The 72,089-nt window shown below is 40.5% G+C and overlaps 2 protein-coding genes across 2 annotated transcripts; one reads left to right on the plus strand and one right to left on the minus strand.

The window, feature by feature from the left end:
• Positions 1–15,295: 15,295 nt before the first annotated feature.
• On the plus strand, positions 15,296–37,830 carry SMAD9 (SMAD family member 9; the record flags this gene model as incomplete). The annotated part of the gene is made up of 5 exons (XM_079721869.1): positions 15,296–15,707; positions 21,214–21,471; positions 25,103–25,324; positions 34,508–34,764; positions 37,687–37,830. 5 exons carry the CDS (start codon positions 15,296–15,298, stop codon positions 37,828–37,830), a joined length of 1,293 nt encoding a protein of 430 aa, XP_079577995.1.
• A 15,550-nt stretch (positions 37,831–53,380) lies between these two features.
• RFXAP (regulatory factor X associated protein) lies at positions 53,381–59,543 on the minus strand (the record flags this gene model as incomplete). Its single annotated transcript, XM_079721957.1, has 3 exons — positions 58,938–59,543; positions 55,128–55,235; positions 53,381–53,491 (listed from the first exon to the last, which is right to left on the minus strand). The coding sequence occupies exons 1-3, from the start codon at positions 59,418–59,420 to the stop codon at positions 53,381–53,383; spliced, it is 702 nt and encodes a 233-aa protein (XP_079578083.1). The 5' UTR covers positions 59,421–59,543.
• Between the last annotated feature and the right edge of the window lie 12,546 nt (positions 59,544–72,089).

The raw sequence follows: 72,089 nt of genomic DNA on the forward strand, positions 1-72,089 counted from the left end.
TAAATTCATAAAAATGTTAACAATGATGAGCACTTCTGTGTGAATGAACAGTCATTTTGGAACTCCCTTTTTAAGAAATTTTCCATATTTTTCTAGTTTTTTTTTTTTCTTTTGTGAACACAAAATGCTTTTAAAATCAAGGGGAGAAAATTCCCTCACTATTTTAATTAAAGAAAAAAGGAAGGGAGAGAGAAAGGAGGAAAGACTGGGCAGGGCAAGGCAGGAAAGATGGGGAATTCTTGTGCTACTCTTCTGCCTCAAGTATTAATAGCTTGAATTTTGTGTTTTCATTGCTTTGATCTTTAAAATATAATTTGATAACATGTATGTATCTCTGTGATATTTAATTTTTGTTTATCTGTTTTTAAACTTTATAAAAATGATTTCATACTCTGTATAGTCTTCTAGGCTCTACTTTGTTTTTCATTTAACATTTTATCTCTAAGATCAACCCTCAGTATAGTTAGTATATTTTTATTACTGTATGATATTTCACTGTGAGATTATTCCATCATTTATCTGTTCATTCTCTAGGTGATGGATGGGTTATTTCCAAATTTGTGCTATTTTGAATAATGCTGCTATATAAGTATTACCGTATATGCAGTAGTGTCATTTAAGGCAGTGCCTTTCACATGGTTTTAACTATAACCCAACAGGGCATATACACAAATCACTCTCTCTCTCTCTATGTATCTGTGTATCTATGTATCACTTCAAAAACTTCAAGATATAATACTTTTCCCTACGCTGAGCAATGACTCTGATAAAACGCAGTCTATTTTTTAAAATACTGATAGAGATCCAATAAATTGGATTTTATTAACCATTTCTACCTGAGGTTTGAAAACTAGTCTAGGACATACATCAGGTTGTGGAGTTGCTAGGTCTAAAGATATGCAAATTTCAACTTCACAAGATAATAGCAAATTATTTGCAAAGTGCTGATCCACCTATTCCTATCAATTTTTGTTAATCACATTCTTATCAACACTTGGTATTTCAGACAAAGTTAGGTTTTCAACAAGAAGTCTATTAACTTAATAAATCAAGTGAGGACATATTAATGATTTTTACTTACATTCTACTCTTACAACTAAAAATTTCTAGCCAAATAAAGTGCCAGGATTTCCAGAAGACTGGAGAACACTGAGTTGTTCTGTATTCTGTTTGAGATCTTGCTTGGCAAATGTCTTCACATATTCTTTGTTTGAAACTACATCTCACTTATTACTCTGTTTGCTTTGCTGCTCAAGTATGCAAATAATGATCTACCTCAGTTGTGGCTTCATGCTTGATTTTAAAGTTAAGCATCGCTGAGATATTATCTGCTAAGTAACAGTTTAACCAACTGAGAAAACAGGTACGTTGTCCCTGATGTAGTATGACACGGGTCATTCAAAAAAGACTGGAATTTTTATGGGCAGTGGTGATGTCAGTTTTAAAGCTCAAAGGATCAGTTAAGTATAAGCAGGCTGTTTGGTGAAAAGTTTTGTTTGATTTTGTCAAAATGTGTCCTTTTGTAGAACCAGCCTGACATCTAAGGCTTCATAGTAAGAACTTAGTTTAGCTAGTTTGTGGGTCTTGTCATCATTTGTAAGGTTGAGAATGTCTTTCCTGCTGTTTTTACACTTGCCGGGGGAAGGGAGTGCCTCTGTATGCTGGGGCACTTCCTCTTGGCTTTTGCTGTGTTTCATGACTCCTTAGCACATAAAAATCTACTTGTTAGTCTAGATTCAGTGACTAAATCTACAATGGAAGAATTTTTGCTCTGCACAATGATTGACTTCATTATTCACAGCTATCCTCTTGGTTAATGGGCCATCAGCCATAATCTTATAAGGCTCCTTCCTTATGTCTGTCTGGCCCGTGTGACTCCAATAGGAGGTGAACTTCCCTCCAGCTTAATCTTTCAAGTCAGTGGTACAATTAAGCCTAGTCACCCAATAATGCCATGTTGTATATATTTCAATGATATTATCATCATAATTGACAAAAATTTTCCCAACACTGCCTTGCACCCTTTCATCCTTCTGGGTGTGAGTTTTTCTAGCTTGAAAATGTACAGAGCTCATTACAATGGGTGAGCTCACTTTGACTCCAGCACAGATTCCGTTTTTCGTTTTGTTTTGTTTTGTTTTTAGTTTCTGGAATTCTTTCTCAAGGGCGAGAATCCTAACCGTAGGTCTAAAGAAGCACTTGCTTGCACGGTGGGACAGTAGCAGTTGTTAACAGATGCCCAATGGAGCAGCAGGAGCAGATAAATTTACAGCACAGAAATGTGAGAACTTTAAATGGTGTCGTTTCCTCAGTTATATCGCATCTACGTTTTCTGAGATTCTACCTGGAGGAAAACCTAACAAGTTGGAGCAGCTCAAGTTATGTCTCACGGTCCATCCACAGGTCTAGGGAACAGGGAAACTGTCCTGCGGGGTGCCAGTTACAGATTGTGGGTCTCACTGGGCCTGGCACAGTGAAGAAAATAGATTGCTTCTGGGCTGGCCCAGAGTTTTAGACTCTCTATGATGAAATCACTTGTTGCCACCTATGTTTAAAATAAAAATAAAATAAAACAAAGCAACACTTCCCCATAAACCATTTGGCAAAGCCAAAAATATCCCCCCAAATATCCCTCATTGCATGTTTAAGACTCTAAATATTTTGAAGCAGTTTAATGGCCTTGTGTCCTGACTTAGATTCTTTTAATTCCTTAGGTAATGAAGACTTTGAATGTGGGAAGCTGTTGTATAGTTTTAGGACACAACACAGCACCTAACGCATGGTAGAGACTCAAAAGGTTTGTTGACTGAATCAAAGAATGAATGAAAGTGTACAAACTACCAGTCATAAAATACATCACAGGGATGTAAAGTACAGCACAGGGAATATAGTCAATGATATTATAACAACTTAGTATGGTGTATAATCTATAAAAATGTTGAATCACTATGTTGCACACCTGGAACTAATAAGTCACTTTTACCTCATAGAAAGAAAGAAAGAAAGGAGGGAGGGAGGGAGAGGAAGAAGGAAGGAAAGAAGGAAAAGAAAGAAAGAAAGCAAGAAAGAGAGAAAGAAAGAAAGGAAAGAAAATGTGGAGAATTACTTCAGGATGGCTTCGCAGGGTAATTTAGAGGCTGTGTAGAAATAACGTGTACTCCTAGCAGTGCGCCTAAGCACAAGGGAAGGTAGCAAGATGCTTTGGTCATGCCAGGCAAATGGCCGTTCACTCTGCTGTAGATCTGCATTTCTCAGAGGAGCAAAGTGGAAAGAGGAGAAGTGAAAGATCACTTGTGTTTACCATAATTACAGGATGGAGTTACAGAAATAAATTTAAAAATCTGTTTTTGAGTAAGCCCCCTGCACATTACTTGTGTGTTGATATATGAGAAGTTCTGAATGAAAAATAGGGAGATTTGAAAAAACATCTTTCTGTCCTCTGCGTGGTGTGGCTGTCATGCACTGTTCTGCTGTGTCGCCACAGCACATTCCCCATATTTGGGCTGAACCGCATTTATTGAGAAATGGTGTGGGGGGAGACAGAGAGAAGGAGGATGTACTTGTTGGAGGCGAACTCATTTCTATTGTTCCTAAACACTCATCTGGGTTAAAAAATGACATCCAGGGTGTCCTGGGGTGACTTTATAACAACGAGAAGGTGGAAATATACCTCCTTACCTACAAAAACAATTTCAAAACATCTATTTAGAAAAAGGGAAATATCCCTTTTCTGAATTTGAGCTAAGCTATTCTACATGGATATCATCTGATATTTAGAATAATACAGTTTTCTGAAGGACACACTGGGAGCATTTTTAAAAAGTGGTTTATTGACTACATCAGTAAAATAATACCATATTGCTTACAAAAAAGCTGGCAGGTTTGTAAAATTCTTAAAGTTTTAAGGATGTTTGGTGTTTTGATGGGCAAAGAGTTTAGAAGATAAAGCGTCCCCAAAGCTAATTTGATTTGCTCTGCAGTTTGCTAACAATGGGGTTCTTTACTGCCTAACGAAATGTTTAGATGATAAGATGGCCAGAATACATTTTTAAAGTTAGAGTTGTATTTTAGAAGTAGCCATATAATGGGAACTCTCTTAATTCTACTAAGGAGTCTAGATTGTTTCTATTAGATATACCTTTAGAAGCAAAATATGTAAAGTTTAACAGTTAACTAAAGGATCTGCAACATAGACAACTTGGTAAATATTTATTGAATGAAAGGGTATTTATTCCTGGGCTTCCCTGGTGGCGCAGTGGTTGAGAGTCCGCCTGCCGATGCAGGGGACACGGGTTCGTGCCCTGGTCTGGGAAGATCCCACATGCCGCGGAGCGGCTGGGCCCGTGAGCCATGGCCTCTGAGCCTGCGCGTCCGGAGCCTGTGCTCCGCAACGGGAGAGGCCACAACAGTGAGAGGCCCGCGTACCGCAAAAAAAAAAAAAAAAAAAAAAAAAAGGGGTATTTATTCCTGAAAAAGCTGAATCAGATTTTTTTAAATTGCAGCATACTTTTATATTTATAATGAGTCATTTTATAAGACAAATAATCTCTCCCAAATTTACATTTGTGGCAAAGCCAGATTTTCATAGATCAGAATTGCTTCCAGTAAGGGCACCTTTAAGATGCCTTGTGTTGTATCTTTTTGAGGTTGCTAAGGTACAGAAAGTTTGTTTTTTTTAAGGGCAACAGTTATTCAGTTTATAAACAATTCAGTAAAAATAGATTTCTGAGGATCTTCAATTTGTAATTGATAAATCATCCATGCTGAAATAGTTGGCCTTGATTCTATTTTCCTTGAGAATGTGGAATGTTTTATAAACACACTAAGAGTTACAAATATAGGAGGGAGGAAAGAAAGAATTGCACTGTCTAATGTGATGATATACATTTGTGCATACATGAAATTTCAATCAAAACATTCTAATACAAACAGTAAAGCATGTTAGAGTTTGGTCTAAATTAAGAAAAGGCTCTAAGTAACACATAATCTACTTTGTTGCAATCCTATTTGGGTCCTATTGTGAGTTAAAGACCTATACTTTTTTCTGTTATCTTGTCTCTCTGCTGAGTTCTGGTGATATAATTCAAGTTTTAAGACAAGTAAGAGCTCCTGATGAATGGGTTGTCTCTTTGTAAGATGTTCACTACCTATTGTCTAACTGGGAATGCAAGACTTATCTTGGGAATAAAAAAACATGGAGCCACATTTTAGAGTAAATAGCACACTACTTTTTGAATGGATACTGGAAATCCAGTCCTCTTGTCATTTTAACAAGAGCTGAACCAAGATCTGTAGGCATCTCAGAGAGAGTAATCATATGGTTCTGCTTCAAAATCTGTTGAGGAAAGGTGGGGGGAAAATCAATCTTTGTTAATAAAAGGTTTATACAGAAAGAAATTGAAGTATGAAGCAGAATCAATGCTTGGAAAAATAATGGGCAAAACATTTCCTAATTTTTGCAGTTCTCCTTCTCTTCTAGGTTTTTTATTGGGATTTTTCTGACTCTGGAGGTGTTTTTCAGTTGATACAGAATTCAAAAAGTACGGAAGTAACATGTCTTTCACCCTTCTCCCCAGCCACCATTTTCTTTCCAGAAGCATCTAATGTCATCAGTTTCTTGTGCATCCTTTCAGAGTAATGAAAATATTTATCTTCAGTCCCTGCTTCGAACCTATTATATTAAAGGTTAAAAAGGCAATCAAGTAAATCACTCCTTTCTGTAAGGAACATGAATCCTCTGTATTACCACTTCAGAATTTCCTCTGACTTGCTAATTTCCAGGTGCTGGGTGGCATGATCATCACAAAAAATATTTAGAAGTGTTATTTTTTCACACTTGAGGGCACTGCCTACTTTAGTAGGAATGTGACCAACTTATATTTTGAGAGTGTGTTGTGGTATTTTTGTGATTCGTATAGATAAGTACCCAAGTACCGTCTTGGCTGCCTTGCTTCCTTATTCAGCTCTGATCACCTCCTTGTATCATCCAGGGAAAAGAGCCCACTGGTAGAGGACCCAGGTTTCAGTCTGAGCAGTGAGCAATGCTTCTTTTCCGAGAGTAGGTTGGCTTTTTCTGAAGCTCCTTGGAGTGGGACCCTACAACGGCTTTGTTGTCTGTCAGCCGTGCTGGCTAAGTGGCCCCTGTAGAAGCTTGCCTTTTGTTTTGTATCTGTATTTCAAAACACACTCCTGTTTTCCCACCCTCTCCCTGCTTCCCACCTTTTCCTTGCTCCTGAAGTCTCTCATCCCTCCTCCTCCCAGTCTTAACTCAAGCTTCAACCAAGACATTAGACTTTTTCAGAGGTAATACTCCCATTCTTCCAGTGACCAGATGGACAAACCTACCTGAATCTTCCCTCATTCTCCCCTCTTCCCTTCCGTGGCCCCACTTCCTCTATCTTTTGCAACATGAATCTCTCCTTTTTTTACTGATTAATTTCTCTCAGTGCGTAAGATGGTCTCTAGAATCCCCATCTTAAAAACACAAAACAACACTGCACTGATCCCACCTCCCTCAACAGCTACCGCCCTGTTAGTTCTCCCACGGTCTCTCACCTGTACTGTAGTGTGTTCTAGTTGGTCTCCCTGCTTTCTTACCATCCTGTTTTTCTCCACATAAGCAGCCAGTGTGATCATTTAAAAATGCATCAGATCATTTAACTTCTTTGTTTTTTAAACCCATTCAAAGGCCCCCCTTTGCACTTAAAATAAAATCCATTTTCCACACATTGCCTTCAGAGTCCATCAAAAGCTGCCTCCAGCCCACCCCTCCCACCTCACCTCCTTGCCCACTCCTCCTTGGCCACACAGGCTTTCCTTCAGCTACCCAAACTCACCAAATTCTCCCCACCCTTACCCCACCCTCTTAGAACTTTTGCCTGGAATTCTCATTCCACAGCTTCTGGAGAAGCTGGCACTTTCGCCTCTCTGTTTGTTACCAAACCAGACTTTGGTCCACTCACCCAATGTGCAGCAAAGCCAATCTACTGATACTAGGTTATGTTGAAGGAAAGTACAGTGTTTCTTGCAGGGCCAAGCAAAGAGAATGGGTAGCTCATGCTCCAAAGACCCGAATTTCAGGGTCCCTTGAGATTCTGTATGAATTTTAAAATGAATTTTTCTCTTCTGCCAAAAAATTGGGATTTTGGGGGGTAGTATTGACATCTTAACAATATTAAGTCTTTCAATCCATGAACATGGGATGTGTTTTCATTTACTTATGTCTTTCATTTCTTTCAGCAATGTTTTATAGTTTTCATTATACAAGTCTTTCACCACTTCGGTTAATTCCTGAGTATTTTATTTGTTTTGATGCTATTGTAAATGGGATTGTTTTGTAATTTCTTTTTCAGATTGTTCACTGTTAGTGTATAGAAATGCAACTGACTTTTGCATGTTGACTTTGTATCCTTCTGCTTTGCTGAATTTGGTTATTAGTTCTAACAGATTTTGTGTGTGTGGACTCATTAGGATTTTCTACATATAAGATCATATCATCTGCAAACAGAGATAAATTGACTTCTTCCTTTCCAATTTGAATGCCTTTTATTTCTCTTTCTTGCCTAATTGTTCTGAGTAGAACTTCCAGTATTATGTTGAATAGAAGTGACAAAAGTGGGCATCCTTGCCTTGCTCCTTATTTTAGAGGAAAAGCTTTCAGTCTTTCACCATTGAGTATGATGTTTGTTGTGGGTTTTTTAATATATGGTTTTTATTATGTTGAGATAGTGTCCTTCTGTTTGTAGTTTGTTGGCATTTTCTCATGAATGGATGTTGAATGTTTTCAAATGCCTTTTCTGCATCAGTTGAGATGACATGTGTTTTTTTCCCTTCCTTCTGTTAATATGGTATATTACGTTGATTTTTATATGTCTAACCATCCTTGCATTCCAGGAATAAATCCCACTTGGTCATGGTATGTAATCCTTTTAATATGCTGCTGAATTCAGTTTGTTCGTATTTTGCTCAGGATATTTGCATTGATGTTCATAAGGGACATTGGTATAGTTTTCTTTTCTTGTCGTGCCTTTGTTGACGTTGGTTTCAGGATAATTCTGGCCTCATGGAATGAATTAGGAAATGTTCCCTCTTCTTCAATTATTTGGAAAAGTTTGAGAAGGATTGGTATTAGTTCTTTAAATGTTTGGTAGAATTAGCAAGGTCCCAGTGAATTAGCAGGTCCTGGACTCTTTGTCAGGAGATTTTTTGATTACTTGTTCAATCTCCTTCTAGTGATAGATCTATTCAGATTTTCTGTTTCTTCTCCAGTTCATCTAGGTTATCTAATTTGTTGGGAGTACAGTTGTTCATAGTACTCTTTTGTTTTTGTTTTTGTTTTGGGTTTTTTTGGTGGTACGCGGGCCTCTCACCACTGTGGCCTCTCCCGTTGCAGAGCACAGGCTCCGGATGCGCAGGCCCAGCGGCCATGGCTCACGGGCCCAGCCGCTCCGCGGCATGTGGGATCTTCCTGGACCAGGGCACGAACCCGTGTCCCCTGCATCGGCAGGCGGACTCCCAACCACTGCGCCACCAGGGAAGCCCCATAGTACTCTTTTATAACATATTTATTTCTGTAGAATCAGTAGTTTGGTTTCATTGATTTTTTTCTATTGGTTTTCTGTTCTCTGTTTCATTTATCTCTGCTCTAATCTTTATTATTGTCTTCCCTCTGCTAGCTTGGGGTTTAGCTTGTTCTTCATTCTCTAGTTCCTTAAGTTGTCCTAGTCTTTAATGTCTGGCTTCCAAAAGGAGAAAAAGAGAAACTTAAAAGGGGGTGAGGTGGAGAAAAAGTATCAGCCCTTTAAAGCCCCTGGAAGTCACTTCAGCCAGAGGGGAAGGGGCTTGCACCAGTGGGAGGTGCAAGATCAACGGCTGCCCTCCAGTTTGCCTGCATCTCTGTGACTGGATCCACAGTCGGTGATCAGAGCACAGGTAGCTGATGTTTGCAGGACCCGGTCCTTTTTGCCTAGCTTGGCTCCCTGCGGAAGCCGTGCAGGCTGCTGCCAAGGGATATGGACTAGGTAACTGCTTCTTGTGCTAAGAACTGAAATTGGCCCAGATTAGCCACAATTTACCATCTAAGCCTTCCCCTGAGGTTGCCAGCCTTCAAATGACTCCAGAGTTCCACAATAGTTGCATTCGATTCTGCTAGTGTAATAATTGTCTAGGTGGGAAGGCAGATTCCTGGCGCTTCATACTCTACCATCTCCTTAGAATTCTCTTCCTAGTCTTTTTAAAGACCCTTCCCCAGAGCCCAGTTTAGGTAGAACAGTCAGCTATTCTCTTCAGTCTCTTCAGCTTCTTTCCCTTCTCTCTCATACTTCCTCCTTTTCCTCTTCTAATTCAGTGGGTCTTTTTTTTCTTTTTTTTTTTTTTTAATCTTTTGGTGGTCACAAGTTCTTTTAAGAATTTGAAGAAAAATACTTATAAATTATCTCCCTAGAAAAATCTGTATATGCACAATCACCCAAAATGAGCAGACAGTTCAGAGGTCCATAGGTGCTCTGAAATCCCACCATGGGGGCCCCTGTTATAAGGACGCGTGTCTGTCATCTTCCTCTGACACTGTGGGCAGGAAGTATCCTACTCCTGCAACAAGATGCTCACTAGGAGATTGGTGACTGCGAACTGCCCTCTCACAGATTTGTAGGAAGTCTCTGATTACAGCTAGAAAAGCCTCTTTCCTGGCATATGACATCATGATGCCATTTCCATGTTTATCCACCAACTGGCATGTTTATCCAATGACATTAAACTGGTATGTGTATGAGGTCGTTACTTACACCTTACAGTACAAACTTGTGATTGCCACTCATTTGGAGCATGTAGGATGACAGGCTAGTTTAAGTGAGGACAAATTTGAATTAATCAAATATACGTCTGTGTATTTGTGTGTGTGTATGTGTGTTTAATTTATTTATTTAATTTATTTTTGGCTGCGTTGGGTGTTCATTGCTGCACATGGGCTTTCTCTAGTTGTGGCGAGCAGGGGCTACTCTTCATTGGGGTGCCGACTTCTCACTGTGGTGGCTTCTCTTGTTGCGGAGCATGGACTCTAGGTGCACAGGCTTCAGCAGTTGTGGCACGCAGCTCGGTAGTTGTGGCTCACGGGCTCTAGAGAGCAGGCTCAGTAGTTGTGGCAGACGGGCTTAGTTGCTCCACGGCATGTGGGATCTTCCTGGACCAGGGCTCAAACCCATTTTGCCCTTCATTAGCAGGTGGATTCTTAACCACTGCGCCACCAGTGAAGACCCTGTGTGTGTGTTTTAAGCCTGGTTTCTCTTCAAGTGTGTACAGTAATAAGACATGATATACATGTGCCAACAGTGATAATAATAGCCAGCTATTTTCTAGATAGCATTCTTTTGGGTCTCTTTTTACACTTGAAAAGCCATATCAATTACTAGTGTACAAGAAGTGCTATAGAAGTAGTCAAGGAAACAGTCTCTTCTTTTAAGGAGGTTAAATGTTCTTTTGGCGGGGATTCCCTGGCAGTCCAGTGGTTGGGTTCAATCCCTGGTCAGGGAACTACGATCCTGCAGATAACGCAATGCAGCCAAAAAAAAGTTCTTTTGGCAAGTGTGTTCAAATTCTAAATTTCCGTAATAAACTGTTTTATGGAGGGGATACCGAGATATACTTAATGCTGGCCGTGGATTAGAGGGTCAAAATTGATAAGGTTGAAAAATTTTAAAACAAAACAAATAATGAAATAACAGTTTTTTGTCATGAATGTTTCTGGAGTGGCCCTTGCAACCCATGGACACCCCGGGCTGACTGGGGTACACTGCCTGGTAGGTGATGTAGATTTTTCTTGGCCACATTGACCAAGAAGCACTGCCCTTGAGGGGTTGTTCAGTGGTTCCATATGCTCCTGAGCAGACAACCAATGTATGCATCTTAAACAGTATTTTTTGAATTATGTTTTCTTCAGGATTGAATTCACCAGTTGAATCTTCCAGTGAGGCCAAGTAAGTGGAAATAAGATTGAGTAACTGCTAACAGGAGTTGGCTTTAAAGGGACAACTTAAAAAATAAAAGGCTCATATCTCCCAAACTTTTATCCAGCCTGGCAAATTGGATTTTAGTATGGAATGATGGACAGTTAGATCATGGAGTGTGCATGTGGCCAGTGCTGCTTTCTTTAAAGTGGTCCTGTTTATTTAAAAAACTTGAAAATGAGAAGTTGTTTTGCTCACTCAGTTAGGGTTTATTGTAAAACTCAGATGCCAGAAAAAGAGAGTACAGTATTGTTTTTGTGCTGTGAGAGTGTGAAGTGGACCACGAGTGAACCGGAGAAGGCATGGTCGTGGTGCATTCTTCCTTCTGCCCAAAGAAGGAGAGCTCTAATGGTCAACAGATGGTGTTTGTGGATGTCTGGCGTTAACACTTGCGGATGTCTGGCCGCATCAAGGCCTTGATGAAGGTGCTGAAAATGGTGGCAGGCACAGTCACGCCAAGTGTACATTTTCACTCATTCCCCAGGGGTGATAAAAATAATGCTAGAAAGAAACAAAAAGGTGGAGAGAAAAGTGGGCCCTGTGCTGTGTTGGTAGATGGCATTTGTCATAAAAAGGGCCAGTTTGATAGCCTCGGAAAGAAGGTGTTCTGTCTGGCTCCATGCGGGGTAGCTTCAAGGGTGAAGGTGCTAACTTTCAGTCTCCCCAGGGCTAGCAACGTAGCACCAACAGCTGAGGGAATACAGCTATTTTCTTTTTCCATTCTTGTGTTCCCCTGAAATAGAGGTCGAACAGTTATTTTAAAGGTGCAAAATGCTATCAGAAAATACCATTTGAAATGAACATTACAGGAATATCTTGACATAATGGCCGCAAAACTCTTTATCGCTTGGCAGGAAAGAGGTATAGAGGGAAGTAGCACATTAGCATTGAGGACTGCTTGTTTCGCCAGTAAAAGCAAGCGCAGTGTACAAAGAAGTGTATCCTGAATGTGTTATTTGCATTCATTTAGCACAAATAAATCATTTGGTTTCACTTCGAAGTGGAAAAAAAAAATCCCATGTGTGGGATGACACGTGGTTGTTGTGTAATCCCATGTGACACGACAGACACGGAGTCATGGACCCATCGCCCAGACAGACCCTCCCAGTGAGACCGAGCCCCTTCTTTATCTGCAGAGGAGGAAATGAGGGGCCCTGGAGAGAGCACAGGACTCGCCCAAGATCACACAGTTGATCCATGACAGCGATACGCAATTTTCTTACAAAAGTGAGAATTTAACCACAAAAAACTTTAGAAAATTACCCTTATCTGCCAAGTGAGTTTATCTTTTAACTGTGACTTACATCCTTCTAAGTGCAGCTCAATGATCATCTTTGGAACCCTTCCAGAACCCCCCAGGTTGGACCAAGGGCTCTTCCTGCTATACCACCTCCTGCCTCTCTCTTCCGTAGCTCTTGTTATATTTTGTAGAAATCACCTGGTCGTGTTTTTGTGTATGAATCCTCCATGTACATTCATCTTTATAGTTTATTTTGTTTCGTTCTTCTTTGTGCTTTATAGGAATGGAGTAATGACCAGCATGAGTAATACCACCCCCCTTCCTATTTTGTGAGTTTTACAACAACAAACAAACTTTGCTTGGTGACCCTCGACACATGCACATGTACACACACAAACACTCATACACACACACACACAGAACACCTACCTCTGAATGAAACATTTAAATGGAATAATGCCTTTTCTTTCTTTGTTAGCTGCCCTGCAATATGGTCTACTTTGTTGTTTTTACAAAAGCTATGTGTTCTAGTAAGTTGATTTCCCAGGCCATTAATAGATAGGAACCCACAGTTAAAACGACAACAGCAGCAGCAAACCCTGGTTTAGAGAACTGTGATTTGTTTCGTGGAGCAAAAGTTTTTTAAAGGGTATATTTAGTTTAACTCTGCTGAACATCTTTATAAATAGCTGTTTTCTACTGCTGACCTGAGCTTAAAGATTTATGCCACAATTTACTAATAACAAATCCTGTGTAAAACTAAGCAGAATTCAAAGCTCTTTGGGGGTTCAGATTATTCTGTGTCGTGTTGCTTCTCCTCTTTAGAGCTCCTGACCCTCTTCAACCATTGCTTTAATGCAGCCTGTCTCGATTAAGTAAACAGAGCTCGAACACAGTGTCTTAACTATATTTTATAAATTCATGATTGTTAAGCCACAAAATCAACCTTTCCAAATAAAACTGAGTGTAAGTCAAACTGCCAAGAGAAAAAGAACAGCTATCGAGCCCTTAACGTCTCCTTTTCACCCTAGTTTACCTTTCTCCATACAGTGCTAACTAAAGTCTATACAAGGAATAAAGTAAATATGTGTTGCTTCGTATTTATTGAATGTCACCAATTTTTGTGTAACCACCATCCTCTTCACAGAGCTGCCTGATGGTTATCACAAGAGCAGGCGTTGTGATAGCACCTTTGTTCAAGATGTGCATGTAATTGTACTCAGAAAGGTGCAGCTTTCCCCCCAGGGAAGCAAAGGAGAAAATTATGTTTAATTCATATTAAATGAGCTATTGTTGGACATTATGAGCTATATTGATTCCAAGATGCTAAAATGAGTCAGCTTTCTCCAAAATATAACCAGCAGCTACTTTAAACGTTAACAAGGGAGCTGGTTTCTAAAATCTGGAAGAAGAAGAGAGTTTTGTTTAAGCCAGCTATTTCACAGAAGAGGAAATACATTTCTACCTCAGGAAATTTAAATGGCACTGTTGAATAACTGGGAAAGAATGTCTCCTTTGGATGAGAGGGCAAAGAAGAATTCAGCTGATTTTCAGGGAGAATAACAAATGTGACAGCAGTACTTTTTTGTGTACGCGTTTATGTATGTGACTATGTATAACTTCTAGAACTTTCTGGTTTTATGACCCCTTTCTATTTTTTTTAAAAAAGATTTATTTATTTAGGCTGTGCTGGGTCTTTGTTGTGGCACGAGGGATCTTCGTTGCGGCATGCATGTGATCTCTAGTTCCCCTACCAGGGATCAAACCTGGGCCCCCTGCATTGGGAGTGCAGAGTCTTACCCACTGGACCATAGGGGAAGTCCCATAACCCTTTCTACTTTTAAGAATTATTGAGAATTCCAAAGAACCTTTGCTGATGTGGCTCATATCTTTTTTCTTTTTTAACCATTTTAGTAATTAAAACTGAGAAGCTTATAAAATTTACTGACTCATTAAAGACGACAATAAACTCATTATATAGTAACATAAACTTTTTTGGAAAAAACTAGATATTTCCCCCAAATAGTGAAAAGAGTGCTGTTGTTTTATATTTCTGCACATCTGTTTAATGCCTGGTTTACTATACGACACTTGGATTCTCACATCTGCTCCTGAATACAGTCTGTTGTGATCTGTTGTTTGGGTCGAAGTACATGGGGAAAATCTAGCGCACACAGATGTGTAGTTGGAAAAGAGAGGGCCTCACAGCCCACTGAAAGGGACTCTGGGACTCCCAGGGGTCCTTGGGTCACATTTTGAGAACCACTATCCTATAAAGTAGTTTGGAAGAATATATGAGTGGTGAGATGATTAGTGGTCCTAATTTTTTTCTTTTTCATTTTTATATCTTTTGTACAGTGAAGATGGATCACTTGTGCAAACTATAAATTAGAAAGGAAGAGGCATGAGCATGTTGAGAAAAGACCCTAGAAACCCAAGCAGAGACACTTATACTTGGGAAACCGTGGAGCCACTGTAATTTCTCAAGTAGGAAAATGGCACGTTAAAAATTGTATTTGGTAGTACATGGATTAGAACTGGAAGAGAGGAGCTCCTTCAGAGGTGTTGCAGTGATCAAGGGGGGTGGGGAGGTGGGGCGGGGCTCAGATATGCAGAAATGGAGAGAAAGCTTCAAAATCTGAAAGAAATTTCGAAGGCAGAGTTACCAAGACTTGGATATAGGGAATAAAGGAGAGGGAAGAGTCAAAGGTGACTGAGAGTTTTCAAGTCTAGAACATTTGAAGAATATTTTCCCTCTTACATCCAGCCTTTAATCTTTTCTGAAAATTATCCTGATTAAGTTCACTGAAGTCTTATTTTGTGTTTTTCAGAGTTGGCCAGCCCATCCCAGGGCTTAGGAGAAAGTCAACCCACTTTCCAGCCCGCATTGGTCACAGTCACTTCCTGAAGAAGGGGAAGACCTATGACGTCCCTGGAGAGTTGGTACCTATGACACCCCGGGAGGCGTCCTTGCTCACTTCACTCAGGCCCTGCAGGCAGTGAAGGGCCTTGGGTCCGGCTCCTGTTTGCACTGGACGCCTGTGGTCCCTCTCTTATGCACTCCAGCACCCCCATCAGCTCCCTCTTCTCCTTCACCAGCCCAGCAGTGAAGAGACTGCTCGGCTGGAAGCAAGGAGATGAAGAGGAAAAGTGGGCGGAGAAGGCAGTGGACTCATTAGTGAAGAAGTTAAAGAAGAAGAAAGGAGCCATGGATGAGCTGGAGAGGGCGCTCAGCTGCCCAGGGCAACCCAGCAAGTGTGTGACGATTCCCCGCTCCCTGGACGGGCGGCTGCAGGTGTCCCACCGCAAGGGTTTGCCCCACGTCATTTACTGCCGAGTGTGGCGTTGGCCCGATCTCCAGTCTCACCATGAGTTGAAGCCACTGGAGTGCTGTGAGTTCCCATTTGGCTCCAAGCAGAAAGAGGTGTGCATTAACCCCTACCACTACCGCCGTGTGGAGACGCCAGGTGGGTTTCCTTCATGGTTCATTGTAAAAGGTAAGAGGGTGTGTCCCAGTTGGTGGAGAACATGGGGCACTGGCAGGAGAAGGATCCCCCTTCCCGCAAGAGAGGGAGAGAAGAGAGGGAGGTTCGATTTGTAGGAACTGATCCAAATTTTGTAGTCAGAACAATCTAGACAGAAGATATTTTCATTTCAGTATACATGTAAGCTTTGTGTGATTTTGAAAAATGCAGTTTTATTTTGATGCATTTTGGAGTCATCATCCAGTTCTTGAAAGCTCTTAATATGGCCTCGACATGATCAACTGTAAGAAAATAAACATCCTCCTCCCCGTCCGCCTTTCCTGCACTCAACTGTGCTGAGCTAAACGGGCTGCACTTTCCCCAAGCTCAAGTAAGTGGAGATATCTCCTACCTGGGTCTGAAAACAGCCAGTGAAAGAGTTGCTTTAAATCCTTCCAAGACTGAACATAGTGGCAGTTAGGGGAGATTGGTGGCTGTTCTTAAATATGGCTTTAAATATAGGAAGGTGTTGTTCCTAAAACTCTTCACACACGTGTGTGTGTACCTATATTTCTCTCTCTCTCTCTCTCACACACACAGACACACACACACACACACAGACACACACACACAGACACACACACACACACACACACACACACACCCTTTTGGAGAAGTCTGGTGTTCATCTTCATTCCTTCACACTCGCTGTAACAATTTGACTACATTTCTCTTTGGATGGAGTGTTCCTGTGGCTTGATGGAGGCCGTTTCTGTGATTGGCCATCTGCCCCATTCCAGGAGACCAAGGGGCTGGCACATGCACTCTGGGAACTGGCCCATGTCCATTACGAGGCAGTTCTAGGTAGGAAGGCAGGTAGTGGGGGGAGTCCAGCCTGCCTCCTGGCCCCCTCCCAGGTTCAGTTAACCTTGCAGCCGTCCCGGCTAAGTCATGCCCAGCCTATAGCAGTCTTAGTGAGGTGACCTTTCAGGCTCCCAAATCCCACTATCATGCTGTTAAACTGTTGTCAAGGAAGTCACCTGCCTGAGCGTGGATGCTTCTCACGGTCACATCGCTCCGGATACAGGGTGAGACTGTGATGAGAAAGGCCCACATTCCTGGTGAATCTGATGTGCTTTCCCCTAGATCACGTAGGTCTTTGCTTTCTCCTCTTCTTTCCTGCTTCTCTCTGAGCTTTCTTTGCCTACTTAAAAAAAAATGTCGTCGGGGCTTCCCTGGTGGTGCACTGGTTGGGAGTCCACTTGCCGATGCAGGGGATGCGGGTTCGTGCCCCGGTCCGGGAGGATCCCGCATGCCGCGGAGCGGCTGGGCCCGTGGGCCGTGGCCGCTGAGCCTGCGCGTCCGGAGCCTGCGCTACGCGACGGGAGAGGCCGCAGCGGTGAGAGGCCCGCGTACCGCAAAAAAAAAAAAAAAAAAAAATGTCGTCAATGAGTTTATGACAGAAATGACTTGATTTCTCTTTTGTTTCTAAGATTTGAATTATATTAAGCATTCAGAATACATCCCATGAAAAATATTTATCAAGAAATCATTTTTCTCTTCCTGAGTAATGTAGTTATAAAATGTGTCTTGTAAGAAGTATCTTGTAAAATGTATCTGGCTTTCCTTTTGAACACTTGAAACCCTAATTTTAAAGGATTATTTCATGTTTTCATTTTTCATATTATGTGAGGTTCTTTCAGGAATGATAGTGTGAATGCTTTTACATATGGCAGGTAGATTTCATATCATCATATTTTAGGTTTGAGTTTCCAAAATGAAAGATGGGCAAAGATTGTATTGATTTTAAGGTAATGTTTAAGCTATACCTTTTTTTCTTTTTATTCCTAACTTTGATCTTTTAATAGAAAAAGGCAGATTTTACATCTAGCTTTCTGGCCGTGCTTAAAGTCAGTATTTTGAGAACAATGAAGATGCTAATGTGCACCAAGTTTGCTGGGTCCCTGATTATCATAAAGCTGAAGTTTTGCCTTTGAAATCTCTCATCTTTTGACCACCCGTTTTAGGAACCTTGAAGGCTGAATTCTGACTTTCTTTACACTCACACAACCACTTAAATAATCAATTTTAGTGCTTTTCAAACTATCTGTAGTGAAGGACCAGTTTTTAAAAAAATTTCCAATCCCTCAAATATCAGTATTTTTACAATACAAATGAATTACTAGTTAGATGAAACTTCTAAAAGACTTACAAAATACAAGCTCAATATTTTTTACTATTCATTTCAACAGATATAAAATTACTCTATCAAGTGGCTATTAAAGTTTCTAAACACAAACTCTCAGTTTCAGTACTTGTATTCCCACAGACTGGTACCCAGCAGCTGGTAAACTCTCACCAGTCCTCAGACCTCACTTTGTGTGGCTTGCGTCTGGTAGAAGCCGTGCAAAAATGTCTTCATGGCTCATAATGATTTTTCTTCATGCAGCCGGAGGTCATTTCAGGAGTATAATTTCTCCCCCGTGTAAAATGCCCGCACTCTATCAGAACCACATGACTTTTGAAAAAGATACAAAAGCTTTTCTCAGCTTTGCTCTGCAGTTCCTTATAAGCAGTAACTCCTTCCATTATCTGCCCCCAGGGTAATGCTTAGATAGTGTGGTATTTAAAAGGTGGTATCACATTGAGACCAGTGTCTGTAAGCTCACTAAGGTCATATTTACAAGCAGCAGTTGTGATGCAGAAATAGAATTGAGTAATTAGAAAGAGCTATTACTATAGATTGAATGTCTCTGTCCCCCCCAAATTCATATGTTGAGAACCTCATGCCCCAGGTGATAGTATTAAGAGGCGGGGCCTTTAGATGACTAGGTCATGAGGCTAGACTCCCATGAGTGGGATTAGTGTCCTTATAGAAGAGGCCCCAGAGAGACCCCATTCCCTTCCTACCGTGTGAGGACACAGTGAGAAGAAGTCAGCCTGAAACCCAGAAGAGGGCTCTCCCCAGAACCTGACCAGGCTGTGCCCCTATCTTGGACTGCCCAGCCTCTGGAACTGTGAGAAATAAATTTCTGTGTTTATAAGCTTCCCAGTCTATTGTATACCTGCTATAGCAGCCCTAAGGGGCTAAGACAGAGCTGTGTTTTGAGTGAAAGTATTTACAAATATGATCAGTGCAAACCTAAGGTAAACTGAGCTTGTCAGGCTGAATTACAACCAGGATGATACCATCAGTTTTCCTTACAAATCTTCACTGCCTTTGGTTTTACCCAGATAATAGAATACATTATCAAGATATTTGCCTCAATAAAGAAAAATGCATCCTTTCTTTTGGTGCCTCAGATCTGCAGGCCACGGTGGAGTGAAAGTCTCTGCATTCATATATGAGGGAGTCTGTTTATCAATGTTAAGAATACAGTGTAGATATCTTACATTAGAACTGAAGTCACAGAGAGTATCTGAATTCTTCATCCAAAAAAGAAAAATGAGTGTTTATTTGATCTTTGTTAACACTGTGATCAAGAAGCATCCCTGGAAAAGAAGTCATATGTCATTTACTATGTCAGCCCCTCACTTTCAGAGTATTCATGAGGCAAGGCATTTTTGTATGCCTGTATATTCATGGAGTACATAAAAGAAAATTGAATGGCTTATCATCCAGGTCATTTTTGCACGGTGATGTTGAATATTTGTTCTATCATGTCATAAGGCATATACAAATACTGGCTTTTGAAGGAGGAAGAAATCATTGTTTCTCTGCCACCCTCATCTCTGTAGTGGTTTCACTTAAAACTTTTCATCTACCTGTTGGAGTTTATATTCTACCTGTAGAACTGAAAATTATTGCTTGTTAAGAAGAGATAAATGTATGATAGTGGGTGGACTTCGTGATGGATGTTATTGTTATTGTAATTGTTGTCTGTTTACTCCAAAACATTTACTTTCTATGAAAGTTTTTATTGATACTTGCATGTGATAACAAATCCATAGTGTGATTTGAAACAAGTGCTACCTCAGCCATTTCCAGAAGCAACCTCTTTTAATCATTCTTGCTTGGTTCTTTTGCTAGTTCTCTCCATTATTACTAAAAAAATATGAAGATAACTCTAGATAATATACTTATACATCTGTTTCCAAATTTATCACTTTTAGCTAATTTCATTGACTCTAACATAAAAGGTGAAGATTTAGCTAATTTATATTACCTTTTTCCTTTCTTCCTCTTCTCAACCTATATTTTGGTTTTTATTATATTATTGTATAAGTTAATATAATATTAATTATATTATTCTTTTGGCTATTCTATTAGTTTCCATTGTGGGATTTGGGGGTAAGAATTATTCCCCCTTAGAAGAGCATTGGTCCATTGCCTTCTACTGTCCAGCGTCGGTGATGGGAAGTAATAAATCAGTTTCTCATGTCCTTGTAGGTGACTTTGAGGTGATCTTCTGGGAGCTTTTAGAATATTCAGTTTGCCCTTAGATGTTTGAAATTCAAGGTGGTATGACTAGGTCTGGATCTTTTTTCATTAATTAGGCTGTATACTCTGTGGCTCTTTTCAATCTAATGACATAGATCCTTCTTTAGCTCCGAGACATTTTCGCCTATTATTTCTTTGATCACTTTGTCCCTCTGTTTTCCCTGCTTCTCTTTCTGGAACTTATGTTGGTGCCAGGTCACCCCTCAACAATACTTCATGGAATAGCTTCTTTCTGCCAAGCCTTGGGACACTTTAGAAGTCAGTAGGAGCTAGGAATGCCTGGACAATGCTTGCCCCTGAGAGTTGCATCTGTTCCTGTTTTTGTGTAGAATCAGGAGCGAATTGTTCTTTTTAAAGTATGGAACCCAGAAGGAAACATACTAAAATGAACAGACTTTATTTATAAGTTCTCTATTACTGCTTATCTTCTACTTATTCACTTTTGTTACTACTCACTGTTTATCTTTTACTTTATAACTTTTAGTTACCTTTAAGCCTTTCTGCTAAAGGCAAGTAGAATGTTTTTACTTAAGCAGCCATACGGAGCCTAAAAATTTAGGCTGGTCATCTAAGTAATTCACTGTGGTTTCCGAAGTAAAAATATTCTGGGCATGACTTGGGGTTTCATTGTGAGCAATAGAAACCGATTTTGCATTAAAAAAACAAACAAAAAAACACCCCACTTTATTGGCAGAATCAAAGGAAGCAGTGAATAGTCAGGTCTCCAGAAAACCAGGTAATAGGGCAGCTCTGGTCATTTCTGCGATGGGCATGAGTAGGCAATTTTTAGAGCGCTGACATCAGAACGATTCTCTGCTAAACTTTTCGTTAATTGGCTGCGAGGAGAGAAACCATTGCTTCAGCTTGATTCGCAAGCTCTCTTTTGAGGAGGAGATGGGACCTTGTGGACAATGTCACGATGAGCACACAGAATGGTGGGCAGGTGGTTCCCAAAGGAAAACCAGGAGTTTATCACCCAAAAATGGACAGACGAAGAGCAGCCCGCGTCCACCCTCCTTTGGGCGGATGAGCCGAGGTTCTAACGCACCGGTTCCTTCCTCCCCGCAGTTCTGCCTCCCGTGCTCGTGCCCAGACACAGCGAGTACAACCCGCAGCTGAGCCTCCTGGCCAAGTTCCGCAGCGCGTCCCTGCACAGCGAGCCGCTCATGCCGCACAATGCCACCTACCCCGACTCCTTCCAGCAGCCTCCGTGCCCGGCCTTCCTTCCGTCGCCCGGGCCCCCGTTCCCGCAGTCCCCGTGCACAGCCGGCTACCCTCACTCCCCGGGAAGCCCTTCCGAGCCGGAGAGCCCCTTCCAGCCCTCAGGTCAGTGAAAGCCGCGGTCTCCCGGGATACGAGTACCCTACACGGTTGTGTAGGCGGGGCCATCGTAAAAACCAGCGCTGCCACTTGCAGTTCACACAGCAGTTTCCTGCGGGCCGTTGGACCCTGCCCACCCTCTAACCTGATCAGGACTCTACCCATTTTGGAGCAGTTATCAATTTCTTTCTTTTTTTAAAAAATTTTTCTTGGGGTATAATTGATTTACAGTGTTGTGTTATTTTCTGCTGTACAGCAAAGTGAATCAGTTATACATATACATATATCCACTCTTTTTTTAGATTCTTTTCCCATATAGGCCATTACAGAGCATGGAGTAGCATTCCCTGTGCTATACAGGAGGTCCCTATTAGTTACCTATTTTATATATAGTAGTGTGTATATGTCAATCCCAATCTTCCAATTTATCCCTGTACAATCTAGTGGCATTAAGTACATTCACACTGTTGTGCAACCATCACCACGATCTATTTCCAAAATTTTTTCATCACCCCAAACAGAAACTCTGTGCCTGTTAAGCAGTAGGTCCCCATTACCTCTTTCTCTAGTCCCTCGTAAGCTTTTATCTACTTTCTGCCTCTATGGATTTGCCTATTCTAGGTACCTTATATAAATGGAAACGTACAATATTTGTGGGGTTTTTTGTGTCTGACTTATTTCACTTAGCACGGCGTTCTTCGCAGTCCATCCACATTGTAGCAGTATCAGTTACTCCATTTTTGTAACTGAACAATAGTCCACTGTATGGATATACCACATTTTTAAAAATCCATTCATTGGTTGATGGATATTTGGGTTGTTTCTACCTTTGGCTCCTGTGAGTAATGTTGCTATGAACACTGATGTTCAAGTATTTGTTTGAGTCCCTGCTTTTACTTCCTTTGGGTACATACCTAGGAATGGAACTGATGGGTCATATGAACTCTACGTTCAGCCCCTTAATTTTGTAGATAGATTGACTCAAGGACCTACAAAAGGGTCCCCTTTATAACTTTTGCACCAGGGTCATAGTTCATTTTCTCTTAGGGAAATGCCTTATCACTGGCACTGCGGTGTGGTCTGTGGACCACGTGCATTAAAATCATCAGCAATGCCTGTTAAAACCTGCATGGCTGCATCCAGCCACTGATCTATTGACTCACAATTTCGGGGGGGCCCAGGAATCTGCATTTTAACAGGTTCCACTGGAGATTTTTATCCCACTTAAGTGTGAGAACTACTTGGATGGACGATTCAGTCCAACAAAAGCAGTGGAGTTAATGCCATTGAACTCCACTGCTAACGTAACAAGACCATTCTGAACCGACATTAGGAATGTGAACAGAAGGAATCATTTGTTCTGAGGTCCTCGATAAAGAGTTTTCTCTCTGCCTCAGGAGTTTTTATTGTTTTGATTTAATTTCTGATAACATGTTATCTACTGAATGCATACCATTTGCCTAATTATGATCATCTGATCATAAAACTGGTATTTGGGGAGAAGAGCCCTTCTCAGCATGCCTTGGGCACAAACTTATAATCAGGTTTCAGCCATTCTGTGTTTTGGGGGCCATATTTTGAACTGTGTTGAGTCAGAGTTTCCCTTTTCGCCATTGTACAATCCATGGCACCAGAGGAACTGAAAATTAAATTCACTTCAAAGAAGGTTTAGCGTTTTCTGTTTTGAAAGCCAGGTAACAGACTATAGAGAAAAGCTAGGAGAATAGCTCCTAGATTTGAAGATCTCATCCTGAAGTCATTTGAACCCAATAATAACTCATAAGTCAGAGGGACAGCGAATCAACCCTCTAGTGAGGGGCTCAGGCCAACCAGTTTCTCCTGGAGGACTGTCCCAGTGTCACCGTAGAATGGCCCCCTTACATTACTGGTCTCTCTGTAGCAGTGACACTGTCCACCAAAGCCAGGAGTTTAGCGGCAGAAAGGGTTGACCTAAGCTGTCCTTGTGTAGTCTATCAGTTTGATGTTCCTTTGTTTTACTGCTTTCTTTTAGTTGACACACCACCCCCGCCTTATCATGCCGCCAAAGCCCCAGGGACCCAGAATGCCTGACCTGTAGATGCCACAGCTGAGAGTCACTTAGTATTGTCAGTGCCTAATGGAGGTCACTTGGCAGATGAACAGCCAAATGTAGCTGTTTTCCAAGAGTACTTCCTATTACCACCTCCCATCTGGGAAACAAAGAAAAAAGCAAAAGAAAACAAAACGTGCCGGCCTGCTGTTTCATAAGTGTTTTCAGGGGCAGATAGCGTGGTTTCGCATTTTGACTTTGGCATTCCTCAGTCCCATAGAGTGAATGTTTTGTGTGTTATCCTGGTTAATAGAACAAGTAAATTTTAAATTTTAACCGAACATTTAGGAGTCTGTAGTTCTGGATGTTTTAGTGTGGAATTAGGTATTTAAGAAGTTGGTAATTTTGTCCCATTTGTGTTTCTTTCCTATAATAGGTTTATAGTAATGTCTTTCATTTGGCTTAGAGGAGTGCTCTTCAAAATATGTATATAGTTTTTACATAATTTTATTTGTGTCCTGTAACAGGCTAGATAAATATTGCTCAACTTTAATGTTCATACAGACCACGTGGCGATCTTGTATAAATGCAGATTTTGATTCCCTAGATCTGGGGTGCTTTCCAAGAATCTGCATTCCTAACAAGCTCCCAGGTGATGCAGTGGCTGCAGTTCCAGGAACCACACTGAGCAGGGAGGGTCAAAGGGCTTTACTATCTAAAGTATCTCAGAGGGGATTCTTTCATAAGTGAAGGTCCATTTGGAAATCAAATAATAACCCCCTAATTTATCTGTTTTGTGAGTTCATATTTTAGTGCATATAGGAACACACTCTAGACACAAGAATTACTAGAATATTCAAAGAAAAGAAAGATACTATAATCAATAGAAAGGCAGAGAAAGAGTGTGAGTGGCGAAGAAAAAAAACCCACCAAATTTGGGTTAGTGGCAACTTAACTTTGAAAAATTTGGGGTGAAAACATAACATTCATGGATTTCCTAATGAAACAGACCTCTCCCTTTAAAATACTTTTATGCCATAATTATCCCATATGTACACAAAGGAGAATGTGAGTCTATGTGGACATTGTTTTTTCTTTCTTAAATAAAATCCTATGCAGTGTTTTTGGTTTGATTTTTACATATTCGAACAAATTTTTTTCAGCTTGAGGTCGTTAGAAAAGGATGCTCTTTGCCACGGGGATCAGTTTGGCACTGCAGCAGTAAGATGCTGTCATCTGTAAAGACGAGGGGACCTGGCAGCTTCCTTTTAGCTGTGTTTCCTTTCGGGGGGATGAAGTTTACATGGATCCACTCCTATCGCTATTGCCTGGCCCCTCAATTCTAGTAAACATGTTTACAAAGCCTCCAACCATGGGAGAATCACAAGGACGGTGGCCCCTGTGCACAGGTACGTGGACCAGATAGATGAGCTACCTGCCAACAGCTTCCGTGAAAGAGGCAGGTTTGTAAAGATCACACAGCAGCCTGCTGGGTCTTGCAGGCAACTTTCTGGTGAACAGTGATAACCGCAGTTTCCTGGTGGAGTCGTGAGCTGGGAGGCACGAGCGTGGCGGTAGTGATGTCCTGTCTGGTCCGTTTTCTTTCAGATTTTCGGCCGGTTTGCTACGAGGAGCCGCAGCACTGGTGCTCAGTTGCCTACTATGAACTGAACAACCGTGTTGGGGAGACGTTCCAGGCTTCCTCCCGAAGTGTGCTTATTGATGGATTCACAGACCCTTCAAATAACAGGAACAGATTCTGTCTGGGACTTCTTTCTAATGTAAACAGAAACTCAACGATAGAAAATACCAGAAGACACATAGGAAAGGGTAAAAGCAAATATGTAGTTCCTTCCTATCTTCTTCTGAGCTAAAACGTGGAAATAGAAACAAGCCATGGATTGGCTGCATGACCTAGTGGAATGATCCCAGGGCTGGGATCTGGGAGACCGTTCTGGGGATATTGTTGGGAAAAGCATGGGAGGTTTTGTAACCTTAGTGTCTCTACCTCTGAGGTCGGCACAGCATCTTCTGGGGGGTGGCGTAGGGTGGGTATTAGGAAGACAAACAAGATGATAAATATGAAAACAGGATGAAATTATTATTTTTATTCATTTATTTACTTGGCTGCGTCGGGTCTTAGTTGTGGTGTGCTGGCTTCTCTCTAGCTGTGGCATGTGGGTTTTTTCTAATTGTGGCATGCAGGCTCCAGGGCACGTGGGCTCTGTAGTTGTGGCACACAGGCTTAGTTGCCCCACGGCATGTGGGATCTTAGTTCCCCGACCAGGGATCGAACCTGCATCCCCTGCATTGGAAGGCAGATTCTTTACCACTGGACCACCAGGGAAGTCCCAGGATGATATTATTGAAGAGAAGTATTATTAATTACTTTTGAATTGCCTGAAATGCTAAATAGGATAACTTCTGAAGAAGAGGAGTTCTGGCTGGATGATTATTTATATCAGGTGAAGTTACCTTTAGAGACTGAGAAGCTAGGCAGTTTAAAAAATCGTTGACCTATTAATGTCAGGAAGCCTTTGGTAGGTGATTGGGGTTCTCTTGTGTCCAGGCATTGTTACAACAGCCGAATAAGCACAGGCCTCACTGGGGTCTGGCTGTGATGCTTTTGGAGCCTGTCTCATTGGCATGATCAGTCCCAGCTGAGCATGAGGCCTCGTTGAGGACTTTAAGTTCTTTTCCTTTCTATTTGAATAGTTGGCAGTGTCTGAATGGTGCCCGGTTGTCCACTATTCTACTCTGGAATCACAGGTGTAAAGAACCTTCAGAGTCATTTGATCTTTTCTCTCCCCGTCTAGCACTTATACCACCTTGGGAAGTAGCCACGAGCCTTTTATTTCAAATTTCCAGGAGAGATTCATTATTTCACTTATGATGCTTCCTGTATTCTTCCTAACGTACCTCCTAAATGTCTCCTGTTGTAAACCTACAGACCATTGACTAGAGACAGGCTGAGCTCTTTCACCGATGTTGACTCTTAATGGCAAAAGTTACTTTCTGTTTATTTTATCCTGTATCCTTCCATAGTAGCTTTGAGGTGGCTTACAAGAAACCTTTACAGTGAAATGATAAATGAGAAATAGTAAATCAGGAGCTGGGGGTGAGTGGGAGAGAAGAATACAGGTATGTCATCTCTAAGAGTTACCATTGTAATTGTAATCACTGTGATTGTGATTAAACTTTTCCTCTGGAGGTCAGAAAAAGGAAACTTAATCTGTAATGTAACTTTTATCCCAAAGGAGGAAACATAGTCATTCCTCAAAGGAAGTAATACTTTGACTGAAATCTTAAATATCTCAGGTATGGTTTTACTTTTAAATGATTTTTATAAGAATCTTCAGGTGAAATCTAAAGGTAGAATGTTAAAACGTAATGTTGTAGGGCTGTTTGCTAAAGGGCTTTACAGATTGGTCTGCATATTAGACTTCTACTTATGCCACTTGATCTAAAAATAGAATTAAAATATGCAAGGACTGTTAAATACCTTCTGGGAAACTTTCTGCAAGTAGTTTGTTCAAGGTGCTGCCGATGTGGATGGACAGATGTGGAGGGTTGGTGTCATGTTAGTAACTGAGAGATAATCCACAGGGTTAAAAAAAAACATAGGAGCAAGAGCCAGGACTGGTGACCTGTTACAAAACCCAGCAAGCCTAGGAAATGCTCACCTGGATGGAAGGGCACTCCACCCTCAACATGGTCCCCAAGGCAAAGGCACAATTTTCTCAGAAGGCTGCTTTGGAATTGTCCTAATGTGAAAAGATAATCTTTTTAAGGGGCTACAAGCCATGCCATAAAGCATGGCATGGAATATTTCAAAGCAAGAGCTATTGGTTTCTGTGAGGTCAGGGGGCTCTGTCTCAGGGGCCCCCATGGATTATCTGGTTCTGAGCTGCATGGCTTCCTGGAGCACCAGCCTGAGTAAGTTTGCAGCCAAATGCACCTTGAGGTTAGTGAGTAAGTTAACGTGTTCTGTGGAGCTAGTTGCTAGAGACAGTCAGACTTCACAGCTATGCATTCATCTCGCAAATATTTATTGAGCATTTAATCTTAGCCAGGCGGTTCTGCCACTAGGGATGCAGCAGTGGGAAACAAACAAGACAAAACAAAAATCCCTGGCTTTGTGGATTACCTACAACTAAGGAAAGACAAACAAGAAATAATACATGTGCGCGCACACACACACACACACACACACGTCAAATGATAATTGTCCAAAGAAAAACAAAGGAGGGGAAGGGAATGGGGAGGGTAGCCAGGGCAGGCTTCCTAAGGAGGTGACATTAGAGCCGAAAGCTAAAGAGGGAATCGACAGTGTCGGTACCAGTGGGGAAAGCTTTCCAAGCAAAGGGAAACAGCAGATACAAAGGCCCTGAAGCCTGCCTGGCATAGTGAGGAATAGCAGGGACGCCAGAGTGAGTGGAACAGTGAGCAGGGGAGTGAGGAAGTCATAGAAGAGGGGACAGGACCAGGTCTCCGGGCCTAGAAGCCATGTAGAGTGCCTTAACTTTGCCTGTGTGACATAGGAAGATGGAGTTAAGTTGGAGTTTATAGATCTGAGTTTTCACTTCAGAAGGATCCCCTGGCTGTTATATCGAGATGAGACTGTGGGGTCGGGGGGGAAGGATGGAAGGTATCTACAAAAAAAATCTTTTTATTATGGTTAATGATGGGCCATTTCTCCCCTCAGTAGTTATCAGTTGCTTTGAGGTCACTTCCAGTTTGTGTTCCTTGCCACTTAAGTTAGGGAAGATGGCTGGTCCTCTAAAGGAAGTTCATGCCACCACCGGTCAACAGGGCACGTACTTTGAGTTGTTTTCTGTGGCGGTGATGGTTTATGCTGACTCGCCCGTGCTCTTTCATCCTGCTTTCCATCTAATGCAGTGCACTGTGAGGCAGCAGGCTTGGTACCAAGCCTTTATTTGTGTCCTTACAACAGTAACAAATCTATAGCCAAGTGCTTTAAATAGCCGTAGTCTAGTTAGCACTAGAATAGCCGGGGCTGCTGCTTCAGTGTCAGAGGCAGGGCTTCAAAGGACCTGGAAGAGTGCATTCTACATGAAGTCTGTCCATATTCTTCCTTGAAGACCAGGCAGACCACTTGAACTCTTTCAAATGACTGATAGCTGCCCCCACTGATTTTCCCTAATCTGTGTGAGGCACCCTGGCAGACTCTTACTCATATTATTTTTATTGTCACCCTACAAGTTAGGATTTCTTAGTCCCATTTTATGGATGAGGCAATGGAAGCTCAGAGAATTCAGTGGCATACCCATGGTCCCATGATTGATATGGGTTTGCACCCATGGCTCTGTCTGTAAGGTCCAGTCGCTCCCTTCTGCTGGAGGGGAGGGACCCTCCTGCTTTTTCATCTCGGCACCCCTCTTAGTTCAGCGCTTGAGGAGTTGAATCTTTTGATATGGAACGAAAATACTTATCATATGCTGCAGGCATGATATGGCAGAATCACCTCTGAGATCTTGAAATAAGGTCCTCATAGTACTAAAGTGATGAAATTCTACAATGATTTACTTTAAAAATGTAAATCAGAGAAGATTTTGTGTTTTCCCCACAAGAATATTCTAGAAAAGGAGCACCTCACTGAGTTACACAGAGCTCCATCGGAGGATTATAAGGATCTTTACAGAAAAAAAGATGAAGAACTGCTGACATATCATACCTATCTGTGACTGCGCAAAATAAAGCAAAGGTTATTTCCTGATGTTTTGGGAGTGATGTAATAGCCAATTTGGATCACTGGAGTATAAAACGTGCCTGCTTTTTTAGAGTGGCTTTTAGGATGGCCTCGATTTCCAAATAATGAGGAAAACCGCAGTTTTGAATGGACTGCATGGACATACGTGTGCTGCTCTTAAGGTCATTGAGGTTGGATTATATTTCTTAGAAATGCACAACTTAATATAATCCTAATCAATAGCACTGTCATTTCTGAGCACCTACGACGTGCTGTAACTGAAGTCAGAGCCATTGACCTTCGTAATGAGCCTGTGTGAAAGGACACTTGGAGCAGGACAAGCAGGTTTCTCCTTTGCAGCTGCAGACATGCTGCGTGTGTCCTGGCTGCTGGCTGTTCTTCCTCTCATGGGAGAAGGAGTGGGTAATTATAATTCCTGAGGCATTAGCCCCAGGGATTGAACTTACCCAGGCAAACCAAGACCTTCCCCGAACATAATTATCATAGATTCCAAATCACTGAATTGCTTTTGGAATTAGTTTTTCACCTTTTAATGAATCTTTATTTTCTTGCACATCTCAGCTTGTTCTGTAGAATCCTAGTAATGCTTCCATGTTTTATGAAAGGAATTATCCTGAGGCAAGGGTTTGGTTTGTCAGTTCCTTAGAAGGAGGATCTGCACCTCAGGGTGATTTTTTTAATATATAAATTTATTTATTTTTGGCTGCGTTGGGTCTTCCTTGCTGTGTGCGGGCTTTCTCTAGTTGCAGCAAGCGGGGGCTACTCTTCGTTGTGGTGCGCGGACTTCTCATTGCGGGGGCTTCTCTTTCTTGCCAAGCATGGGCTGTAAGCGCGTGGGCTTCAGTAGTTGTGGCTCCTGGGCTCTAGAGCACAGGGTCAGTAGTTGTGGCGCTCGGGCTTAGTTGCTCTGCGGCATGTGGGATCTTCCCAGACCAGGGCTCGAACCTGTGTCCCCTGCACTGGCAGGTGGATTCTTAACCACTGCGCCACCAGGGAAGTCCTCAGGGTGATTTTTGGATTGCTTCTTTCCCAGTGGATTTAGTTTCTATCTCAAAATGTCCTTTCCATTCTGCCTTTGAATGTGTATAAGGTTTCTCATCCCTGAAAAAGCAAATCCTAAAAAAATTTAACACAGAATGTCATACTGTTGCAGTTATTACACAGGGCATTGCAGAATATTTCAGATCATGAGAAAATGTTCACATTATTTTTTTATTTTTTTGCGGTACGCGGGCCTCTCACTGTTGTGGCCTCTCCCATTGTGGAGCACAGGCTCCGGACACGCAGGCTCAGCGGCCATGGCTCACAGGCCCAGCCGCTCCATGGCATGTGGGATCCTTCCGGACCGGGACACAAACCCATGTCCCCTGCATCGGCAGGCAGACTCTCAACCACTGCGCCACCAGGGAAGCCCCACACTATTTTAATATGTGAAAAAAGGTTATAAAAGATCCTGTAGAGGATGATCCTAATTTTGTTTAAAATGTGCACATAAAAGACTGAAAGGTATATGACAAATATTAGCTTTGAATATTTCTGGGCTGTGGATTTGTGGCCAGTCTTTATTCTTTGCATCTCTGTATTTTATAAATTTCCTCTAGTGGGTTTTGTTGCTCCTGTGAAGATGGGGTGGGACCGGGCATGTCCAGGCATGCTGGGGTCACTGAAGTAGTGGTGAGAGAGAAAGCATCACGGTTCACCCACCCTGGCAGAGTCGCCGAGTGTGTGAGTGCACAGTGGGCATTCAATATAGGTCAGTTGGGACCAAAGCTGCTCGTCTTGGTCATCATATTGTTCATCATATTGTCCAGAGAGACTTAAAGTCTTCAAGTATAGCTTTAGGGAACTGATTCTGCTAGCAGCCCAGAAGTGACTTTGTGTGAATTGGAAGGAACCCATTTCTCAAGAGAAGTTACTGCCATCTGCTGGAGGAGTCTTCTAATAACTGTACAAATCTCGGAAGACTGAGGCACACCCTCGGTTTGTGCAGTGCACAGCTGCAGGCACTGTCCTGGGCGGGCCCACCTCCATCCTCTGGACCAAAGCCCCGGTGTAGGTCTGGAAATCTTTACTTTTATATTATTTTTTGATCATACATTAAAAAAATTTTATTTTGGAAAATTTCAAGCTTACACAAAAGTAGAGTCATGTAACAGATTTTCATATGACCATCTCCAGCTTCAATAATGAGTCACATTCTGTACCATTCTTTTCCCCGTCCCATCACAGTATTTTTACAAGAGTATTTTGAAGCAAATCTCAGACCTCGTATCCTTTCTCCCATATATTTAAGTATATGTCTAACTACATAAGGAATTTCTGAAAGTATCATCATTAATCACCCTCAGAAATACGCACTTTCTTCAAGCTCCAGAGGATCCTGACAGTCAGCCAGATTTTAAAATAGTTGTGCATCTTTGATGGGGAGTAAAGACTGGTGAGGCCCTTTGCCTTTGGGTTTCTCTGAAATCTTGATCTTACCTTAGATGGCCTGGACTCAAAAGAATGTCACCCTGCATTTCATAGAGTTTCTAAGTCAGTACGATTACACTTCCTCACAGCGATTAGTTGGATAGTTCACTTGTATTTCAATAAATAGTGCATTTTTTAATGGGAAAAATAAAATAAAATAGTTGTGCAGAAGAGAGGGCAGCAAAGCCAAGGGGAATATCAATTACAGACTCCAGGGAACGTGTTGAGTTTGTGCTCATAAGTTCAGGGTGTTTTCCAAGCAGAGTGGAGAGGCATCAGGGTTCTCTGAGCTGGGCTGTGGGGTGATGAGATTACTTTCTGCAGGGATATCCTTTCCCCACCCCCACTCCCACTTCGGAGGGGATCCATGCATATTCCTTCCACTTTGGACGTCCCCCTCTGACTGTTAGTGGGTTCCACAGCATTGGAACCCACTCACTAGCCTAACTAAGCCACTGTCCTCCCCGCCTTCCCTCCATCATCTCTGTCATTCAAGGCTGCAGAAGATACCAGAAGGGACCGACCTGCAGCCTGACTCAGCAGATCCAAGTCAAGCCCAAAGAGTCCTAATGAACCACCACACAGGACTCCAGACTCCCTAATCTCCTAAAGGGTGGGTGCAGGCACACACAGATGGAAAACTCAGATGAAGAAAGATTCAGCCCGAAGAGAGAGGTAGTCCGAGGTGTGGGTACAACTTGCCCAAGGACCCCATATCCTGGCTTCTCTCTCGTCTCAGGTGGCACCTTCTTTGGGTGTTTATCCTTACTGCTCACTGTTCTCTATGGCGATCTAGCATCTCACACACGTGGTTTGAAGCCACTCTTCTGGCCTGTCAAATGGATGCAAATAAAATCCCTTGCTTACTGACTCCTTCGATGCCGCTGTCTCTAGCCCAAATCCAGCCTCCTTCGCAGTGGGGTTGAATTCCCCCCGGTCCCCGTACTGAGGCCTGGCTCGGGCTTCTGCAGGTGCCTCCCGTGTCTCTCTTCTCACTCAGAATGCTAAACTACTGCCTCCTTGTTCAGTCTCTTCTCTGCTTTCCATGCTCTGCCAGCATGTCTGTGGCTGCGGATAAGACTTTAACAGGACTGAAAATCCTCCCCTAAATAAACACCAGAGTCAGATAACAAAAATCTGTTCTCCTTAATAGGTTCTGGGAGGATTATATATTTGAAGGTCATTCAATTCAAAGACATGCTAAACACTTAGTAGCCTCATGTTCTGGCTCTTTTACCACCTGTTCGCTCTCACTTTGAAAAAACTCACAGCTACCCCAGAGGCAGGCCTTCCCCCTGGGAGTTTTTAAAGGAAGTCTGCTTGGATTTGCCCCTGCCTAACCTCCAACATGTCGCTGTGGCCACGTAACTATGTCCCAGCTAATTAGGACAGTCCTGCCTTCTCCTCACGGCCAGAGCCACGGGTGTCAGACCCCGGGCCATTCAGGGGAAAGAACGACAGAGATGAGGAAGAAGAGGGAGAGGAAGGCTGAGCAGAGGAGGGGAGCCGGTCTGATCCAGGTGCTGAGGGGGGAGCCTTGGCCCGCATGTCAAGAGCTGTGCTTTACCATTGTGACCCCGGGTCCATTTCTTCAGACTGTGTTGGAGTCTGTGGTTGGGATACATAATACTGAAAACCACTCTTCTCTAAAACTGTATTAAGGGAAAGGAGATCGGAAAAGGAAGCCATAAAGCTGGCGGGAAGTATAATGCAGAAGTGCCTCCATTGCTGCAGCTGTGTCCGAAATGTTTCCTAAATGCAGAGTTACGCACACCGGGGTCTGAGAACCCCTGGAGGTCTTCAATTCTATTACTTTTAAATGTTTTATTTTTATTTTTAAAAGATCCAAAATCTCTGTAAGTACATTCAGGATCATTTCTACAAACCCCTTGCCACTGCACAGTGATTGTATTTACAATCATGTTGACACTTAGTGCTGGACCATTTTGTTTCTGCTGAAAGGTTGGGGAACAATCGTTCTGGTATTTAATACTCACTAGACTAGAACATCTTCATCTCATCTAACCCCAGTCCCTTGTTATAAATTTATGTGAAATCTTAAACCCAGACATTTGGAGGGAAAGCAACAACTGAAATTTACTTTGAGCAGCAGCCTTCTCAGGATGCTTTGCCTTTCAGCTCTAAGAATGTGAGATAAAGTAGCATAAACTACATTTTGATTGTGTTTTTATATTTTATCTGAAAACGTGGCACAAATTTCACTGTTTGTAGGTAAAAAGAGGCATTGTTTCTATGACCTATAACTGTAGGTGTTAAGCTTTAAACTAAAATGGGTCTCTTTGAGGTATTTATTAAGAGAAATGGATTTATAATTGTTGGTGAAATAAACTTTAAACTTCATTTATCGTTCCCTCTGAAGTAGGGTTAGTGTATGCACCTGAGTATTACCATGGTACTATCTGTGTCCAGTTCTTTTTTTTTTGATGTGTTCTGCATTATGTATTTATTTTGCATCTAATATTATGAGATCTTCCTTTTAGAAGGAACAAGCGTGAGATTGAGCAAGGGATGGGAGTAGCACACGAGGCCTACTTCTGTGTTCTTGGTGCTGATCGTAAACCTGGGTTGCAATCCACTTCTAAATGGACTCATGGAGAAAATATAGATGATAATTAAAGCAAGTCAGCCTTTGGGGCACGTGGGGCACTAATCAATGATTGGTGATATTAAAATTAACCTCACAGTTGATAGTCACATCTCTTGAGGTGACAGAGGTGGATGAGAAGGGAAGGGTGATAAATCCAAGCGAAAGTCGGTGCTGGTGTTGGAAGACGGTTTTTGCCTCGTAGGCGTGCATCTGTACTACGTCGGGGGAGAGGTCTACGCCGAGTGCGTGAGTGACAGCAGCATCTTTGTGCAGAGCCGGAACTGCAACTATCAGCACGGCTTTCACCCGGCCACCGTCTGCAAGATCCCCAGCGGCTGCAGCCTCAAGATCTTCAACAACCAGCTGTTCGCTCAGCTGCTCGCCCAGTCTGTCCATCACGGATTTGAAGTCGTTTATGAGTTGACTAAGATGTGCACCATCCGGATGAGTTTTGTCAAGGTAAGGAGTGCTTGCTTTCCAATTGTAAGATGAAAAATGAAAAATAAAACCAAAAGCACTCTTTGGTTGACGTGGCAGTTAGACAGTCAGGGCAAGTAGACAGCAGTTTGCCGGGGGGCGGAGGGGGGCACTGTCTTTAATTGTTTTTTGGTTTTTTTTAAGTAAATACAAATTTAATTTAAATTTTTATTATAAATTTTACAGTAAAAGTAGAATGAACAATATCCTAGAAGTCAAAATTCTACCTACAGGTAATGGCAAGAGTAGGGAAACTGCAGAGTCCAGATTTTACCAAACAATGTACAGCTTTCCTGATCAGCAGCTTAACTGGGAAAAGCATGAGCTCTGTAAGCAGACAGATTTCAAATCAAATCCCTGCTCCCCTAACTAACAACTGATCAAACAAGGTATCTATGCTATCTTTTTTTTTTTTTAACATCTTTATTGGAGTATAATTGCCTTACAACGGTGTGTTAGTTTCTGCTGTATAACAAAGTGAATCAGCTATACGTATACATATGTCCCCATATCTCTTCCCTCTTGGGTCTCCCTCCCTCCCACCCTCCCTCTCCCACCCCTCTAGGTGGTCACAAAGCACCGAGCTGATCTCCCTGTGCTATGCGGCTGCTTCCCACTAGCTATCTATTTTACATTTGGTAGTGTATATATGTCAATTGTTTTTTTGGAAGAGCTCCTCCATGAGTATGAAATCTCTTGTTTAGCAATTTTAAGAAAATTCTTAAGCATATTACTTTTGGAGGAAAACCAAGTTAAGATAGTTATCTGATTTTGTTTTTAACGCATAAGATAAAGTGACAATGATAATTGTATAGGACTTAATGCTACAGAGATTCTTCCATACCTCAAACTGCTGACCACCTATGGTCACTCAGTAAATGTTGGTGAATTTACCTGAATCAAATAAGACACTCTCCTTACTCTTACAAAGCATACAGGCAAATGAAGCAGTCATATTTATAAATAAGCTACAAAACAGACAGAACTGACTCTAATACAAGATAGTGTGAATTAAGTGCTATTTATAAAGGTATAAACAAACTGGGATAGAAACATTATGGGGGTTGTGATTAATTCTGAGACAGCAGTAGATGTTCTGTATATGAATATTTGTTGAATTTATCAAATTAGATCTTATTAAAATTGATGTGAAGGTTAGAGAATGGAGGAAAAGTTACTTAGCGGGAAGGAAAAAAACTGGATTTGCATGTTGAAGCTAAAGACCTCAGTTTCATCATCTGCTATTTCATCCCTCGCAAAGCACTTGCAAATAGTTCTAATATTTCCAAATCTGAGCTTGTTTATCAAACTGAGTATATGTACGCAGTTTTCCCATTGTCATATATTCATCCAAGGAATCAGTATGGCTTGTTCCAGGTTTTCTCAAAGTAAAATTTATTTATTAATCCTTTAAAATTATCTTGAAAAATGTGTCCTGTTTTTCTATACTTTTTTTTTTCATTAATTACTTTATTTATTTTTGGCTGTGTTGGGTCTTTGTTGCTGCACGCAGGCTTTCTCTAGTTGCGGTGAGCAGGGCTACTCTTCGTTGTGGTGCACAGGCTTCTCATTGCGGTGGCTTCTCTTGTTGCAGAGCACGGGCTCTAGGCACATGAGCTTCACTAATTGTGGCACGTGGGCTCAGTAGTTGTGGCTTGTGAGCTCTAGAGCGCAGGCTCAGTAGTTGTGGTGCACGGGCTTAGTTGCTCTGCAGCATGTGGGATCTTCCCAGAGCAGGGCTTGAACCTGTGGTGTCCCCTGCATTGGCAGGAGGATTCTTAACCACTGCACCACCAGGGAAGTCCATTATGTCTTTATTGTATATATAATTTTAGTAAATATTTTAAAAATAAGAATAGAGTTTCCAATTGAAAAAATGACTTCTTGAATCCATTTCTTTCATGGTGACAAAGCAGTTTTATTCAAATTTACTGTTAAGCTTTAAAAAGTATTTTCACACGGTCAGGCAATTAAATACCTGAAAATCTTTTCAAACCTTCTGATGCTTCAGAGCCAGCAGAGGGCGTTAAATTGCCATTAACGAACAACCATTTGACTTGCGGTTACTTTGTTCTAGGCCTGTGTTTTTCAAATTAGGATGAAATGCCAATATCTCAGACGTAATTATTTCACTGTAACATAAGCTTGCATAGAAATCTTATTTTCCTAAGATCAGCAAGATGTATTTCTCAGATATGCAACCTTTAAATTCATAAAACTACACAATTCACAGAAAATAAACTTATTATATTGCAGGGACTTTTAAAAACATAAATCCCTAGCAAATATAACTACAGATGATCAGTGTAAAAGAAATGTACAAGTTCTCATCACAAGAAAAAACTGCAACCATGTGAGGTGATGGATGTTAACTAAACTTATTACCTTTATTTTTACTGTCTCTCCTATGGATGGTCACAAATGGCAAATGGCCAGAAGTGAGCCAGCGGGGGAGAGGAGAAACAAGCTTTGTTCATCAATCCTGAATAACCAAGAGCACCCTCAGCCCTCGCTTTACAACGTTCAGATCCAGTCATTGGTCTGTAGTGAGCAACCATCTTGTACAAAACATGGGTCTTCAGCATTAAGGGGGTGAACATGAGTTCAAGCTCCTTTCCCTGCGGAAGAGCAAGTGATTTGCCAGGGTCTCCGGCATGGCTAGAACCCAGGCCCTCTCTAGGTCCATGAATTTAGTTGTGAACCCAGGAGGAAACCATGGATGGGGACTCAGGGTATCTGGTTGATGCAAAAGTTGTCCTGTACTTGCAGGAACGTAGAGTTCACGTTCTCAGGTCCCAGGAACTGCCCCGGGTTGGGTGGGCTGTGTCCACCGGGCCTGCTGGGGCCTCTGAAGGCTGCCTGTAAAGTCTGGCACAGTCACTCCGCTCCGTTTTTGCTTTTCAGGGTTGGGGAGCCGAGTATCATCGCCAGGATGTCACAAGCACGCCCTGCTGGATTGAGATTCACCTTCATGGACCACTGCAGTGGTTGGACAAAGTTCTGACTCAAATGGGCTCTCCACACAACCCGATTTCTTCAGTATCTTAACAGTCCTGTTTTCATCCACATTTCTATAGGATAGATGCTATTGCAGGCAGTGGCTTATATCATTTCAGATTTGCAACTAACTGAAGTTTCTAAGTACATGTGTAAATACATATAATATATACTATTCACATTTTGTATCACCATTTGTTTTGTGTTTTCTAGTTAACCTGATGCCAGTACAGTGCAATTAGAAAAGCAGGTTTTCTTGTGCCTATGCTCTAATAAGCAGCAGCTTCTTTTGTGGCAGAGAACAAATGAGAGGCAACTGTAGGAACAGTATTTGAAGGGTGTTGGTGGAATAAAGGCAGCTTTAGTCCACCGTGTCATGTAAGGCATGTTGTGTGGCCAGTCTGGAAAAATATTAAAACTGTTTACGTAGCAAAAATCAGGTACTAGCAGCACTACAGCAAATAACACTTCAGGACAAAACAAAGCTATCAAACCCATAAAATTTAAATAACCTCACTGTTAGTGCTACTGGCCAAAAAAATCAAGCTTTTAAAATCAGTTATGTAAGATAAGTCACATAAACTTTATTTCTGAAGTTGAAATACCTATAGCTGGACTATTGTGCTGATATGAACGGTACATTTTAAACAAATTAAACTGTGATGGGAAAAGAAAGAAACTGTGAAGCTGAGAGTCATGTTGCCTCATTATCTACCACTGTAAAAAAAAAAACCGAATGAGTCTAATATGGGAAGATAAATATGAAAATAGCATGAAATGAGCTATATTCCCCAATTGCAAATTAAGACCAGAACTTAGTCTGATAATCACCCACGGAGATGCCTGCTTTCCACATAGGAAATCTCGGGTTCCTGTTTTCCTGTTGATTCATGTCAGGCAGCTCTGCAGATTTCTGAGTCTGCACAGTGAGCTCTACGGCCATGTATGTAAGTCAGTCCTGTGTGCGGAAGCAGTAAAATAAGAGCATTGGACAAAAGCACCCTGTTTACTTATACCTTCTCACGTTCCCACATTCAAAGTCTCTAGGTGAGGGCATGCCTTTTGCCACATTTTCCTCACATGTTGGCAAATGTTAACTATTCACAGATGACTCAAACAGTGGTGAAGCCTTTGAGAAAATCTAGACACACTGCTGGGATCAAGTTTGAGTTATTTAACTTAGTGTCTCTATTGATTAAATGATCTGCTGGTCATATGTGGTAGCCTCTTCTAAAACTAAAGCTTCATACCTGGAAATAACTTCCCAAGTAAGATAATAATTTCACAATCCCTATCATTTCTGAGGAACAGTGGTCCTGAATAACAGGACATTTTAAAAAATGTATCCACAACATCAAAACCTGTTCTTATTTACCCTTGGATGATAAAGAGAGGAAAATTTCCCAAATTCCTAGGTACTTTCATATATATATAATTCCCACCCACTAAACACTGCATTGCTTGGAAAAATATTCCCCTTTTTAAAATGTGTAATTTAAGAAGGTAATTATGCTTGTAACAGACGGTACTTCAGTGATCCAGGAGGTTTCTTCATTTATACATTCTGTCTCAACTCTTTCTAGCATTAGTGCATAGTAGTTGTTTCTCATTAAATTGTATTCAAGGTAGGAATGATCATGTGAAAAAGATGTATGTGTGAGCTACTGCTGTCACCTCTTGTAATGACTAGTGTTACCTAATAGAAGCTTCCCTATATACAATAGAAAATATTACACTTTACATTAAAGCTAGGTGGTCCATTTAGTGTTTAGCAAACTCCGTAGTATATTGGTTCATCAACTATGTATGTGCCTGGCACAATGTTAGGTACTGTGGAATCGAATGTAAACAAGAGACCCGTCCCAGCCCTCTGGAGCTGAGAGTCTTAAGAGTAAATCTGCTTGTAGAATCATCTTCATGTTTCAAGAACTTTTAAAACAAACCATGCAATCTTTCTTATGCTTGAAAAAAAGTATAATTGACTTCTTAATTATCTCTATTTTGAAGCTGATTTCCCTTCTCTTCTGAGCAATCAAGTAATGGTTGAAGACTTCCTTGGATAAATGCTACTTTTCTTCTGTGTCTCAAAATTGGGTTTTTTTCCTTTTGCTTCCCTATTTTTCAATAATTCCTCATCTCCCCTTTTCTTGGAAAAGGCATTAATATGGTGAAGTCATCCTCATACAAGTACTGTTGCATGAAAGAGCATTAGGTACACGTGGTTTGGGCTCCAGGGAGCAAACACAGCTTTCTGAGTCTCTCCATCAGTGGTCAGACTCCTCCTCTGGTGATCTTATACCTTTACAGGATTAATCGGTACTAGTTGCTTATAAATGACATGAAAAAATACATTGAATTTTCATGCAGCTTTGGGAAACCAGGACAAAATATTCCAGTGAATCCAAATTATTTCTTCAAAAAATAAATGATTAAAGTGGTACATATGCATCATTACCAGTCCTATCTCACCAAAAGCCTTTACTAAGATACTGTGAAATTCAGAGAATTTAGAATTGATGAGAAGTTAATCCTTCAGTCACTGTAAGAGTCACATTTTAAATCAGCCTTTTAACATTTTTGCTGGCAAGAATTGTTAAAAATAGTAATGCAGTATTTGATTTCATACTTCTAAATGTGCTCATTTAGCATTCATTCCTTGAGACAGACAATTCAAAAAATGTCACAGCATTCTTTTATAGGATAGTGAGCAAAGTGGACATGCTAAGCCATTAATTGCATCAGCCAAACATGTTTAAGGTTGCCATAGACAAGGATTGTGCAATAGAGAATAACAACATCTGGCCTGCTCACAAGACCCAGAACATTTATGGTGTTGTTCAAGCCTGTTTTTTGTGTTTTTTTTGTTAAAAATTTGAGATGTGAAAAGTTTGTTTTAGTTAGATGATATTTTAATACCTGCCAGTGCTTTGGACCTATTAAGATGTCACTTCTCAATACATTTATGTTTTGTTATTCTTTTCTTTTTTTTTACACTCAGTATAAATCAGGAAAAGTTGTGTAACAACCTAGCATTTAGAATTTCCTTTTCATTGTCTTCTTAGGAACTGAATACCCCCATCACAGCAACAAAAGCATTTTATAAGTACCACTTGCTAGACTTTAAGCACCTGCTTAACTTTGAGTATGTCCTGAATATTTGGTATATATAGTCAACAAATAAAGCAAAATATAACATGCATTCCAAATTTCATCTTTTCCTATTAAGGATTTAACAGCTGAACTATATGACAAGATTAGGTAATCCTGGCATATGTTAAAGTCAAATTAATGTAAAACCAACAAAAAAGAAACTATTTCTATTTAAGTAATGTTTTTGATTATTGTAGCTAGGCTTCAGTTATCCTTCAAATGCACACTTACACTGTTACCTGATTGTTTATAATAAAGAATACTGTACCTATGTGTCTTTTGGCTTATTTTTCCCTGCAGACGTCATAGAAGGATTTCTTGCATATGAGTCCTTAAGATGATCTTAAACCATCCTATTTTGAAAATAGGAGGTTTTTGAAATCCAACATCCTATAGAGAAATCAGGTAACAGTTTTGAATTAACCACCTCAGAATAACTGGCATTAAATATAGAACCTTGCAGGGAGGGATAAATTAGGAGGTTGGGATTAACATATACACATTTATATATAAAATAGAAAATATATATATTCATATATAAAATAGAAAAGAATATAGAACTTTGAAGATACTTTGCAGTAATTTTAGAAAGGATATGCATAGAAGCTTTTTTTCTGGATATTAGCAAATATTAAGTGATATTACAGTATATAGGAGAGAATGAACAATTTTATTACTGCATACATCTGTACATTGCTATATATTACCTATTAGAAAGGTACTAAAGAAGGCAACTGAGGAAAATGAAATCCAGGAGGAATATGAACGTATCTAAAACTGTAAATGTTCTATTCCCTCCATTTAAATTTCCTTCCAGTCTATAAATGGAGGGGGTTAAATATGTAAATATTTTGAGAAAACCTAGCCGCCTTAACTTGATCAAAGTTTTCCTTTTTTAATTTTTTTTTAAAGAAATGGAGCCCTTTAGTCAAAAGAAATATTTTGTGGAGCTCCAAAATGTAAACAGATGAAAGACAAGCTATTCTGGTTCGATACAGGTGAGGATTATGAAGCTGTAAGTTTATGGAAAGCAGTGTTTGTGTCTTGCTTGTCTTTGCATCTCCCATGGTTCCTGACCCTGTTCTTGCAACCAAAATTTGGTATTGGCCTTCAACCACTAACTAGTACAGATTTTTAAATGTATCACTGTATAGACATAAAATATTGTCTTTAAACATTAGCCCATCTAAGAGAAGGAATATTTTCATCATCCTAGGAACTTCCACATATTCGTTTATTAGACGATTCTTGTGCATCACCTGCTACCAGGCAGGCACCATAGATGGCAATGACAACACAGTTTCTGCCTTAAAGAAGCTTATCATCTGTGGAGGAAATGAACAAGTAAACCAATAAAGGTCAGTGTGCTATCAGTTGTGACAGGCTGCCAGGGGACCAAGCAATGACACCTCTGTCAGGCCCTGGATGGGTACCCAGGAAAGCTTCTGGGCTGATCCACCTTGCCTTCCTTCCCATCAGTTCCCTTAGCAAGCCTCCCAGACATTTCTAAACCAGCCTAGGTGCCTGATCTCTGTGCTCCCATCATAATTTGTGCTCATCGATGGTCAGTTATCAATTCCTGCACCATACTGTTTTCTTGTCCATCCATCTCTATGAAGCTGGGAGCTTTTTAAGGGCAAGGATTGTATCTATTCGTGTTTAGCATTTTCCAGCTGTTGTTTGTTTAGAAAGGCATTTGGGGTTCACATTATAAAGGCAGAAATGGTATTTGTCTCATTCTCCTTTTTTAAACTCAGCAATTATTTAATTTCTCTTCAAAATAAAAATAATTTCAAGCCTTCAATTACATGTCCAGTGACCATGCTGCAGCTGGTGGTGATGAGAGAAGCATGCTTATGATTTAGTTTGCAAATATTCAGCTGCACAGCAGTAGCAAGGGAAGATAGCTTTGACAGTTAAACTGTTAAAATTGTTTTTATTCTAAGCACTTATTTTCAAAATGTGAATTTGAGCAAAGACAAGATGCATAGGAATTCTGATGTAACAGGTTAACAAGGAGTATAAAAAACGTAACAGTTCTGAAAGTTTATCTCTGTATGATCACTGATGATTCCATTATTTGCATGCATCTGATAAAAATGTTATGTATGGCCTCAGATTTACTCCAGTAATCTGAAAGATGATGTTAAATGGAGTAAATATAATGAAAATTATATTCAGGTTTGTTTTTTTTAAGCCAGAAATTACTCACACCTGCAGTATGTTATTTGGAGATAATGTTTGCAAGTGACAGGCTAAATTTTCTCTAACCTCATCATTTAGAAAGAAGAAAACTAGACATTCTAAAAATAACCCACTGATGTTTAATGAAGATGCCTGTGGAGAGAGGCTCAGGATTAGGGGTAAGAAGACTTTTTCTATCAAGGGGCAGACAGTAAATATTTTCAGCTTTGCAGGCCATGTGGCCTTTGTAACTGTAATAACTACTCAACTCTGACACTGCAGTGCGAAAGCCACCCTAAACAATATGTAAGTGGATGTGCATGGCTGTGTTCCAATGAAACCTTATAGACATTGAAATTTGAATTTCATATAATTTTCACATCATGAGATGATTTTCTTTTGATTTGCTTTCAACCATTTAAAACTGTAAAAACTATTCTTAGCCTGTGGCAGTACAGAAATGAGCTGCGGGTTGGATCTGGCCTGGGGTGGGGTGTCCCAGTTTGCTGAGCCCTGCTCTAGAGGATGAGAAGCTGTCTTGAATGTACCAACCACAACCATACTCCCATCTGAATGCAGGCTCAGGAGACACCCCAAGCCCGACCGCGAGAACCCCTCAGCTAAGCTCAGCCAACCCTTAACACTGTGGGTTGGGCAGGGAGGTGATTATGGTAAGCCACTCTGCTTTGGGGTGGTGTGCTAGATAACTAGCCATAAACGTGTGGAATGTTGATGAAACTTTTTTTTTGCTTCATCCAGAAGCCTCAGGTGGGAGTAGCTTCTCATCACAAAGCACAGGAATGCCTGTTTGGAAGCACCTACAATTTTTTTTTTTTAAAACATCTTTACTGGAGTATAATTGCTTTACAATGGTGTGTTAGTTTCTGCTGTATAACAAAGTGAATCAGCTATACATATACATATATTCCCATATCCCCTCCCTCTTGCGTCTCCCTCCCACCCTCCCTTTCCCACCCCTCTAGGTGGACACAAAGCACCGAGCTGATCTCCCTGTGCTATGCGGCTGCTTCCCACTAGCTAGCTATTTTACACCCGGTAGTATATATAAGTCTATGCCACTCTCTCACTTCTTCCCAGCTTACCCTTCCCCCTCCCCGTGTCCTCAAGTCCATTGTCTATGTCTGTGTCTTTATTCCTGCCTGCCCCTATGTTCTTCAGAACCATTTTTTTTAGATTCCATATATATGTGTTAGCATATGGTATTTGTTTTTCTCTTTTGACTTATTTCACTCTGTATGACAGTCTCTAGATCCATCCACCTCACTACAGATAACTCAATTTCGTTTATTTTTATGGCTGAGTAATATTCCATTCTATATAGGTGCCACATCTTCTTTATCCATTCATCTGTCGATAGACACTTAGGTTGCTTCCTAAGTGCTCAGAGACCCTGTTTTCAGGCTCCTGTCATATTTCAGAGCTGGCCTTTTCTTTCTAAAATAGCCTTCAGGACCGGGACACCTTGCCTTTGTGCCAGTGCGTGGACCCTTGTGGCCTGGGATCTGCCTAGCCAAGAATAGCCAAGCGTTCCTCTCTTAGCCTGTCCTGGCTATTGTAAATAGTGCTGCAATGAACATTGGGGTGCATGTGTCTTTCTGAATTATGGTTTTCTCAGGGTATATGCCCAGTAGTGGGATTGCTGGGTCATATGGTAGCTCTATTTTCAGTTTTTTAAGGAACCTCCATACTGTTCTCTAGTGGCTGTATCAATTTACATTCCCACCAACAGTGCAAGAGGGTTCCCTTTTCTCCACACCCTCTCCAGCATTTGTTATTTGTAGATTTTCTGATGATGACCGTCCTGACCAGTGGAAGCACCTACAATTTATGATATGGTAGCTACTCTGGTTCTGAACAGTACCCCGGCTCCATTTGCTCTGCCAGTGAAACCGCTGTTTAAGAGATCTCTGTTCAAAATAGTTCTCTTTCCCAGACCATGTGGGAAGACTTGCCAGTTTGGTTGCTACAGGTAAAGCATTCAATTCCCACCTCCTATTAACACCAGAGGCGAGCTATGACATTCCCCACCGAGAGTACAGTGCAGGCAGTAAGGCAGCACTGGCCTCTGAGGATACTGCTATTCCCACCACCGCTGTGGTGATCCCAGCCTCTGACCATCTTGTGGCCAAAGAAGAGTCCAGAGAGCCTAGAGCTCTGCTGTTCAGAAAGCACCCCACCTTCCTCTCCAGACTGGGTACCTGAGAATTAACTCTGTGCATCTCTGTTTTAAATTTTCATTGCCCTTCGGAATGGGTGGTGCCTGGCCTGGGCAGAGGATGTGGTCATTTTCCAATTGCTAACAAAGCAGGAAGTGTTCAAGAAAGTGAGGTCCTGGATGGACTTTAAACCCCATTTAAAGGTAGCAAATGTCTGGGACTGGGAAGCAAAGGGCAATGTTGATTGTTGCTGGCACTGGAGAGGTGAATAAGAAATAGAAGGGACACAGGAAACACAGTCACACAGCATCTGAACGTAAGAAGAGAGACAGGTACCTGGATAAGAGAAGAACGCTTGGCTATTCTTGGACAGGCAGATCCCAGGCCACAGGGATCCACACACTGGCACAAAAGGCAAGGTGCCCCAGTCCTGAAGGCTATTTTAGAAAGAAAAGGCCAGCTCTGCAAATATGACAGAAGCCTGAAAACAGGGTCTCTGAGCATGACACTGCTTGAGTTTCCATACTGGCAGACAACTTTTGGTGATCTTAGAAAAATACTGATTTCTCTAAGACTCAGGGTCCCTCATTTTCTGAAGAGAAATAATGCCATCAAAATTACCCGTCACCCCCGCAGATGGTTCTAATCAACATGATGGTGAAGTACAGGTGCGTATGTGTATTTTAATATGATATATTACCATAATAAATAGTAATAAATTTTTGTGCAGATATTTGATGTTAATATATCCTGCTCCTTATTAGATTTTCAAAGGCAACCGGTGTAAAATCTTATTAGTGGACAGTGGTCCCCAACTGAGGACAGCATATGACACAAGTTGCAATTATATATAAGAGAGGAAAACAAACAGAAAATCTCACTACTCATAACGATCTTTTCTGGTTGTTTTCCTTAGCTCTCTGTTGTTGTTTTCCTGCTGCATATACTCCTGGGCCCTTTTAAGCCCAAACTACAAATAGCTCATGAAAATCAGTATCTGTGCTCAGCGAATACACCTTAAGAAAGGCTACATGCATTTCAATATTACTAGGGTAAAGCTACGAAGAGAAAAGATCTATTTAGTTTGCTGCAGTACATAATAATAAAAAAAGCTTATCTCCGATGCATTAGAATAGTACAAACGATTATTTATACATGTTAAGGATAATAGGGAAAGTTAGAAGATGAGATCAACTCACCTAATTAGTAAACATGTCAAGTATTCTCACTAAAATGTTTTGCAAATATTAACTGTAAACTCAATAAAGGCAGTATTTTGATCAGTTTTTTTTCCTATAGTGAGGCAAGTCTGCTAAACAAATGAAAGTTCAGCCTATCTCCAAATAAACTGCTATCTGAATACAGGTCCTATGTATGTACCATTCAACAGCATCTGTAGTCATGATTAGAACACTCACTTTCATAGTTAAAGAAAGCTAGAAACTGAGGGAGTGATGATGATAAGAACACTAAAATTTCCATGTCAATTAGTTACACAAAGGAAATCAGGACTACTTGCCAATATCCATATTAATTATATTTTCCAATTCTAGAAAAAGAAACAGGAAGTTGTAAATCAACAATCATTTGAAAGATCCCAAATTGAGACTTTTTAAACCAAGACTGAGAACCTAGAAGCCATAAAAGAAGTGTCAGATATGTTCAAATATTCAAAAATTGAAAGCTTGCATGGCAAGAAATACCATAAAAAGGTAAATAGACCAATTTTAGAAGTGGAAAAAAAAATAAAAACGACATAGGGTTAATTTTTATAATAGTCACCAGAGTTTTACACACTGAGTAGAAAAAAGGAGCCTAATGGAAAAACAGACAAAAGACACGACGAGGCAATTCACAGAAGAGTAAATCAAGCATATGAAAAGGTGCTCAAATTTACCAGCATTCAGGGAAACGCTAATAAATGTAACAACTAGCAGTACATAGCTATCAGAAAGGCAAGAGTTAAAAAAGAACAGTAGCTCCTACTGCTGGCAAAAACGCCAGGAAAAGAAATTCTCCCTTGTTACTGATGGATGTGTGAAGTGATACAGCCTTTTGAGGGGAAAGGAATATAACGGTATCTATTTAAAGGAAACATGTATCTATAGATCTCCCTCCACCCAACAATCCCATTCCTGAGAATCCATCCCAAGGCCAGAGAACCAGCAGTAAACACTACCTAGGGACACACCACAAGGACGTTTGCTGCAGCTTTGCTCATAGTGGCAGAAAACCAGATACCAACAGTGGAATGATTAAATATGATGGTACGTTCGCATCATGAGATGCTCTGCAGCCACTGAAGCAATGAATTCGAGCTACACAAGTGACTCAGGGACCTTCTACACAGTACTGGTGTGTAAAAAAGCAGTATACTGACGTGTATAATACACCCACGTTTTTATGTAACAGTGACAGTTGCAAAATGTGTATATATGTGTATCTATAGAAAATTACACAAACATAAAAAAAAGAAGAATCCCTGCTGACATACATGGAAGACGGTGGGGGAACCACAAAAAGGACCAAAAGGGGAAAGCCCAAAAAAAACCACCCCTCCATATATACGATATGATTACACTGCTGTATTTATATAAAATTATATACATGTGCATACAGAAAGTTTTTTTAAAATTTAGCCTTTACTGAAGCACCTACTGGGTTCGAAACTAGGTACTTAAAAGTGATAGCTGCTGATTTAGCATCAACATTCTACTGCGGCAAGAGCATCATTTTTGGAGACAGAAGATTTAGCTTCAAATCCTAACTCTGCCTCTAATAGTAAGACCTGTTATTTATGTCACTTCTCTCTTTCCTCATCCAAAAACAGGGACAATACTTGCCATGCCATGTTTTGAGGTTCAAAGGAATTAGCACATAGGAAGGTACCTTCTAAATTGTGTTCTGAAGTAACACAATTAGGGTTGGTTTAAATAAAATCTGTCATTTAACACATTCTAAAACTCAAGGCTTAATATACAAAAGCTTTATTCTCATGGCCCAGTGACAGTGCATCCACTGGTAAAAGTAAAGTTCACGTTCAAACTGCACTGGCCTCATCATGTTCATGTACATGGATCACACTGCTTACTAGATTTAAGTCCAAGAGCTGTGTGATCTTGAGCAAGCAGCTTAACCTCTGCAAGCCTGCTTCTGTATCTATAAAATAATAATTGTTGTGCATACATTATGGAATTGTGAAGAGCAAGTATGTATGCACAATTGTTTTGAAAATTATAAAGTGCTAGAAAATCTGTATCATCTGGTCATGTTTTTATATTATGTACCTCCAGTAAGGAAGTATACGTTTTGGGCCTCAGAAACAGAAAAGACGGTAAGAAACTCCAGGAGGGGAAATCTCACTATAAATAAGTGCTATGTATATGGAAATAAAGATTCATTAGTAAAAATGTATTTCTTCCTATAAGCTGAAATAGAAAGCAAAGGAAAAAGCATATCCTGTCTACTGTTTTCAATCTGTAATAGGATTTCAGTTTGTAATAAGAAAAATATTTTTGAAAGGGTCATCTGTGCATGGTAAAAATTCAAGCAGTACAAACGATTATTTTGATAAAAGATATTGTCTCCCAACCACTGAAGTTCCTATTCTTCTACCCCATGCTACCAGCGCCCCAAGTTTCCTTTGCAACTTCCAATTTTGTATATAAGCATGCATGTGCGTATAATTATAGCTTTCATATACTTTTTGGTAACATTACTTATGACCCTTTGTATTTCCCTATTCATAACTAAGTAACTATAGTCCACTTACAATTTTTGGCCAATATCGTCATTGATGGACACCTCTTTTGAGGACCATCTTGTTGTCTCCTTTTTCTCCAGTCATTTGGATTAACTACTCCTGAAGCAAAACATCTATTTTATAGTTTTCCTTCTTTCCTTTTCCTTTTCTGATCGCTTTCTAGCAAGGCTTGGTAGTACTCTAGGGCTGCTGGTTGAGGAGCTGAAGCAAATCCCCCTGGGCTTCCTCCCTGAAGTGGGCCGTTCCTGAGTGATTTTCCTGCCATTAAATCCTACCGACTCGTTTATTCAATCCCTCCAAATCCCACTCTTCAAGTGGAAGCCTGGGAATGGTTGTAAAACCAAAGAGTTGAAGGAGCTTGAGTTACTGATATACCCGCCATTACAGAGTAGTGTAATAAAGGTCGGGGCAGTTGCTCATTCATTGTCATGAATACTGCTGGTTTCCTGGCTGAAGTACCTCGCACTCTCTGATTCTTCCTACACTTGCTCTGCAATGTCATAGAAAACTACATTCCCTGTTGGCCTCATTTCTTCTCTGTTCAGCGAGAACTCTAGCTTCTATTCCTGAGAGTAAAGCATCCTAACTTCCGCCACTTATTCCACTAAATGCATCTGAGCTCAAGCTTGCAATTTATCTTTCCTCCTCTATGGCTGGTGGAGCCCTGAGATACACTGTCACCTGCGTGCAGACTGCCATTTCAGGCTCCTGGTTTCCAGGCCAAACCTTTAAGGCCCAACTCATCAATCCCTTTACACACAGTATTACTGAGGATATAGGCCTGGCTGGATATAACAGACACCTTACTAGCCATGGCAGACACAAGAAATTCCATCTCTCTTTGATGTAGTAGTCCAAAACCAGGAGGTCCCTAGTCCGAAACAGGTTAAGATAGTACCTCTGCCCCCCAAGGCCATCCAAGGACACAGGTTCTTTCTCTCTTGTTCTGGCTTTCCCAGTGAATTACCTTCATTTGGTCTACAGATGATGTGCTGCTTTGTCCACATTCCACGCAGCAGGATGGAGGAGGAGAAATGGGCTGCCTGTCTCCTGCTTCAGGGCACCGTCTGGAAGTTGCCCACATCTTCTCTGTACATAGCCCATTGGCTGTAACTTACATGGCCACACCCAACTGCAAGGGCAGCTGAAAAATAGTCTTTAAAATTTTTTTAAACTGAAATAAAAAATATATACTGAAAAGTACAAAAATCATACACGCATAGCTTGCTGAACTTTCATGAACAGAACACACATGCATAACCAGCATCCAGGACAAAACAAGAGCATCACCAGAACCCCTGAAGCTTCCTCATGCCTCCTTCTAGGCTCTATCCCCACCCAAAGGGAAACCACTCCTCTGTGTTCTAACAATAATAGTTTCACCTGCTTCTGTACTTTATACAAATTGAATCATCCACACATCATTTGTATGTGGATTCTTTCGCATGACATTATGTGAGAATCGGCTGTATTGCTGGGTGGGTACATTCCCAACCAAAACTTCTATTATTATGAAAGAAGGAAAAAAGTTATCAGGGGACTATTAGCAGGCTACTAGCTACTAGCCATCTTTCTCACTGACTTCAATGTCTTTCTAATTTTTCCTTTTCCTACAGCCTCTTATCAACTCCCCCACTCCATATTAGCAGATGACTTCTCTCTGCTCCTTTCCCCAAGTCTACAATAGCAGATGACTTTGCTGGAAAACGCAAGCTATGAATGCCTTCACATTATTACTGCAAATATACCATATCTACACTTACTATATCTCCCTTCCTCTAGACTCAAATCAACTAGCATAACATCACTTCGTCATGTAGTTAGAACAGTCACAGGGCCTGCTCAAATTCAAGGGGGCAGAAAAATAAAATCTAGTTCTTAATGGGCCACATCACATAAGAGCATGTGGGATGGGAGATTTTGTTGTGGCCATCTTTGGACAGTGCAGTCTACCACACCTACCTTGAAAGCTTTTGCAGAGTTATTTAAAACCATAGTAATCATATACAGAACTGTGAGAAATAATAATAAATTGTTGTTTTCAAGCCACTAAATTTTGGGGTGATTTGTTGCACAGAAACAACTATAGTTAGGTGTATCAGTTACCTACTGTTTAAGAATGCTGCATAACAAACCATCCCACAACTCTGTGGCTTACAATCATAACTATTCTCGCCCACAAGTCTACAGGTCAGCTGGGTGGTTCTGCCAGTCTGGACCAGATCAAATGCACCTGCAGTCAGCTGGCAGGCTGGCTGGGGCATAGCTAGTCTAGCACAGCCTCACTCACGTATCTGGCTGTTTACTGGCTATTGGCTGGTACAACAGAGGTGACTGGGCCATATGTCTCATTATCCTGCAGGCTGTGCTGGTCTGGGTTTGTTACCATGGCAGCTGTGTAGCATTCTAAACGGACTAGCCGAAGTGTTCAAAACCTTTGGAAGTCTGTCTACTCAGAGCTGCCATGTTATTATTTCCTCTGTATTCTATTGGCCAAAACAAGTCACAGGGCCAGTCCTCCAGATTTAAGGGGTAAATAAACTCAACCTCTCCATGGGAGGAACAGCAAAGTCACATGACAAGAGTCATAAATATATGCAGGGATAAAAAAGTTGGGGACATATTGCAATAAATCTACCCTAAATATATAAAAACCTTATTGTTTTCTATAATATATATTATGTATATAATATATATATATAAATAAATTCAATTCCTTTTCTTTTAATTCAGCTCTCACTGGCCTATTACTTTCCCTCCTTTCCTAATCCTCGTGTTCCATTTGAAGAAGGATAAGCTGGGGTTTTTTGTTTTCTTTTTACTACAAAAGTTAACTTATACTCTAGGGATTCAATAAAGCTCCCAACACCATAAGTAAGAAAACAAGCTAACAGTTAATAACAAATGGAAATGAATTCCTCTGCATCCGGTGCGGAGCAACTAAAGAATAGAATAAGTGACTCAGACAACTCAAAGGTCAATAACTGGACTTTAATGAATAATTCTGGTAGGAGCATTTTTGCACAGATATGCAGGTATAAAACATAAAAAATGAACATAAAGATTCCTTCTCTCCTTAAGTACATCTTAGAACAGCCATGACTAAGTTTAACTTGATATATATTTCAGAGCTTAAAACCCAAGAAACTAACAAATTTTTGCACAGTTTAACTTGAGGCACATGCATTTATTGTCCTAACACTGGAAATACTTTCTTGACATTTGATTTGATACTCTTATTGGTAAGCTTTGCCTTTTAAAAGTTTTCCTAGGAGAAAATACAAGAAAAAAGTATCTATCCAGATTACCCATCACTCTTTGAACATTACTTAGGAATAACACAATCTTAAAATAGCTCAATTTTGAAAAACACTGACAAAATGCTGGAGTGTTATTCTTACATTCAGGATCTCTTTTTTAAAAAGAAATGAGTATAAAAAAGTAATTTTGTCCTGACATTGGTGGGATGAGGTACATTTGTACTGTTCACAAATTCAACACACAAGAGTGTCTGTTTTAAATGAGATCAACACTAATAGGTAACAAGAAGTAGAGAAGCCAACTTCAGGAGATGCACTCATTCCAGGGTACTTGGTTAATCCCTCTCGGGTTTTACCAGCACATCTCTGAAAGGAGATGCACATCCTAATCTCACAGCTATTTAACAATGATCACTTTCCTTATACAGAGAAAATATGCTTAACTCTTTGACAGCTCCAGTCTTAAGTGCAAAGAAAAGGTAATTACGAGAACCCAGTTCTAGGTGCCCCAACTACATTTTATCATCACAAGTAGCTCTCAGTGTTTCTTAACAGGGGGATTATTGGCATTGCGTGTAACATAGTGCTTAGTTGTGGAGGACCATTCCAGACACCTAGCATTCCCGTCCCATTCACTAAAAACCAGCAGTTTTCAAGGTCGCCGTGACAAGCAAAAACATACCCATATGTTTCCAACTGCCCCTTGATGAGAATCACTGAGTTAGATGATTCAAGATTAATATCTATTAACTTCGTGACTTCCACAGAAAGCAACTGCTTCATTACCTTCAGTAACAATGACTGAAGAGAAACATTTTGTTTAAAAAAACATTGTAATTAAATATTACTTTGGAAAGATAAGCTGATTTCTTCAAATCCACAGTGATCTGAAAGGATTAGATGCACAATGTGCAATACTTATTTGTCCCCAAATGCACACATACAGTCACAGGAAAATGACTGTTTACCTTCTACTGGCAAACCTTACCCCATTTATCTTTAGTATAAAAATATGTCCATCCACTACAATACGATAAAAAATGTGTAGGACTTCTTGATAAATTCGCTCACACTGATGTTCCTGGAAACTGCTGTTGTCTTTGCTCCAAAACTTGCTGATTTAATAACTGTTGCTGTTTCTGTAAAAACTGCACCACTTCTGGACTTCTTAGTAATGACTTAAAAAGGAAAAATAAAAAATATATTTATTAATAGCATTATTTTTATGGGATTAGATCATATTCATGCTATAAAATTACTCTTCTGTATCCTTACACAAGATACAATATGCTTACGAAACGAAACATGCCTAAATTGAATTCACTTCTGCATCTGATGTACTGCAATTAAACTGCAAACTAATAATAATAAAATTTGATGTCATACATCAAATACTAAAACCTAAAACTCACGGGTGAAGCCTGATCTTACTGGTGATTTTGCACACAAAAGAAATGCTTTTATGATATGCCAGCATGTATATACCCTTTACGAAACATAAGAGCCAAGAACAGCACTGGATTACAGCAAGAAAAAAAAAGGAAATGAAAAGGCATACCATGTGAACATGGTTAAATGCCAGTTTAGAAACACATACATGTATGACTAGTACTGGAACCCAAGCTCCTCCCACTAGTTTACTAAGTCTTTCTGAGAAATTAAAAATGGTGTGTGTCTGTGTGTATAGGTATGTGTGTGTATATATAGGTATACATGTATAATAAAGGTAATATTAGCACATTACCAAAATTTCAGAAAAGAAATACAACTGCTCTGAAACAACCAAAACAGTTTTATACACTCACCATTTTTAAATATAGTTATATGACAAATATAATAGACTATGGCTAATATGTTTTTATTAAAATATAAATTGATGAAGGTAAAAAAACCTTGAACCTAATAAAGTGAACAAGATAAACCAAATAAGGTGGAAACATTATCATTAAATACTGATTTTTAAAATTTAATATTATAGCATATTATATTTCCTATTTATTACTTTTCTTTAAAATTTATTTATAAAGACTGCCCAACCTTTATTAAGTAAATGTACTAAAGTCTACTTAGCTGTTATGAGACTGTTGGACATTGAGGTTGTTTAAACTACCATTTTACTGTTTGTGATAAATACATTTCTGGCAAATATCCTTATGCTTAATTTATCTATATTTAGGATTTGTTTCCTGAGAATGTCTTCACAGTAAGTATGATTTCTGAGTGAAGGGATGACCATTTTAAGGACTCCTGATACAGACCGCCCAGCTGCTTTCTAAAGTGCTGTACTAATACAAGATGCCATCAGCAGAATGAGTCCTTTCATGGAACCCTCAACATCACTGTGTGTTATCATTTAAATAATTTTCACTTATTGTACTGTTTATTGTGTGACTTTTACTGATATGAAATATCTTTCCATATCATATAAGGGAAGCATTCTGCTTTTTTCTGTTTATATTTTTTGCAATGTATTGAGGTCAAAATTTTTTCCTCACCTATCTGTGTGATAAAAATGTCAACCATACCAACCACAGTCTTTTACATATTTGTTGCAAATGTTTTTCCTATATGTTATTTTCAAGTTTGCATTTTTATTTTTACCACCATTTTTAACTACAATATTCATTTTTATGTAGTGAAATTATATTTTCTTTGTAATTTTGTCTTTATGAGATTCCAACGTGTACTGGCAAGAGGCACAATTCTATTCTGATGACCAGTTTAACAAATTTTAAGATCTCAAAAGCTAAATAGTTCCATTTATAACAAACAACTTTTGTTAGATTTGTAACTACTTTACAAACAGATATTTACCAGTCTTTTCTGATTTAACACTTGTTCTAAAAGAGTAGGTCTTGCAGGTCGATCCCCAAAAGATCCTGTTCTCTGTTTAACAATGGAGAGTATATTATCTGCACTTTCCTGGGATCAAAGATAAAAATGCAAATAGGATTAAATATTGATATAATAATCCATGATTAGAGGCATTTCAAAGATGTAATGAACAGGTCTTTGCTTCTCTTCCTTCTCGCCCAGTTCCTGGGAGCCTTTGAGAAAGTCCCTCTTTAAGTCATTAGGCAAAGTGTTGGCAGTTAATTTTATGTAACATGCCCCACTCCCTCTCCCTCCAGGACTTCCAACCTGGGATCTTCTGCCTCCAGAAGGTCTCAAAAATCAATAATGGGGCAGGGTACGGGAAGGGGGCCTATTTTAACATTTGTGAGCGATTTTCAATATTACAAAAAAGTGCCAAGTGTAAACTGAACATCCTCCTCAGATAAAGCTATCCAGGCCAAACCAAAGTTTGCCTGCCTTTGAATACATGAACTCAAAGGCCATTCATGTAGTGCTAATGAAACACTCTTGATAGTTGTTTGCCCAACAAAACAACAACAAACAAATTAACAACAGCAAAAGAATGGGGAAGGGGAGTAAAATATTGCTCAAAGAAGCAACTGATACACAAAGATTTCAAACTTTGGAAGTCACCAGGAGAAAAATGACAAACTGGCTTTGAAAAGACTGGAAAGCACTGGTACAAGTAATCTCCTGCCACTGGTGTAGACAAAACAGGCAAGTCCTAAAATGACACCATACTCTTTTTTTTTTGTTTTGTTTTGTTTTTTTTGTACGTGGGCCTCTCACTGTTATGGCCTCTCCCGTTGCGGAGCACAGGCTCCGGATGCGCAGGCTCAGCAGCCATGGCTCACGGGCCCAGCCACTCCCGGGCATGTGGGATCCTCCCAGACCGGGGCCCGAACCCGCGTCCCCTGCATCGGCAGGCGGACTCTCAACCACTGCGCCACCAGGGAAGCCCGACACCATACTCTTTGAGACATCATTCCTCAAACAAAATCAGCAGTGCTTACTACCAACTATGTATCCCCACTGACCTGATAAAATCTTAAATACAATTTTCCTGGCTAACAAAATGTTAGTTCACTGAAACATTCTGACTCTTATAAAACCATGATACAATACTGACCACATCCAAAAATTCTGACCAAATATAAAGTCACATAAGCCATGCCACGTATGAATTCACTCTTATTCTGCTCTTCATTTTGGTTATTATTGAAGCTTTTTTTTTCTCTTGACCTTCTTTCTAATGTCCTCTGAGTTGTCTATTAAAATACTCCCTTTCTTTATCTCTTTCACTATGAGAAGTTTATCAATCTGATGTTAAAAAAAATGTTCAATCCCTTAACATTTTAAGCCTCACAACATAAAAAACTGTAAAAAGAGGAATCTAATACCCAGAGAAAACAAAAATAATTTTTTCCTTCCTCTCTCCCCATAGGATTAACTACTTATGGGACTGTGCTTCATTTTTATTGCACAAGAAATGGGATGCCGAAATTGATGGTGGAATACCCTGCATTCTCACAACCTCACACACAGCACTGTGTACATTCTGAATGTTAGTAACACAAAATCACAGAAGCTTGTAGTGAAAATAAACTTGCGTCATCTAGTTCAAACTTCTACAAGTGTTGGAATTCCCTTTTCAAAAATTTTCAACACTAAGGAGTTACCAACTTTTGAGGCATCCTATTTGGTTTTGAATATCTAACATGTAGGGAGCGTTTACTTAGGTTGAGCTGAAACACATAACCCCTGTGATTTTCACCTAAGAGTCCTAGTTATTTCAGAACTATGCAAAATAAGTCTACTGCTTCTTCCAAATGATAGCCTTTTAGATATCTAATGATAATGATCAATCCCACAGGTCAGTTCTTTCATCCCTGGTTCCTTTATGTGTCTCTCATACAGCATAATTTTTAGATACATCGACTAAATATTATACACATTTGTTTCTCATTTAACCTTGATTTGTGTAAGAAATACTGATTTTTAAATATCTTAATTTCTAATCTTGCTGCTCACAGTATGGCAGAAGACCCCATCACCACCTACCAGTCCTACTATAATCATCTCCTAAAACATCTCTAAATCTATAGGCTCTTGACTTTAATCCACCCCATCAGAGTAGGAGCCCCTGTTACTTCCTAACTAAGAACTTTCTTTTGAAGACTCCGAATTCAAAATCCATTGCCTGGCATTCAACATCATACAAAAATTGGCTTCAAACTCTTAAATTTATCTTTTGTGAATTTTCCACATAAATATCCTGCTTTAGCTAGAATGGTCCCCTTGCTGCCTTCCCAAAAGTGCCTTCTGTATTCCCACTTCCCTACCTTTACTAAAATGTATTCTCTTTCTTTTCATCACCAAAATTCTAGGGAAGCAGTATAGTGTGGGGATAAGAATGAAGGCTCTAGAACCAGATTGCTTGGGTTTGAGTACCTGCTGGCTGCAAGACCTAGGCCAAGTTACTTAACCTCTCTGTGCCTCAGTTCCACGTATGTAAAATATAGTACTTATCTCATTGCTGAAGGGTGTGAGGCTCCATTTACAGTTTAGCACAGTGCCTGGCACATTAAGAAACTTAGCTGATTAAGCACATACTATTAGCCGTCCTTTCTGGCTTATACTGAGTTGTATTTTCTTTGCGAAGCCTTTCTAGAATATCTCAGCCTACAATGATCTATCCTCTCCACTACTAAAGCACCACTGTACAGTTGGCCCTTAATGTATCCTGCCTGTCCCTGTTAGTAATTTTCTTTACACTCAGTTCAACAAAGACTTACAGCTTTTGATTCCTCAGAACTGGTAAAGTGTCCCATACTGTAAGATAAATGGCTATTATTTGTTGCTTATAGCAATTAATTCTCTTCCCTAAGAAAATCATGCAAATTATTTTAGAATAGGAAAATTATTAAGGTTCTTTTGGGGGGGGTGGAGGGAGAGATTCGAATTCAGTATCTATTTGCCTTTTGTACATTTCCCTCAAACTGTAGATGTAAATGCTGGGCAATTAAAAAAAGAAAGTTGCTACAGGTAAAATACTTCCTTCTTGAAAAGAAGTATTATTATCTCCTCTCTCTGTAAAGAATTCTGAAGTGAATGGGTACGTTTGGGACAGAGGGACAAATGACTATTTCATTCTGTAGTAAGTGGCTTATTTACTGATAATTGGGATACTAAGAACAAAATCAACTGAGAACAGGACACTGAGAACACAGGAGTACTAAGAACAGAGAACTGAGAATAGGTTTAACTGAGAAAATAACACTAAGAACACTAAAAGCGTACTCTTAATAGGGGTACTGAGAACAGGGTACTAAGAATAAGTATACTAAGAAAAGGATACCGAGAATACGGTAGTGAAAACAGGAAGAGATTATCTTCTCCCAAGTACCAATTTCACGCAGGTTCCTAAGTCCCTTTGCCTGCTCCTCTAGTGATGAGTGAGGTCAATCATTTACTATCTGCCCTTCCAGCCCATATCCCAGATCTCCGAAACGACAGCTTTGCTGACATGTCACATCATTTTCATTGAGATTTATTCATCTCTCAAAAGGATGCACCAGAACCGTTCAGGCTTTGCATATGTTTGTATAAACTGTAGTTGAGGGCAAGCACTCATTAACTCTCAGCCACAAGTCCAGCCACAGCAACCTGGCCCATTTGGGAGGCGGTAGGCAGGCGCTGGAGATGCGGTCTGCGGCCAGAGTGGGGTTTCTTTTTCCACCTCCCACTCCCCCAGACCCCAGCCGATACCTCAAGTTTGACATTTCCTGCGCTGCCAGCCTGGGCGGCCCCACCGCAGTTCAGGGCCTGGTCGCTTTTCTTCTTCTTGTACTTATCCTTGTACATCTTGTTGCGGTGTTTCTTGCACATCCACGGCTTGCGCTGCTTGGCCACCTGGCTCGTGGTCTCGCTGCAGCCCTCGTAGGTGCAGGTCTTGCTCATGCTGCCCCCACCGCTGCCCCGTCTCCGGGCTCCACCGCTGCCGCCCTCTCCCCCAGAGTGGGTCTCCTCGTCCTCCAGATCCTCCAAACTAGCCGTGCTCTCGCCTCCCCCCGGGGGGTCCGAAGTGTCCAGCAGGTCTGTCTCGTCTTCCCCCGCCTCCTCCTCGCCATCCCCAGCCACTTCGCACAGGTACCGAACGGGCTTGCCCGCCCCTGCGCTGCCCCCCAGGGCCGGAACCTGCCGCAGGACGCCCTCGGCCGCAGCCTCGTCCGGCCCGCCACAGGGGCGCATCACCAGCAGGGTGAACTGCGAGGCCGCGGCTGGGACGGGGGCTGGAGGCCGGGCCTGGCCGGGGGCAGGGGCGGGGGCCCCGGGGCGGAGCGCACCGCTAGCGGCGCCCAGCCCCGCGCCCTCGGCGACAGCCTGCACCTCCGTGCTGCTGAGACCTGGCGGGGGTCCACGACCCCAACCCTTCAGCACCTGCCGGGCCCAACTGCACTTGGCAAACCAACGACCCGGCACCAGCGAGAGGAAAAGTAGCTGGCTCAGCGACGGCACCCCGACTGCGCCTGCGCGGCTGCAGCCCGCGCTTGAGCGTCTCTACGTTCTGTCCCTTTCAGGGAACCCGGCGTCTCCGAGGGGCGGAGCTGAGCGGCCGCCGGAGGGTCTGACTGCGCATGTGCTGTGGGCTCTGGCGGGAGATGCTGCGCCGCGCGGTCACCGCCGGCGCCCGCCGGTTTGCTGAGCGCGCTTGAGGTCTTGAGGTGCTTGACGGGACAGTGCTTTTGCCTGGAACCTACTCTGCCTAAAACGTTTCAAAGCACTTTTGTACTGGAACTCCACAATGTAAATTCAGATTGTTCCTGAGCAATCTCATGTGGCGTCAGGACGCTCATTAAAATACTTCTGACTGAAAAGCTGACTGAAAAGCTGACTGAAAAGGGAGATGTGATGCTGGGATGTGGCAGTGTCACAACCGGGCCCCAGTAGTTAGCAGTCAAGGAAGGCAGAGGCAGCCTATTTGAAAATAGTACCGTGGAGGAGTGGACCAGACCGGGGGCCAAGGAGTATTTGTGTGGAGAACTAAATGATTTACTCCTGAAACCTTTTTCTCTCTTGGAAACTTATTTGATTTTTAATATCAGCCTTTGCTGTGACCTCTAAGGTAAGTCTTTAACGTTTTCAGTAACTATAGTGAAAATGTGTGAAAAGGAATACTGAATGACAAATGTTAAAAAAAAAAAAAAAAAAAAAAACCCACACAATGATCTATCATTTCTACCAGTTGTCACACGATGGCTGGTTGCTGAATCTTGACTCAGCCAAGTCTCGGGACGGGTCGGATCCTGCCATGTTCTGAGCAAAACTGTCGGGTAGATGTGCTCTTTTCTTTTATTTCTTCCTCCTGCCCTGGTCACAGTTCCCATTCCACCTATTGGAAAGGAAAGCAATGGTTATCCAACAAATGACCAGTCCATTGACGTTAGTGTTTGGGTGTTGATGTGTGGGTCGGTCACCAGCTACATTTGAAGGAGAGGCACGGTGGAAGGGAGAAGGTTTGGAATTAGACCGACCTGGGTGGCACTGTGCTGTGTGACCAGGGCTACTTAGTGACTGCCTCTCTGAGCTTCAGTTTTCTCACTGGTAAAATGGGCAGTCTGTTGGTTGTGTGCTAGAGCCAGTTGATGAGTGCCCACTGTTAAGATTTCACGAATTCGTTTAAAAATTAAATTCCATAAATTTACAGTTAAATTATATTAGAAACAAAGGCTAAAAAACTTGAAACTCATCTCTTTCTAATTGCTTTATTCTTAGCTCTGCTGATAAGATTATTTATGTCTATTGTATCTGTATGTGGAACTACTGTTCAGTGGTATGATACTGCATATTTCTTCCCAACTCTGCATTCAGTGGTATGTTGGTAGCTTGAAACCAGCCATGGTGGGAATATTTACACCATGGAAATTGTCAAATGCTACAAAGCAGGGCTTGAATTATTGTTGGTTGTCTCCAGACTTAAGAAAGTAATAGTAAAAATGTTAATGAAGATTAAACTTAAAATGTTTCATGTCTGGGGCTGTCACAGTGTCAATACCTCCTCCCCCCAACTGAGGAAATATTCTTTCATTTTTTGACAGCTATCATTTCAGCAAAAAAGTTGCTTACATCATTGAAAAACAAGTGAAGTTGTGGCATACATCTTCATTGTTTCACTTTTGTCCTTAATGTAAACAAAATCTCCACCAACATTCATGTCAGAACTACACTCTTGGTCAATAATGTGAGCAACTTCCTTGCTGTATTAGAGAGAAATCAAGCATTTATTTATTGTTTGAATTTGTGACACTGTTGTTGGTGAAATAATTATAAAAACTGATAGTGGATTTTGTAAGAAATGGCAAGTCATACTGAAGTATAATAACTAAAGAGTCTTATATATTGTATCATTAATTGTAAATTGTGTGCTAAACATATATAGTATTTAATAAATGACAGCAGGTTTTTTTTAAGTTTTATTGAGATAATTTACAGGCCATAAAACTACCCATTGTAAGTGAACAACTTAATGATTTTTAGTGAATTTATTGAGTTGTGCAACCATCACCACACTCCAGTTTTAGAACATTTTCATCACCCTGTATAAGATCCTTCCTGTCCATTCTCAGCCAACCCCTGCTCCTATTCCAAGCCCCAGGAAACCTCTAATCTACTTTCTGTCACTGCAGATTTGCCTTTTGTGGGCATTTTATATAAATGTAATCATATAAACATGGTCTTTTGCACCTGGCTTCTTTCACTTAGCAGAGTGTTCTTAAGATTCGTCTACTTTGTTGATTGTATCAGGAGTTTATTTCTTTTTATTGTAGAATATTATTTCATTGTATTGTTTATCTGCTCACTGGTTGGTGGACATTTGGATTCTTTCCAGCAATGTTCCATAACGGCAGTAGGTGTTATTATCTAGGGCTGAACAATAATGGGCTCTCATAATATTTCCTGAATGAATATATTAACAAACGAATGAGTCAGGGTGAAAGAAGGAGCGTGGATGGACACAGACTTTTAGGTTCTAGGCCTGGCTCAGTCCCTAAGTGTCAGTGCAACTGACCAGGTGGGGACCAGGAGTCTCTGGGCTTTAGTTTCTCAGTTATAAAATGATAGAGTTGGTCTAAATGATCTGTAAGCTCTTTCCTAAGTTTAGAATATAATATACTGTAATGATCTTTTACTGTGCTTAGGCCTACTTCTTGGGATTCTGATTCCATTGGTCTGGCGTGGGCCTGGGCATGCATATTTTTAGAAAGCTCTCTAGGTAATTCTAATATGTAATCAGGGCTGAGAACCATTGATTTATCTGTTATAGCTAAAATGTAATCTAGTAGACTTATATACAAACAGATAACCTAGCTTTGGGCTTCATTAATATAGTGTATTTGTCACCAACCAATAAGATTTTGCATATATAGCATTTTTTAAATGGTAGAAACTCAGATTATAGTCAAAGCAAAATTTTAACTTTATTTCTATGGTCAGTATTTCATGTAGAGTCTATCTATTTAAATCTTCTTTGAAGACTTACTACTAAAGACAAGGCATTGTGTAAATTCTGGGTGGGCTTTTTTTTTTTTTTTTTTTTTTTTTTTTTTTTTTTTTTTGCGGTATGTGGGCCTCTCACTGTTGTGGCCTCTCCCGTTGCGGAGCACAGGCTCCGGACACGCAGGCTCAATGGCCATGGCTCATGGGCCAAGCCGCTCCGCGGCATGTGGGATCCTCCCAGACCGGGGCACGAACCCGCGTCCCCTGCATCGGCAGGCGGACTCTCAACCACTGCGCCACCAGGGAAGCCCCGGTGGGCTTTTTCATTTCCTCTATTTATCTCTTTACTGTTTCTCCGTAACCATGCGCATTCTTTCTTCTGTGTTTTTGAAAACAATGCTTATCTGTTATCAAACAAGTCCCTTTAAATGGGAAACAGTGAGATGAAGAAGTGCATGTCTTCTTTCGTGGTGTTTGGTTTATATGGGCTTTTTGGTTGTTTGTTAAAGGGGACTCATGCCCTGGGGGGAAGACACTGCCTTTTAGGAAGATCTGCTATGACGTGTAAGCAGAGGGTAGTGAATACGAGGATTCCAGAAGGAGAGCTGAGCATAATGAAGTTGGATTGGAGACACAGCTAGAACAAATTAAACTGGGAACAGGGACCTTCTGCCTAAAAATAATGGAGTCCATATGGAGGTAGACATGACCAAAGGGAAGTTTGAAGTGTAATATTCAGAAGGCTCCCAGGAGATCTGAGCATGAGAGGATGATACTGTATAGACTAAAGTGATTGAAGAACAACTACAGAAATGTGTCAGGGAGCTAGGAACAAACAAGTGATGATTGGAGAGAGTGCAGTATGTCATAATCATTATGCTGGAAGACAGAGCAGTGCTGAATCAAGTCATTGAGAGAAATGCCTTCGTGGAGAGTGAGCTTAAAGAGGAGAATCTCCTGGAATCCATCCAGCACCTAAAAGGAATTGGTCCTGCAACACCCCAGCCAAAAGGATGGACACTGAGCATGCCATCCATGGACCTGGTTTCAGTCTAAATACAGCCCGCACAGTGAGGTATGGGAAACCCCTTTATCCTGTGGACCAAAGAGTCTGCCTTCAAAATTATAGGCTGTGAAAAGTAGGGTTCTGGAAACCAAACTTGTGTTCTTTTGAAAATTTGTATAGGGTCAGCCTTCAAACTAAACAAGTGTCACAGCCTCCTAGTGGGGGAGCAAGGCAGAGATGACAGAGACAAAGAGTCAACAGCATGTTTTGGGGTGATGAATTTGGGAAACTCCATTTAAATATTTGCTAACAATTGCTGATGATCCTGGTCATCTGAGAGTAGTCAAGATGTTGCTTGTTTTGCATCATTCTCCCTTTCCTCTTTTTATACTAGTCTTTTAAAACTGCTTTGTGGGAAGCAGCCACATAGCACAGGGAGATCAGCTCAGTGCTTTGTGACCACCTAGAGGGGTGGGATAGGGAGGGTGGGAGGGAGGGAGGCGCAAGAGGGAAGAGATATGGGGATATGTATATGTATAACTGACTCACTTTGTTACAAAGCAGAAACTAACACACCATTGTAAAGCAATAATACTCCAATAAAGATGTTAAAAAAAAAAACCCAAAAAACTGTTTACACCTAGAACATAAAAAAAAAAAAAATTGCTTTGAGCAAATCAGCGGTCACCCTCATTAGTTGTGTGATTTGAGGACCAAGGCAATGACTGGTGGGCATCCCCTGCAGTCTTTGGTGTTTGTCCTCTCAAAGCAAATTTTAGCATCCCTAAATCTCACTGCTGTGATGGGTGAGCCCATGAGCCACCTATTTAGCGTTGGAATGGCTCAATCATATGGCCAGAATCTGGATCATCCTGGGAGCCTTGACAGACTGTGAGAGGCTCTTTTGTTGTTGTTGTTGTTGTTGTTTGTTTTTTGTGGTACGAGGGCCTCTCCCGTTGCAGAGCACAGGCTCCGGACGCGCAGGCTCAGCGGCCATGGCTCACGGGCCCAGCCACTCCACGGCATGTGGGATCTTCTCGGACCGGGGCACGAACCCGTGTCCCCTGCATCGGCAGGCAGGCGGACTCTCAACCACTGTGCCACCAGGGAAGCCCTGTGAGAGGCTCTTTGATGTCCAGCGTCTCCTTACCTGTGCCCTCAGCCCATCTTACTGGCTGACTTTGTTCTTTAAAGTGCTCAGAATGCAGTAAACAGGAAACAGTAGTTCATTTCTTCTAGAACAGAATCTCCAGTGCTTTATGGACACTTTACAGATCGGTATGCTTAATTCATTTCTAAAACTTTAGTGTACAACTTCTGAATAAACTTTTTCTTAAATCATGGAATAGTACCTCTATTCCTAGCCAAAAAAGGTTTGACCTGCTTCTCCACATGAGGTTATTTTAGATTTGCAAGTCTGAGCCTGGTTGACATTTAGGGAGGATTTCATGTCGACCAGGGTCAGTGGAAGTCTACTTATTCTATACGTCTGTTTACTCCCCTCCTGTGTGGTTTACTTCAGCTTCTGTCTCAGGAGGACCATCTAGACCCATCGTAATGCAGCCCCAGGGAACGGGACTTTGTTAAAAACATGTTGAATCAATCAAGGAGTCATGCAAATAAAGTTAAAAAAACAAGGAGAATTGTTGTTAGAAGTGCTTTTTCAAATAAGGTAAACAAAAAAGAACCTAGGTTTCACACCATCTGTATTATGTGTACTCACCACTGCTTTTTATGAACTGTTGTCTCACATTGTCAGACAAGGAGATAAAGAATATACTAAATTCAAGGCTCTGGAAGAGCAAGAAAAATACTTTTGAGTTGAGAATATACTTTAAGTGCTACTGAAATTCAGCAGAAGAATTAAGTCAAAGTGCCAGGTTTATTAACCAGTTATTAATAACAGAAGTACTTAATTTTTCCAAAAGGAAAAAAAAGGGGGGGAAAGTAATTGTCAAGTAACTTCTAGCTGGACAGTAACTCCAAGGTGATGTTTAATGTTCAACACCATACATTCGTACATCTGTGTTTTCTCAATATGATAAAAAGCTATCTTGGATTTTTCTTTTCTTTAACAAAGTAACTAAATATGAAAATTTGACTCTACAAACTAGTATCCATAAAATAGATAAGCAACAAGGATTTACTGTATAGCACAGGGAACTGTATTCAATATCTTGTAATAACCCATGAGGGAAAAAAAATGTGAAAAAAATATATAACTAGATCACTTTGCTGTATATCTGAAACTAACACAATACTGTGCTTCAATTAAAAATAATGAACAATGTTTAAAATCTTTTTCCATTCCAGTAGTCTTTCTAGAAATATATTTAAGATGAATAAGGGTATACTAATGGTATGTCAAAATGGCAAAGGACCAAGCTGGAAAGGCACCAAGCCTTCTGGAACAATGTCAAGCTGGGCATGGGGTGCAATAGTATTTGTGTCAAACCAGTGTTGCCCATTGCCTTCTAGGGGCCAGATGTTAGACTCTGGGAGAGGAATCCAACCGAGACCCTTAGGCTATGGAGCTTTAAACTGCAAGCATAGGATAGCATCAGCCCCTCCCCTGGCATAGTAAGGAATTAAGATCCAAGGTAGTGTGACTCTGCAGAACCTTGGCTCCAGCCCTAATCTGCCGGCTCAGCTAGGGGAGCACCAGCTCCTTCCCAGGTGAGATCAGGTGCTAGGATCCAATCCTTGAGACTGACCAGGGTTTATTTCTTATGTAGTTGGCTGAAACAGGTTTCTATGAAGCTCTGCCTGCAAGGAATCCACCCTGGACATGTTATCCCTTACCTCTTAGGTATTTGTTGTTTAATTGAGCTTAATGTAAGTTACCAATATAGGAAGAAACAAGTCAATATTTCCCTTCTCTTGAATTTACACTATGCTGCTGAGTTGGTGTATTGGATAAAGTTTGTTCTGATGGTTAAAATAAAATAGTAATTTATATTTTGCTTTGGATATAAAATGTATTTGTATGTCTAATTTCTGAGAATACCTAGAATTTCAAATGAAAGTGTAAAATCATAATTGGCTGAACATTTGATAAAGTCCTATGATTTGTCGAGGATGGGGGACTATGAGTTTAAGATTTATTCAATCGATCAATCATTCTTTTTTAAAAAACCTTATTGGGTTATTTCTATATCATAAAGTTCACCCACTTAAAGTATACAATTCAGTGTTTTTAAATATATTTATGGAGTTGTGCAACCATCACCATTATCTAATTTTAGAGCATATTCGTACAAAAGACTATGGAGAGATTGTGCTAGGCCTCTGGGGACTCTGAGTATCAGAATTAAACAGGAAAAAAATAAAAAGTAACCAAAAAATAAATACATAGTTTCAAATGTAAATTTCATAACATATCTTACCATACTACTTAGAAATTTTTAGATTATATAAAAATATGAAATATTTGAAAGCAGTACCTTTCTTTAAAATTCAAGGACATGTCTGTGTTTCCGATGTCTGTTTTAATATTTTGTACTGTCTATTAACGTTAGTTTACAATGTCCTGTAGACTTTTATAGTAAGTGCCCGGACTGAAACCATTCTCAACTATATAGGTAGTAGAAAATGCTGCCACAACTTAGCTTCTTTTTAGACAAGTGGGTGTGAAAGTCTTAGTTGGATCCCAAACCTTTTAAATTAGACTGATTAAATCATGCTTTGTCCTCAAAGTTCTTTTGAAGCTCAATTAATTTTTCTTGAAAATTCTGGCTAACATGTTCCACATCTGCTTAAAACCACCCCATCTGGTGTTGTAAAATGTTAACTGATCTTTAAATCTAATCATCATAGCATCCACATGAGAGCAATCTGTTTCTGAGTCAGTATCCTTTCATCTATCCTCATGTTAGATAGATTATGCTGCAAAGCTGGAAAGTATAAAAATCATCAGTGAACAAGGTTATTTTAAAATATTCGATTTATCGAAAAAGCCAAGATAATTCCCTGCACTATACTGAGATCGATCCCCTTTCCTTTAAGTCTAAGAGGGACCTCATTTACACTGTAAATGTGCATTTACATTGGAGAGATCTGACTGCCCCTTCTAACCCAGGTAATTGCATTAGTAATAGGGGTAGAGTCGACCTCTCCGATTTCCTATGTGAGCAAATAGGAAGTATCAGCATCACATAGGATGTATTCTGGCCAAAAATGTTTAACATGAATCGAATGAAACCTATAATTTCCTGTTTATAGGGGAGGGAGGGAAGAATAAGTTAAACCACACAATGAGGAGACAATCAGAAACATCTAGAATGTGGAAATTCTAAAAGATGACTGCTCTGGTGGAAAAAAGTCAATGTAAAAAAAAATTTTTTTTAAAGATAGGGTCGACAAATTTTTTGGATTAAAAGAGACTGAATAAAACAAACAAATGCAATATGTGAAACTTGATTAGAGTCCCCCTTAAAAACAATAACAAAAAACAATAATAAAAGGTATCTAGGGGACAATTGGAGACATTTGAAAATGGACTGAGTATTAGGTTACATTAGATAATTATTCCAAAATTTTTTTGATGTGGTAATGACATAGTGGTTATGTAAGGGAATATCCTTATGTTTAGAAGATTTATGCTTGAGAATACAGGGATGAAGTGGCATGATAATGTATATTTTATTTTGAAATGTTTTAGCTAAAATATACATACATATAGGAAGCAATTATGGCAAAATAAATTATTGAATCTAGGTAGTGAGGATAAGTATGTTTATTGTCCTAGTCTTTACATTTTTCTGTATATTAAAAAATATGCATATTATATACAAAATATAAATTAAAATATTTATAAATTGAATAAAGAGAAAGACCTTTGCAAATATAGCTTAAAAGATATACCTCGTTGTTTTGCAGTATTTCAAATTTGATATTTATTTTTTTCATTGATTACATCACAAATTCCACATAAGTCCATAATGTGAGCCAAATCTTTTTTTTTTTTTTTTTTTTTTTTTTTTGCGGTATGCGGGCCTTTCACGGTTGTGGCCTCTTTCGTTGCGGAGCACAGGCTCCGGACGCGCAGGCTCAGCGGCCATGGCTCACGGGCCTAGCCGCTCCGCGGCATGTGGGATCTTCCCGGACCGGGGCACGAACCCGTGTCCCCTGCATAGCAGGCGGACTCTCAACCACTGCGCCACCAGGGAAGCCCAAGCCAAATCTTTAAAAAAAAAAAAATTCCTTGGAGGACCATCTTATTTGGACAAGACATTGAAACTCTTCATTGACATTTGATAAATTATCGGTAATCTGTCATTGAAGGGATTACTTTTTTTTTTTGCTTTATAACAAATTTAATCAGTTATACATATACATATGTTCCCATATCCCCTCCCTTTTGCGTCTCCCTCCCACCCTCCCTATCCCACACCTCCAGGCAGTCACAAAGCACTGAGCTGATCTCCCTGTGCTATGCGGCTGCTTCCCACTAGCTATCTACCTTACGTTTGGTAGTGTATATATGTCCATGCCGCTCTTTCACTTTGTCTCAGCTTACCCTTCCCCCTCCCCATATCCTCAAGTCCATTCTCTAGTAGGTCTGTGTCTTTATTCCTGTCTTACCCCTATGTTCTTCATGACATTTTTTTTCTTAAATTCCATATATATGTGTCAGCATACAGTATTTGTCTTTCTCTTTCTGACTTACTTCACCCTGTATGACAGACTCTAGGTCCATCCACCTCATTACAAATAGCTCAATTTCATTTCTTTTTATGGCTGAGTAATATTCCATTGTATATATGTGCCACATCTTCTTTACCCATTCATCCGATGATGGACACTTAGGTTGTTTCCATCTCCGGGCTATTGTAAATAGGGCTGCTATGAACATTTTGGTGCATGTCTCTTTTTGAATTCTGGTTTTCTCAGGGTATATGCCCAGTAGTGGGATTGCTGGGTCATATGGTAGTTCTATTTGTAGTTTTTTAAGGAACCTCCATACCGTTCTCCATAGTGGCTGTACCAATTCACATTCCCACCAGCAGTGCAAGAGTGTTCCCTTTTTTCCACACTCTCTCCAGCATTTATTGTTTCTAGATTTTTTGATGATGGCCATTCTGACTGGTGTGAGATGATATCTCATTGTAGTTTTGATTTGCATTTCTCTAATGAGTAAAGATGTTGAGCATCCTTTCATGTGTTTGTTGGCAGTCTGTATATCTTCTGTGGAGAAATGTCTATTTAGGTCTTCTGCCCATTTTTGGATTGGGTTGTTTGTTTTTTTGTTATTGAGCTGCATGAGCTGCTTATAAATTTTGGAGATTAACCCTTTGTCAGTTGCTTCATTTGCAAATATTTTCTCCCATTCTGAGGGTTGTCTTTTGGTCTTGTTTATGGTTTCCTTTGCTGTGCAAAAGCTTTTAAGTTTCATTAGGTCCCATGTGTTTATTTTTGTCTTTATTTCCATTTCTCTAGGAGGTGGGTCAAAAAGGATCTTGCTGTGATTTATGTCATAGAGTGTTCTGCCTATGTTTTCCTCTAAGAGTTTGATAGTGTCTGGCCTTACATTTAGGTCTTTAATCCATTTTGAGCTTATTTTTGTGTATGGTGTCAGGGAGTGATCTAATCTCATACTTCTACATGTCCTGAAGGGATTACTTTTAAACATTCATTGATCTGTGGCCTCTTTCTCTAAGATTCTTGGTAATTAAGTATTGCTAATGAATAATGAAATGACTTTGTAAAAACATTTGGTGGTTCTTTCTTAAATTGGCTCTGAACTAACATTACTGACTCTCCATCTGTTAAATAAGTAGTGATGTTGGAAAAGTTTTTTTTTTCTTTTAAGTAATTTTGAGGGCTTCAAATATTGACAATTCTTTTGTATTCATTGTCAGTCATTTTGAAAATGACATTTTTGCTACAATTTTTTCAGGCCTTGGAAACTTTACATATGCAAATGATAAAGCTTGTTTATCATAAAGGATGCTTTCATCTACTCGTTTACATCATGCAGCTTATTTCAGTGTCTTTTGTAACCCTCTTAAAGCAGCATTGCAATGGAATAGAGGAAATTATTTAATATGATCTTTTCTTCCTCTTTGTAGTTATCTTTTATATAGCTAAGATTAATTTTTCTTGAATATTGTGTGGCATGCCATATTTTGTGATCATTTACGTTGTTCTGTAGAAAACAATGAGACCTGTCTCCTTCTGCATAGAACATTGTCAAACGTTCCAGGGACAGTATTGCAGTTTTTAGTATTCTTTAAATATAGAAATATATATCTCTTCCAACTTAATCAACATGTTCCTTTGTAAAATGCTCGCTTAATCTTGATGTGTTTGTCAGCTTAATAAGAAAAAGCACGCTGGCAGAGTAGGCACATTGGTGACTGTTCATTTGTACAAAAAGCTGTAAAACCCAGCTTCTAATATTTAACTGAATACTTGTCCATATTTAAAATCTATATTTGACATTTTGAAAGAAGAGCTAAATGAGGAAATTTGTACATTTGCTTAGAATCACCATGATTCTATAGCTACAAACGCAGACCAATGCAGTTGTGTTGTTTTGGTGACTCAAATATCACCCATGCTGCTACCCTTGGTGACCTGGCTTTCTGTAATGGGAACAACTCTTGGTAAAATTCTGAACAAAAACTAATGCATTCTTTCCTCAGTTTATATGGTAGTTACATTCCTGAGTTCAATATACATTAACACCATGAACTCATACTTTTGGTTATATATAAACTAGAATTTGAATCTCAACTCAGACAATTATTAATAAGTTTCTCACCTACATGGAAGCCCAGAAGAACATTCAGAAGTTGGACATGATACCTACAGTTCCTTTTTGGTACCGGCCTGTCTGCATATTGCAGACATCTCGCATCCCTGGCCCTACACACTGAACATTTGTAGAGTTCCCCAAAGCTCCAATCTTATGACAACCAAAAATGCTCCTTGCATTTGCAAAATGCCTTCTAGGGGCCTACATCACATCGTTTGAAAACCACTCACTTAGAATTTAATAAGCGCTGACAAATATTAAGAAAAATAAAATGTTATAGGTGCTATGAATGCATGGATAATTCTACCTGGAAGACTTAAGAGCTTCAGAGAAGAAGTGATAAGATACCTTAAGTTGAGCCATGCAAGATCTACATGGACTAAGATAAAAGGGCATCACAGACAGAAGAAACATATGATAAAGTTTATAAAGCTCAGAGGCCTACAACTGGAAGGTACAACTGGCGCCCAGGTTGCAGAGGTACCTCCTGCATGGTATCAAGAAACCATTCAGGGGGCTTCCCTGGTGGTGCAGTGGTTGAGAGTCCCCCTGCCATTGCAGGGGACACGGGTTCGTGCCCCGGTCTGGGAGGATCCCACATGCCGCGGAGCGGCTGGGCCCGTGAGCCATGGCCGCTGAGCCTGCGCGTCCGGAGCCT

The sequence above is a fragment of the Hyperoodon ampullatus genome, assembly GCF_949752795.1.
Source record: "Hyperoodon ampullatus genome assembly, chromosome: 16".
NCBI lineage: Eukaryota > Metazoa > Chordata > Mammalia > Artiodactyla > Ziphiidae > Hyperoodon > Hyperoodon ampullatus.